This window comes from Salmo salar, chromosome ssa16 (genome assembly GCF_905237065.1).
Source record: "Salmo salar chromosome ssa16, Ssal_v3.1, whole genome shotgun sequence".
NCBI lineage: Eukaryota > Metazoa > Chordata > Actinopteri > Salmoniformes > Salmonidae > Salmo > Salmo salar.
In genome coordinates, this window is record NC_059457.1 from 37,370,506 (window position 1) to 37,426,265 (window position 55,760).

Genomic DNA, 55,760 nt, shown 5'->3' on the forward strand with positions numbered 1-55,760 from the left:
TGTTAACTCCTCCCACATAATCGAATCCCTTCGTTGTTTTTTCACGCGTTCCACCCTCCTCCATCTGCGGAAAATGGGAGTTTCTCGACGCGGCAATGTTTTTTACCGCAAAGGAGTGGAGAGTATGCAGTTTACAGTACCAAATCACAAGACTGAACTCGCTGGAAGTAGGTCTAATTGGCGTAATTCATAGCCAATAGAGCGCCACCAGTATGTTTGATTGACAGGTAGATACTTCAGTTGTGGTGGGGGAAGGGGTCGTTGAAGTTGATGGAACCGCCATCTTGAAAAGTGCCCTCTGATGGTCTACCTTTTCGCGCCTGTCAGAATCACTTGTAAACATTTATTTTTTTTCTTAGGATTTGAATGTTCCTCGCTTTTAATACTTTAGGCTAATGGATCAATAAGCTACATGCCGTGGACTCGCCATATACCGCTGTTTATCGGTACGTACTTGCTAGCTATTCCATGCAGTTCTGAGGAGACACGAACAGCACTGGACCAGCTAACTCGCTAACCGGAGCAACACTAACTTTAGCATTTTCCCGTTAGCTGCCGGTAACGTTGCTACATCGATGTATGTCACTTGTTGTATCTTGTAGTCAATAGTTAAGGTAAGTTCGTGTTATGTGGGACTGAAGGTCAACTGGGGTCGATTGAAATGCACAATGTTGTTAGCTAACGTTAGCCGTATTTTAGTGTTCGACACCGTTTGGTTTGGCCTATGCTCTGGTTAAGGTACTTCCGAAAATGCTAACGTTAGCTAACCTGAGTTAGCTAGCTAGTTTGCATGTTATCCAACAGTGTTTATACCTCTTTCCTCTTTACAGATGTTGGTATGTTTTAGCTAACTAAAGTAGATACCCTAGTTGGAGCGTCAAGTCTTCCAAAAGATCAACCTTGTTGACACCTAAGTTACCTAGCTAGCTAACCAATATCCGGCTAGGTGGGTAACGTTAATGTTTGTTGGCTAGTTAGCGTTTGTTTTTCGGGCAAATATGCTTTGAAGTAGTTAGTGTTAGCTAGGTAACTAGTTAGTAGTTTGGAGATACCGGGAAACCACTTTTTTGTATTTTGCTAACTTGTTGTTAGTTCTCCACATCCAGTTAGCCAACTTGGCTAGCTAGCTATCAATTAGCGGTCTATTGATGTTTTGTATGTAGCTAGGTCGTCATGAAATCGTTTCAAGATTCTCCAGGTCACGCGAAGTATTGCATTTAGCTAGTTCAGTTTCTGATCACAATAGTTAACGTTACATAACTAGCAAGCCAGTTCCAGCTTGTCCTGATACATTTCTATATTAGTTAAGTTACCTAGCTTGATAGCAGACTCAAAAGTAGTGTGCAGTGCGAACACTGAACACCAATTTGCCCCATTTGTTGGGGGAAACGGCAATGTAACCCTTTGCTCTGGGCAATGTATTACACTTGACATACAAAAGTAAGCCTATAGCAAAACATATTACCTAGGTTAGATGACACGTTCTAGTTTAGTTTACATGGAACAGTAGCTACAGGTTGTACGCCTGATAATGTGTCCGTCATTGGGCGTTACAGGAAAGCCCCATACAATCCGCCACCATAGATCTTTCAACTAACCTGTTCATAGCGATAGTTTATTCCTTCTAGAGTATGTGAAAAGGGAACAGAACTGGAAAACAACTAAATTATTCAAGGAACGAAAGTGACCTATATTGTTCCAGAACATAACTGTTATTTTAAAACCACGGCAACACAAACAAATTAAACAAAATGCTTATGCAAAGCACTCCCCCTCTCAATCATTAACTTCTTCCAGTGTCTGGCTGCCAATTGAACATCTTTAGCTGTGTTTGCGCTTGTAGGCTACCTGCCCCTCCCCCCAAAGCATAGCTGTAGCCTACTCAGATAATGGGAAGATATTTTTAATTAGAGAATGTATTAACTTTTTGAATGCTAGTTAGGGATACTATAGTTATCACATTTCACATTGGCTTCATTAACCACAAAAGGGTAAGACGTGGTTTTATCTCTGGTGCCGCTCTGCTCACACAAGCTTGTTAGATAGCTAGCTCTGGTACAACATTAAGACAACTAAAGTTCAAAGACATTCAAAGTTCCTCCATAGAAGCTGCTCCTCCATAGGTATAATTCTGTGGGCTTTATTCAGATAATGTATGTCATCACAAGATGCCCAGCCTCATCCATCCTTACTCTCTCCCCACTTGCAACATTTCAGTTGCATCTCGCTCCCTACACTTACTTGTCTGTCCATCATCCATGTAAACAACTCACTGAGCGATAGCTTGCCCACTCCATAGCAAGCTGCTCTATCCGCACTGCATGATTGGTTAAGTAATTTAATGTCAAATTGTATTTGTCACATGCAACAGGTGTAGACCTTATAGTGAAATGCTTACGTACAAGACCATAACCAACAATGCCTTTTTCAGAAAATATTTATAAAATAAACTGGTGTGAAAAAAGAAAGTTCCACAATGAGGCTATATATAGGGGGTACCGAGTCTGTGTAGGGGTATAGCTAAATGTAAAAACAATATGATTTCAGAGGTTTAAAAAAAGAACTGAAACATATAAACCGGTACTTGTTTTTGGTTCGAAACGGTTCAGAACTTTATTTTGCTGGTCGGAACAGTGGAACGAAAAAAATTGAAAATGGTCCTGTTCAGAACAAACGATTGGAAATACTTTGCCCCCCACCTGCATAGAACAGAAATTATCTTAGAAATGTCATTTTCCACCTGCAATTGGAAACAGACATTTCAAAGATACTTTATTAGTTCTCGATTCATTGAGAGAGACAAAGTATTGCCAAGAACAGGTTAGTTGAAAAATCTATGGTGGAGGTTTGTATGGGGCATTACTGAAACACCCATTAATGGACACCAACAATCTTTGTACACCAGATAGTGTTGTATTACCAATCTGTAGCCAATGAAACAAAATATGTTTCCTTGGGTAACCCCTGAAGTTCAGTTTTACACTTGTCACTGGAATAGGCATACATGAATGTTTGACTGAGTATACATTGTTTTGTACGGTTGTGATTTATTTGACATATTGCATGTTTTTGTTTTCACCCCCTGGGGATTGGCTATCCAGTGTTTTTTGAATGTCCTGTCTTTTTCAACTGAGACTGATGGGGTTATGCCTTAAATATGCACCATGCAGAAATAGCTCTGCCATTTCCTGGTTGCTAAAATTCTAATAGTTTGCCTAGTTTAAGTTTGTAGAGAATCATTGTACCATCTAAACCCCTGTGAAATATAGTTTTCATATCCCAAAATATTTCATATTCAGCTGTTTGAAGTTGGTTGTACAAAACCCAAAAGTAAAAGATGCAAAAATGAAACTTCAGCATAGAAATAGTACACATATCTTTCATTCCCGTTGAAAGCAAGTCGAAGAAGTGGTAGATCTGTTATAACTCACATTTCTATGTGAATTTGGTTGGGTCGCCCACAAAGTTACAGATTGTAGCTTTAAATTATGGAAATTGGAATTAAGTGCTCTCATAAGCCTTCTCAGTAGCTGCTGTTTTCCAAGGACAGCAAACACTTTTGCCATACCAGAGGGATACGACAAAGCTGGATCAATAAGTTAGCCAGCTAACTTTGATAAATAATCTGGTTCATCAATGGTGCTACACAGGATTTTTTTGGGGGGGGGGGGGTTGCATTGCAATAATATATCTGCCGATAATAGTAGAATTATAGGGTTTCACAGTATTACTTACCTGCCAGTGTTGTGATATTCACCTATTGATTTCTCCTGCCGGCGTGGCATCTGTCAAAATACTAAAGCTGGTTTGACTAGCTGTTTTATCTAGTGGAAATCGCTGTCATTTCCTGGTTGCTAAAATTCTACACTGTTCGCTCAATTTCAGTTTGAGAAAAGAAGCACTGACTAGTGTAGGGAATCATCGTACCATCTAAATTACTGTGAAATATATTTCCATTTACCAAAAATAGCTGGTTTTACAGCTGTTTGAAGCTGGTGGACCAAAACCGAAAGTAAAAGGTAAATTCAGCCTTTTACTTTTGGTCTATCAACTAGATGGTACAATGAATATCACAGCCAACCACAACACTGGCAGGTAAGTAATACTGTGCAACACTATTTTTGTTCAGTATAAGTTGAACTTTAAGGTGCTTGACCGGAATTTAAAAAAAAAAATGTTAGCATTGTAATTTCAGAAAATGTCTAGAACATAATCTGGCGCTAATAATGGAATGATAAACTCAACATGCAATTTTACTGAGTTACAGTTCATATGAGGAAATCAATCAATTTAAATAAATTCATCTGGCCCTAAACGATGGATTTCACATGATCAGGAATACAGATCTGCATATGTTGGTCACATACTGTAAAAAAATAAATGGGCCGCAGGATCTCGTCACTTTATTGTTGTGTATTGAAATTGCCATCGATAAAATGCAATTGTGTTCGTTGTCCGTAGCTTATGCCTGCCGGTACCGTAACCCCACCGCCACCATGGGGCACTCCGCTCGCCCACACAATGCCATACATGGGTCTGCGGTTGTAAGGCCGGTTGGATGTAATGCCGAATTCTCTAAAACGACGTTGGAGGAGCATTATGGTAGAGAAATTGACATTCAATTCTCTGGCAACAGTTCCTGCAGTCAGCGTGCCAATTCCATGCTCCCTCAAAACATGAGACATCTGTGGCATTGTGTTGTGAAAAAACTGCACATTTTAGTGTCCTTTTATTGTCCCCAGCACAATGTGCACATGCGTAATGATCATCCTGTTTAGTCAGCTTCTTGCTATGCCACACCTGTCAGGTGGATGGATTATCTTGGCAAAGTAGAAATGGTCACTAACAGGGATGTAAACAAATGTAAGAATTTAGTGTGTGGAATGTTTCTGGAATCTGTTATTTCAGCTCATGGAACATGGAACCTTTTATATTTTTGTTCAATGTAGATGTCTGTCTTTGTTTGAGGCCATTGCACCATGCCAATTTATCTTTCTAAAATATACAAAGTTATTTCAGAATATTTAGGAAACTTAGCTGGCTAACTCATTTATCCTTCTTTGTAATATACCCCTCTGGCCATGGTTAGAATTAAGGATGCACAATATATCGGTGAACATATTGGAATCGGCCGACATTAGCTAAAAATGTCAACATCGGTATTGGCCCGGTGTCTAGTTTAACTCTTCCGCTACACGTGCAACCCAGCATTCCTAACCTAGCCCACAATGTCTGCTGTGTGGAACGAGCAGTCATCAAGTAGAGCAGTCATTTGAAAGAGTAAGACATTTTCAGCGAGACAACTCAAAGGCGAAATCCATTAACGCCAAGATAATGGAATTAATTGCCCTTGACAATTAACCGTTCTCTGTCGGGGGTGATGTTGGCTTTTGTGACTGGTCGAGCACCGGTACACACTACCAAGTGTGCTATTTTTCAGATGTTGCCCTACCGGAGTTGCACAGTAATAGCGTCACGACATATTATGCAACGCCGTTTTGGGTCTTTGCGTGTCAAAGATACACGTCAAATAACACAATTTGACGAGTCGAAGCTTTAGCTTATTTTGAAGGCTAACGGCGTAGTCCACTATTGTGGCTAGTCTTTATTGTGGCTAGCTTCACATAGATGGGTCCAACCACCATTAATCATATCAGAACTCTTATAAATTAGGGTTATTTTAGATGATGACACCTAGCTATATGCTGAAACAGATTGTCGTTTTGCCACAGTTGAAGTCGGAAGTTTACATGCACCTTATCCAACTACATTTACACTCAGTTTTTCATAATTCCTGACATTTAATCCCAGTAAAAATTCTGTTTTAGGTCAGTTAGGATCACCATTCTATTTTAAGAATGTGAAATGTCACAATAATAGTAGAGAGAAGGATTTATTTCAGATTTTCTTTCTTTCATCACATTCCCAGGGGGTCAGAAGTTTACATACACTCAATTAGTATTTGGTAGCATTGCCTTTAAATTGATTCACTTGGGTCAAACGTTGTGGGTAGCCTTCCACAAGCTTCCCACAATAAATTGGGTGAATTTTGGCCCATTCCTCCTGACAGAGCTGGTGTAACTGAGTCAGGTTTGTAGGCCTCCTTGCTCTCACACTTTTTCAGTTCTGCCCACAGATTTCTATAGGATTGAGGTCAGAGCTTTGTGATGGCCACTCGAATACCTTGACTTTATTGTCCTTAAGCCATTTTGCCACAACTTTTGAAGTGTGCTTGGGGTCATTGTCCATTTGGAAGACCCATTTGCGACCGAGCTATAACTTCCTGACTGATGTCTTGAGATGTTTCTTCAATATATCCACATAATTGTCCTTCCTCATGATGCCATCTATTTTGTGAAGTGCACCAGTCCCTCCTGCAGCAAAGGACCCACACAACATGATGCTGCCACCCCCGTGCTTCACGGTTGGGATGGTGTTCTTTGGCTTGCAAGCCTCCCCCTTTTTTCCTCCAAACATAACGATGGTCATTATGGCCTAACAGTTCTATTGTTGTTTCATCAGACCAGAGGACATTTCTCCAAAAAGTACAATCTTTGTCCCCATGTGCAGTTGCAAACCGTAGTCTGGCTTTTTTATGGAGGTTTTGGAGCAGTGGCTTCTTCCTTGCTGAGTGGCATTTCAGGTTATGTTGATATAGGACTTGTTTTACTGTGGCTGTAGATACTTTTGTACCTGTTTCCTCCATCGTCTACACAAGGTCCTTTGCTGTTGTTCTGGGATTAATTTGCACTTTTCGCACCAAAGTACGTTCGTCTCTAGGAGACAGAACGCGTGTCCTTCCTGAGCGGTATGACGGCTGCGTGGTCCCATGGTGTTTATACTTGCGTACTATTGTTTGTACAGATGAACGTGGTACCTTCAGGCATTTAGAAATTGCTCCCAAGGATGAACCAGACTTGTGGAGGTCTACAATATATTTTTTTCTGAGGTCTTGGCTTATTTCTTTAGATTTTTCCATGATGTCACGCAAAGAGGCACTGAGTTTCAAGGTAGGCCTTGAAATATATCCACAGGTACATCTCCAATTGACTCAAATGATGTCAATTAGCCTATCAGAAGCTTCTAAAGCCATGACACCATTTTCTGGAATTTTCCAAGCTGTTTAAAGGCACAGTCAACATAGTGTATATTAACTTCTGATCCACTGGAATTGTGATTAGAGGTTGACCGATTTATGATTTTTCAACACCGAAACCGATTATTTATTTGTAATAATGACAATTACAACAATACTGAATGAACACATTTTAACTTAATACATCAATAAAACAATTTAGCCTCAAATAAATAATGAAACATGTTCAATTTGGTTTAAATAATGCAAAAACAAAGTGTTGGAGAAGAAAGTAAAAGTGCAATATGTGCCATGTAAAAAAGCTAACGTTTAAGTTCCTTGCTCAGAACATGAGAACATATGAAAGCTGGTGGTTCCTTTTAACATGAGTCTTCAATATTCCCAGGTAAGAAGTTTTAGGTTGTAGTTATTATAGGAATTATAGGACTATTTCTCTCTCTACGATTTGTATTTCATATACCTTTGACTATTGGATGTTCTTATAGGCACTTTAGTATTGCCGGTGTAACAGTATAGCTTCCGTCCATCTCCTCGCTCCTACCTGGGCTTGAACCAGGAACACATCGATAACAGCCACCCTCGAAGCAGCGTTACCCATGCAGAGCAAGGGGATCAACCACTCCAAGTCTCAGAGCGAGTGACGTTTGAAACGCTATTAGCGCGCACCAGGCTAACTAGCTAGCCATTTCACATCGGTTACACCAGCCTAATCTTAGGCTTGAAGGGGTGGGTATAATTTGTGGAACGTTCCAACAGGAATCTGTTCCAAAAAACGTAAAGTAAAAGGTTGCCAACCAACAACGCATACAAAGTAGCAACGCATACAAACCTGGCTAACTAGCTGCCGAATAGGCGTCAACTCACCACGAAGCTTATTCTTAACCTCTCTTGGGCACGGTTCACACTATTCAACAGCCAGTAAAAAATCAGAGTGCCAAATTCAAAACCACAAAATGTCATAATTCAAAGTTCTCAAACATATGACTATTTTACACCATTTTAAAGGTACACGTCTCCTTAATGTAACCACGTTGTCCGATTTCTAAAAAAGCTTTACGGCGAAAGCATAAAGTTAGCTTGTTAGGACAGTTCCAACACAAGAAAAACCACACAGCCTTTTTCCTAGCAAGGACAGGCGTCACAAATACCAGAAATTCAGCCAAAAGTTATGCACTAACCTTTGACGATCTCATCAGATGACACTCCTAGGACATCATGTTACACAATACATGCATTTTTTGTTTGATCAAGTTGATATTTATATCCAAAAACAGCCTTTTACATTGGTGCGTGATCTTCAGAAAATATTTTGCCTCCAATACTCCCGGTGAAACAGCACAACAATTTACAAAAATACTCATCCTAAACGTTGATAAAATATTAAACTGTTATTCAAAGAATTATAGATGAACATCTCCTTTATGCAACCGCTGTGACAGATTTCAAAAAAGCTTCACGGGGAAAGCTCACTTTGCAATCTGAGTACTGCGCTCAGAAAAATACACTAGGCAATACAGATACCTGCCATTGGAGTCATCTAAAATCATAAAAAGCATTAGAAATATTCACTTAACTTTGATCCATCAGAAGGCACTTCCAGGAATCCCAGGTCCACAATAAATGTTGTTTTGTTCGATAAAGTCCATAATTTATGTCCAAATACTTCCTTGTTGTTTTCGCGTTCAGTAAGCTACTCCAAGTGTAGGAAGTGCGCCGCAAATTTCACGACGAAAAGTATTATTATTATTTTTTAAGTTATATTTACGTTCGTTCAAACATGTCAAACGTTGTATAGCATCAATCTTTAGGGCCTTTTTAACTTAGAATATTCCAACCGGACGATTCCAGTGTCTTGAAAAACGTTTTGGAACACAGCTAACTCTCACGTGAATGCGCACCAATGAACTCATTTGCTTTCCTGAGTCAACAAATTCCAACTTCCTCTGTTCGCTATCTGTTCATCATAGACGCCTCAAACAACTTTCTAAAGACTTGACATCTAGTGGAAGCCTTAGGAAGTGCAAAATGAACCCTAAGTCACTGTGTGCTCGATTGGCAATGACTTGAAAGGACTACAAGCACCAGATTTCCCACTTCCTGTATTTTGCCTGCCATATGAGTTCTGTTATACTCACAGACACCATTCAAACAGTTTTAGAAACTTCAGTGTCTTCTATCCAAATCTACTAATAATATGCATATTCTAGTTCCTGGGCCAGAGTAGTAGGCCGTTTAATTTGGGTACGTTTTTCATCCAGCTGTGAAAATACTGCCCCCTACCCTAGAGAAGTTAATCTTTGTCCATAGGCAACCAGAGTGAGGACAGACATTTTTTGGAATAAATGTGATGAGTGAAAAACGCTATGAAATGGACCACTCCCTACCCGGTATCTTATTCTGCCGCTATACAACTTTGTATGCGTTGTTTTTTGGCAACCTTGTTATTTACGAAGTTTTTGGAATAGATTCCTGTTGGAACGTTCCACAAATTATACCCACCCGGCTTGAAGTCATAAACAGCTTGAAGCACAGCGAAGAGCTGCTGGCAAAACGCACGAAAGTGCTGTTTGAATTAATGCTTACGAGCATGCTGGTGCCTACCACCGCTCAGTCAGACTGCTATATCAAATCATAGACTTAATTATAACATAATAACACACAGATGAGCCTTAGGTCATTAATATGGTCGAATCCGGAAACTATCATCTCGAAAATAAAAAAATATATATTTCAGTGAAATACGGAACCGTTCCGTATTTTATCTAACGGGTGGCATCCCTAAGTCTATATATTCCTGTTACATTGCACAACCTTCAATGTTATGTCATAATTACGTAAAATTCTGGCAAATTAGTTTGCCAGGCGGCCCAAACTGTTGCATATACCCTGTCTGCGTGCAATGAACGCAAGATAAGTGACACAATTTCATGTTAGCAGGCAATAGTAACTAAATATGCAGGTTTAAAAATACACTGCTCAAAAAAATAAAGGGAACACTTAAACAACACATCCTAGATCTGAATGAAAGAATTCATCTTAAATACTTTTTTCTTTACATAGTTGAATGTGCTGACAACAAAATCACACACAAATAATCAATGGAAATCCAATTTATCAACCCATGGAGGTCTGGATTTGGAGTCACACTCAAAATTAAAGTTAAAAAATTAAAGTGGAAAACCACACTACAGGCTGATCCAACTTTGTAATGTCCTTAAAACAAGTCAAAATGAGGCTCAGTAGTGTGTGTGTGGCCTCCACGTGCCTGTATGACCTCCCTACAACGCCTGGGCATGCTCCTGATGAGGTGGCAGATGGTCTCCTGAGGGATCTCCTCCCAGACCTGGACTAAAGCATCCGCCAACTCCTGGACAGTCTGTGGTGCAACGTGGCATTGGTGGATGGAGCGAGACATGATGTCCCAGATGTGCTCAATTGGATTCAGGTCTGGGGAACGGGCCGGCCAGTCCATAGCATCAATGCCTTCCTCTTGCAGGAACTGCTGACACACTCCAGCCACATGAGGTCTAGCATTGTCTTGCATTAGGAGGAAACCAGGGCCAACCGCACCAGCATATGGTCTCACAAGGGGTCTGAGGATCTCATCTCGGTACCTAATGGCAGTCAGGCTACCTCTGGCGAGCACATGGAGGGCTGTGCGGCCCCCCCAAAGAAATTCCACACCATGACTGACCCACCGCCAAACCGGTCATGCTGGAGGATGTTGCAGGCAGCGGAACGTTCTCCACGGCGTCTCGAGACTCTGTCACGTCTGTCACATGTGCTCAGTGTGAACCTGCTTTCATCTGTGAAGAGCACAGGGCGCCAGTGGCGAATTTGCCAATCTTGGTGTTCTCTGGCAAATGCCAAACGTCCTGCACGGTGTTGGGCTGTAAGCACAACCCCCACCTGTGGACGTCGGGCCCTCATACCACCCTTATGGAGTCTGTTTCTGACCGTTTGAGCAGACACATGCACATTTGTGGCCTGCTGGAGGTCATTATGCAGGGCTCTGGCAGTGCTCCTCCTGCTCCTCCTTGCACAAAGGCGGAGGTAGCAGTCCTGCTGCTGGGTTGTTGCCCTCCTATGGCCTCCTCCACGTCTCCTGATGTACTGGCCTGTCTCCTGGTAGCGCCTCCATGCTCTGGACACTACGCTGACAGACACAGCAAACCTTCTTGCCACAGCTCGCATTGATGTGTCATCCTGGATGAGCTGCACTACCTGAGCCACTTGTGTGGGTTGTAGACTCCGTCTCATGCTACCACTAGAGTGAAAGCACCGCCAGCATTCAAAAGTGACCAAAACATCAGCCAGGAAGCATAAGAACTGAGAAGTGGTCTGTGGTCACCACCTGCAGAACCACTCCTTTATTGGGGGTATCTTGCTAATTGCCTATAATTTCCACATGTTGTCTATTCCATTTGCACAACAGCATGTGAAATGTATTGTCAATCAGTGTTGCTTCCTAAGTGGACAGTTTGATTTCACAGAAGTGTGATTGACTTGGGGTTACATTGTGTTGTTTAAGTGTTCCCTTTATTTTTTTGAGCAGTGTATATACTTGTGTATTGGTTTTAAAGAAGGGCATTGATATTTATGGTTAGGTACATTGGTGCAACGACAGTGCTTTTTTCGCAAATGCGCTTGTTAAATCAACACCCGTTTGTCGAAGTAGGCTGTGATTCAATGAGAAATTAACAGCCACCGCATCGATTATATGCAACGCAGGACACGTTAGATAACTACACATGGTTGATGATATTATTAACTAGTGATTATGTTAAGATTGATCGTTTTTATAATATAAGTTTAATGCTAGCTAGCAACTTACCTTGGCTTCTTGCTGCCCTCGTAACAGGTGGTCAGCCTGCCATGCAGGCTCCTCGTGGAGTGCAATGTAAGGCAGGTGGTTAGAGCGTTGGACTAGTAACCGGAAGGTTGCAAAAACAAATCCCCAAATCCCCCTGAACAAGGCAGTTAACCCCCGTTCCTAGGCCGTCATTGAAAATAAGAATATGTTCTTAATCTGACTTGCCTAGTTAAATAAAGGTATAAAAAATAAACAAATCGGTGGCTTTAAATATAGATTACCGATTGTTATGAAAACTTGAAATCGGCTATAATTAATCGGTCGACCTCTAATTGTGATACAGTGAAATAATCTGTCTGTAAACAATTGTTGGAAAAATGACTTGTCATGCACAAAGTAGATGTCCTAACCGACTTGCCAAAACTATAGTTTGTTAACAAGAAATTTGTGGAGTGTTTGAAAAACGAGTTTGAATGACTCCAACCTGTATGTAAACTTCTGACTTCAACTGTATGTTTTTGGGGAAAAACATTTTTTGCGTCCATTTGCTAGCTAGCTTTTTTTAATGACCAGCACTGTAGGTGCGCGAGACAACTTTACCAGCATCATAGTGTATGTATCGATGACATATGAAATACGAGTGATAGTCTAATCAATGTGTAATAACTGTGTACATTTATGAACACGTTAAATTGTGTGATGTGCAGTCATATTCAGGTCCTGATTGGTCAACAAGCTTATTTGACACGTCAAATAGTGTTGTTTGACGTATATTTTTTTGACATGCAAAGACTCAAACCGCGTCCATTAGAAATCCTGGTTCAAAATGAAATGACTGAACAATGAAACAGCACAGCAAGTAAGTGAAATAAATCTGTTTTGATTGTTTTACTGGTAATGGGGACATGCGTAAATGCCAAGCTTTTTGGTGTGTGTGTGTGTGTGTGTAACCTTTTATTTAACTAGGCAAGTCAGTTAAGAACAAACTCTTATTTACAATGACGGCCAAACCCGGACAACGCTGAGCCAGTTGTGCGCCTCCCTATGGAACTCCCAATCCCGGCCGGATGTGATATAGCCTGGATTCAAACCAGGGACTCTAGTGACGCCTTTTGCACTAAGATGCAGAGCCTTAGACTGCTGCGTCTGTGTGTGTTAATTATTTAACTGTACTAGAATGCTTAAAATGCTGCAGAAATGTTAAATATCGGTATCAGTTTTTTTTGTTGCATGGAAGATATTGGTATCAGCTAAAAATGTCATTGGTGCATCACTGTTTAGAATAGATGGAAACCAATGGCTGACAGTGCTTATTGTTGTTTGTGGCACAGGCCTTTGTTCAGTCTTCAGTTGTGTTCCTGGTTGATCATAAAATCATTGTTTTACTCTCATTATTTGGTTGCCTATGGTAGACAGAATTAATGCCAGACAACCAATGTTATCCATGTCATTCATTTTGACCTCTGTACTGGTGTTTTTGAAAATCACATTGTTTTTGTATTTCGTAGAGCAATGATTTGAGTTGCACACTTTCATCAAAGCATGCATGTGCCTGGACAGGGGCCAATGTCAATTCTCCCCCAGCCCCCACTTAGTCTATTAATAAGATTTTTCTTCTCAGCCATTGATGAATCTGAGGTGCTGGTTTAGCATGCTAAGATTGCTGCTATGTAACCTTTAACCCTATTTCTCACAGGCTTCCCCACAAGAAAATACTTTGGGTTTTTTGTACTGAGGGCCAAGTGTACACAGCGGAAAATCTGTTTCTTTTGAGTCATATGCCTATTGTGTGCATTGAACATATTTCACTGCTTGGTTCCTACAGCGAGTTCTTGACACAGTGTTATGTTGCCTCTTAAAGGGGAAATAAGCAGTTGCTGTATCAATTTTATGACTTATAAATTAATGTTTTATGTACCCATTGATTCTTGAAGAATGTAACTTAAATGCTTCATGGGATTAATTCAACTGTTCTACCCCATCAGAACCCAACATAAGCTTTTTTTTTACTCCCATGTTTGTAAGCGAAGTAAACAAACACTATATAGCCTCAAAACATGGTTAAAACTATGATTTTGGTATCATAATGGTCAGTCCATGCATCCAAAGCTCTCTGTGAATTTGACTGTGGTTCAATTTTTCCGGCCCCATCCCGCCGTTTTTTTTGCCGAAACAGTGGAGGGGAGTTTGCTTTGTTTCCACTGCTGATTGAAACTTTCAAGGAAAAATCCACTCAAACTATTGTTTGGTGTAGTATTCATTAGTCCACTGTTAACAGTCCAAAAGGGTTTTGCATGTCAAGTTAAGATATTGGACTGATGATGCGAAATGCATCATGATGATGTGACACTTGCTTCTTAAAAATTCTATAATTTGACTGCTGATAGTCCCAAAATGTTTTGCATGTGATTATCAACAGTGGACTAATGGGGGGGGGAATACCAATAGGTAGTTTTTGAGTGGTATTTTCCTTTAAAATGTGACAATGTGATTTGACCAAGCCATGACGTTGCCAGTATGTTTGCATGAGGAGAGGTTTGCTGAGTAGAGCTTCTCTTAATGCTTTTAAGTTTAAACAAAAAGTGCAGACACCTTCTGTTTTGGGAAAAGTTGTTGGGATGGTGACAAGGAAGTGCAGTCTTTTCCTACGATGATGGAAAAACTATGGTTTACCGGCCCAAATACTTTCCTAGAGCTTTGTTTGTCTTATGACCTAGGCTAAATATTTGTTTTCAGCACTTTATCATATTACTTATTTTAGAAATGAATGCAAGCCAAAATTAACATAGCTTAAATTGCTACTTGTTTCAGTAGAACTTAATATTTAACATAATAGATCTCACATAGTAAATAACAAAAGTTGTTTCCAGTGCAGGGAGTAATATGCTCTGATGGCTAAATTCTGTTCTTTCTTTCAGGTGTGCGTTGATCTGTTGAGGCCGAGGTGGTCGTTCTGCTGCATGTGTCCTGTGTCCAAAGGTCTCTCGTCACTGCTGCCTGTAAAGCCTGTAATGGGCCAGAACTCCCAAAGAGCACAAGCATTATTTTATTTTTAACCTCTGGACGGACTCTACCCCAGTCAGGTACGTTTGTGAAGCTATCGGTTTGACTACCTCATCTCAACCCGCGCCGTGTCCTTTTAGTCACTGAGTGTTTTCCCATTTGCCTTATGACCACTTTCCTTCCTTGCAGAAGCATCATGTTTTGGAAGTTTGATCTACACACAACGTCTCACATTGACACCCTCCTGGAGAAGGAGGATGTGACTCTGACTGAGGTGATGGACGAGGAGGATGTCCTGCAGGAATGCAAGGCCCAGAACCACAAGCTGGTGGACTTCCTGGTGCGGCCTCAGTGCATGGTGGACCTGGTCACCTACATCACACAGGAGCCAAGTGATGACGTAGAGGAGAAGATCAAGTACAAGTGAGTGAGATTCACACACACGGTTTTGAGAATGATTCTGAATTTCTTTCAGCTTCCCTTGCGTTCGTGTGTTTACGTCATAAGGGAATACCCTTACAACCCCAAGGGGGCAAGCATGACTTGCTAAGCTGTCAATTAGACAGGAACTTTGTGTTTTGTGTGGTTGGCCAGCTGTACTGGGTAAATCACCAAATGTTGTATTTGCGCTATTTGCAGGTACCCCAACATATCGTGTGAACTCCTTACCTCGGACGTTGGACAGATCAATGACAGACTGGGAGAAGATGAAAGTTTGCTGATGAAACTTTATGGATTTTTGCAAAGGGAATCTCCACTCAACCCTTTACTGGCCAGCTTCTTCAGCAAGGTCCTTAGCATCCTCATCGGCAGGAAACCAGAACAGGTGAGATCAGAACAGACCGCTAGTCCTAATCAGTGTGATTTTGAAGAGTTTATGACATGCTGCAGTGTCTTGTTAAAGCTTGAGGAGAAGAGTGTCTTCTAAACAAACTATCTCTTGTAGATTGTGGAGTTTCTGCGGAAGAGGGAAGACTTTGTGGACTTAATGATTAAACACATAGGGACCTCCGCCATCATGGACTTGCTGCTCAGAATGCTGACCTGCATTGAACCACAGCAGCTCAGACAAGATGTCTTAAATGTGAGTGTTGGAGTTTCTTAGTTTTGAAGTTTCTGTCCATTTTCTTAATGATCAATCATCATCAACCTGTAACTTATTCACCCACAGTGGCTAAATGAGGAGAAGGTGATCCAGAGGCTTGTTGATATGGTCCAACCTTCTCAGGATGAGGATGTAAGTTACATTTCATTAACCATTTGTTTGGAGTACTGTTTCTTCAGACAGTGTCTTTACAAGTCTCTCTCTCCTCATGCAGAGGCACTCCAACGCATCCCAGTCTCTGTGTGAAATCATCCGCCTCAGCAGAGATCAGATGTTCCAAGTGCAGGGCTGCTCTGAGCCCGACCCCTTACTGGCCACACTGGAAAAGTAAATCAACAACCTCTGCTTGATTCTTTCAGCGAAGAAAACTTGTTGCTATCATGATATCCAATGTATTACTTTATTGTCCTGGCAAAAGCATGATATTTTATCCCCCTCCCCTTTCTCAGACAAGAGACTGTGGAGCAGTTGCTATCCAACATCTTTGACAAGGAGAAAAATGACTCTGCCATAGTCAGTGTAATTCAGATTCTCCTGACACTCTTTGAGACACGAAGACCAGCGTAAGTTCACAATGTCCCGTTTTGGGTTTAATGTTGGTTTGGTTGTGTGGTATAGTGTTTTAAGATACTATTAGTGTTGAGTTGTTAGACTTGTCTGATATGCTGCTCTTTTGATCAAGCCCTGGTTATTTCTGCATGTTCATGAATGTTGCATTTTACCCATAGCGGGTGGTAACTGTAACAAAAGGCTTGCAAGTTTAAGAGATTACATATTACCTCAGGAAACACATTGCGGGTGATAACTGTAAAGTCTATAATACCCCTGGAGACCCATTTATGGGCAGTTACTATAGAAACAAGGTGACTTTATTCATGTCGGGAATTTAACGAGACGTGTCTGCCGGTTTGACAACGTACATGTCCTTATTGCATTTCCATTTTTGTGTGTTGCACTTGCATTCAGTAGTGTCTATGAATCACATTTATTATGAAGGCATAAATGTATGAAATCGTGTATTTTAAATGCACATAGTTCTGACCTTGTGATGCACTTGTCTATTAATGTGTTTTATGTGGACCCCAGGAAGAGTAGCTGCGGCTTTAGCAGTAGATAATGGGGATTCTAATAAAATACTAAATACTTTTTGTCATGTACAGGTTCGAAGGCCATTTGGAGATCTGTCCCCCTGGTATGAGCCACCCATCCTTCTCAGTCAATCAGAGCATTCTGGAGGCTGTCAGGCCCAGGCTCAAAGACTTCCATCAACTGCTGCTGGAACCCCCAAAGGTAATACTTTACATACCTATAGTGTTACACACACAGTTACACACATTTCTTAGATTAGTAAGCTCATTAGAGTAGGTTGTCCTCCTTGCTATCCACTTGACCGAAATATAACTACCACAATATTTTCAATAAACTTCTACTACATTTCTGTCTTAGATTTCTTTTTTTTTGTGATCCTGCTATCTCAATCTTTGTTCAACTTTGAGTCATTTATCTTCAGTGGGTGGTCCTTCTTCTAGTTTACTCTACAAGTGCGCTCCAATGGTGGTTTTATTTGCGTTACCAAGTTAAATGAATATAGACTGAACGAGAGCCTGATTGTTCCTTTCATCCCCACATTTGCAGAAGAATATCATGAAAACCACATGGGGCGTGCTGGACCCCCCAGTGGGCAACACCCGGTTGAGCGTGGTCCGTCTTGTGGCCAGCCTCCTGCAGACCAACACTCATATCATCAACATGGAGCTGATCAACCTCAACACTCTAGGAGTCATACTTGTAAGTTGCCTGTCGTTGTGTATTTTACTTGTTTTGGGGTACTAGTTTTTCCTACCAAAACCAGCACCTGGATCTAGACTTAATGCTGTTTTCACTTTCTTTTATGACACTGGTTCCCTTACTACCCCCTCATAACCAAGGTCAACAGGAATGCTGTGCATTTCAACAACTGGATTTAGGATGTGTAATTAATGGCAATCTTTCTCTCCATTTATTCTCAGGACATGTACTTCAAATATATATGGAATAACTTCCTGCATATACAAGTTGAAATCTGCACTGCGATGATCCTAGCAATGCCCCCAGCCCAAAGTGAAAACCCCGAAATCAACAGAGATCAGGACCAAGAGCCTGTCAGAGAAAGTCACCTCATCAAACACGTGAGGCTTTATCACCCTTTACATCGATGGCATTCATGTCAGACAAGTCAATTAACTGCTTTTTGCTCTGTGTTTTAGCTGTTTCAGAAGTGCCAGTTTATACAGAGAATTCTTGATGCATGGAGCTCCAATGAGAAGGAGCAGTAAGTACTGTTGTCTTTTTTTTCCCCATTCCACTATGAATTTAGACAATAATGCTGTTACTAGACCACTGGACTTAGAATAATATGCAAACTCTCTTGAGCTGTTTGGTTTTTACCCTTAAGGCTCAGTGTAGTGTAAGAAATGTCACCATAATGTTCCTATAGGCTTCAATAAGTGTGTTTTTCCTGTTTCAGGGGTGAGGGTGGACGTAGACGGGGCTACATGGGTCACTTGACCAGAATAGCCAACTCAATTGTGCACAACAGCGACAAGGGCCCCAATGGTGCGAAGATACAGCAGCTCATCTCAGGTGAGTGGGCTTTGAGATGTCATCTCCCATCAGACATTAAGTTGAAGCTCCTAAAATGAATTACTGTATTGAGGTGGAATAGTCTAATCTTGTGTTATTTATATGTGGGGCTCATACAAAATAGTGCTGGAGAAGAAAGCTGACGTTTTTACGTGTCCCCAACTGATTTAAAAAAAAATATATATTTTTATTTGCAACTTATTTTTTTACGTATTTTGTATAGAATGTTTCCGCTACCGTCTCTTATGACTGAAAATAACTTCTGGACATCAGGACTGCGATTACTCACCACAGACCGGCAGAATCGTTTTTTTCCCTTTAATGAGTCTGACAAGCCCGACACAAACAATATACTGCTTTCTCGGAAACAGGCCCAGATCCCTGTGATTTACGTGAAGAGCCGGAGGAAAAGGGGCCGGAGGACGGGCTACCTTCGGCGAATTCGTAGGCGATCGAATAAAACCCCACTGCCTTCCATTCTGCTAGCAAACGTGCAATCTTTGGACCAAAAAATAAATTGCCTACGCGAAAGATGAATCTACCAACGGGACATTCAAAACTGTAATATATAATGCTTCACGGAGACGTGGCTGAATGACGACACTATCAACATACAGCTAGCTGGTTATACGCTGAACTGGCAGGATAGAACCGCGGCGTCTGGTAAGACAAGGGGCGGCGGACTATGTTTTTTTGTAAATAACAGCTGGTGCACGATATCTAAGGAAGTCTTGAGCTATTGCACGCCTGAGGTAGAGTATCATCTCATGATACGCTTTAGACCAAACTATCTACCTAGAGTTTATCTGTATTTTCCGTAGCTGTTTACATACCACCACAGTCAGAGACTGGCACTAAGACAGCATTGAATAAGCTGTATTCCACCTTTAGCAAACAAGAAAACTCTCACCCAGAGGCGGCGCTCCTAGAAGCCGGGGACTTTAATGCAGGGAAACTTAAATCCGTTTTACCAAATTTCTATCAGCATGTTAAATGTGCAACCAGAGGAAAAACAAACTCTGGACCACCTTTACTCCACACACAGAGACGCATACAAAGCTCTCCCTCCATTTGGCAAATCTGACCATAATTCTATCCTCCTGATTCCTGCTTACAAGCAAAAATTAAAGCAGGGAGCACCAGTGACTAGATTAATAAAAATGGGGTCAGATGAAGCAGATGCTAAGCTACAGGACTGTTTTGCTAGCACAGACTGGAATATGTTCCGGGATTCCTCCGTTGGCATTGAGTACACCACATCAGTCACTGGCTTCATCAATAAGTGCATCGATGACGCTGTCCCCACATTGACCGTACATACATACCCCAACCAGAAGCCATGGATTACAGGCAACATCCGCACTAAGCTAAAGGCTAGAGCTGCTGCTTTCAAGGAGCGGGACTCTAACCCAGAAGCTTATAAGAAATCCTGCTATGCCCTCCGATGAACCACCAAACAGGCAAAGAGTCAATACAAGACGAAGATCGAGTTGTACTACACTGGCTCTGACGCTCATCGGATGTGGCAGGTATTGCAAACCAATACAGACTACAAAGGGAAGCACAGCCGAGAGCTGCCCAGTGACACAAGCCTTCCAGACGAGCTAAACTACTTCTATGCTCGCTTTGAGGCAAGTAACACTAAAACATGCATGAGAGCACCAGCTGTTCCGGAAGACTGTGATCACGCTCTCCGCAGCCGATGTGCGTAAGACCTTTAAACAGGTCAACATTCACAAGGCCGCAGGGCCAGATGGATTACCAGGACTTATACTGCGAGCATGCGCTGACCAACTGGCAAGTGTCTTTACTGACATTTTCAACCTCTCTGAGTCTGTAATACCAACATGTTTTAAGCAGACCACCATAGTGTTCTTGGCACAGGCACTAAGGTCACCTGCCTAAATGACTACCAACCTGTAGCACTCACATCTGTAGCCATGAAGTGCTTTGAAAGGCTGGTCATGGCTCACGTCAACACCATTATCCCAGAAACCCTAGACCCACTCCAATTTGCATACCGCCCCAACAGATCCACAGATGATGCAGTCTCTATTGCACTCCACACTGCACTTTCACACCTGGACAAAAGGAACACATATGTGAGAATGCTATTCATTGACTACAGCTCAGCGTTCAACACCATAGTGCCCTCAAAGCTCATCAATAAGCTAAGGACCCTGGGACTAAACACCTCCCTCTGCAACTAGGTCCTGGACTTTCTGACGGGCCACCCCCAGGTGGTAAGGGTAGGTAACAACACGGGCCCCTCGGGTGCGTGCTCAGTCCCCTCCTGTACTCCCCATTCAATCATGACTGCACAACTCCAACACCATCATTAAGTTTGCAGATGACACAAGTGGTAGGCCTGATCAATGACAAGACAGCCTATAGGGAGGAGGTCGAGACCTGGCTGTGTGGTGACAGGACAACAACCTCTCCCTCTGTGTGATCAAGACAAAGGAGATTATTGTGGACTACAGGAAAAAGAGGACCAAGCACGCCCCCATTCTCATCGACTCGGCTGCAGTGGAAGCAGGTTGAGAGCTTCTAGTTCCTTGGTGTCCACGTCACCAACAAACTAACATTGTCCAAGCACAACAAGACAGTCGTGAAGAGGGCATGACTAAACCTATTCCCCCTCAGGAAACTGAAAAGATTTGTCATGGGTCCTCAGATCCTCAAAAGGTTCCACAGCTGCACCATCGAGAGAACCCCCTCTCTCCCTCTTTTACACCGCTGCTACTCTGTTATCATCTATGCATAGTCATTTTAATAACTCTACCTACATGTACATATTACCTCAACTAACCGGTGCCCCCACACATTGACTCTCTACCGGTACCCCCCTGTGTGTAGTCTTGCTATTGTTGTTTTACTGCTGCTTTTACTGCTGCTTTAATTACTTGTTACTTTTATTTCTTATGTTGTTTTATAACTGCATTGTTAGTTAGGGGCTCATAAGTAAGCATTTCACTGTACGGTCTACACCTGTTGTATTCGGCGCATGTGACTAACATTAGTTTTGATTTGTGTTTATTTCAGAGCTCACAGAGGATGACAAAGAGAGATGGGAGGCCTTCACTTCTGGTCAGCTAGCTGACACAAACAAGAGAAACACTGTAGACCTTGTAAGTCTGATCCAGACACCTGTTACTCGATGCCAAAATATGTTTGCAAAGTACACAGAGTATTTACACTGGAAGTTGAGGTGCCAGTAGTGCCAAAGCTGTTTGAAGGAGCTCTAATGGTTGTCCTCTTAGTAATAAGGTTGTTTGCATTGTGCCCTAGGTGAACACACACCATATTCACTCATCCAGTGATGATGAGGTAGACTTCAAGGACAGCGGATTCCACCAGGATTCCTCTCTACAACAGGTAAGTCTGTAACTGGATGAGACTGTAGACGCACGGCTAAATCTGCATATTTATAGTGTTTGTAATTGTTGATAACATTATTATACTGGACTTATGTCTTGTAGTAGTACTGATATGATTTAAAAACTAACATTAAACATGTAAGTATGCATGTGCTCTTAATCTTAACTATTAACCAATAGCTACAGTATTAGCCAATTGTTTTGAATTGTAGAACTTGAAGACTTTTGTAGTGCCAAGACTATATCATTATCGTTGGTCCTGGGTTTGCCAGGCCTTTTCTGATTATCAGATGCAACAAATGACGTCCAATTTTATTGAGCAGTTTGGCTTCAATGACGAAGAGTTTGCCGATCAGGATGATGTCGTGGAGTGAGTACTGATCCTGCATGATGTTTTGTTCATAACCTACCATTACATTGGTTGTTTTTTTTTTAATAAGGGTTTGGGGAGACTAGAGCTCTAATATATTATCTGATTAACGTAACAAAGGACTGCAAACCAGTTTCTTTCTCTGTACAAGGTTTAGGTTACATGTTTGCAATTTAACATCTACATATGAAAATAATATGCCACTGTTTGGATAGTGATATCTCTAGTGTGGCGAAATAAAGCTGTAGCTAAATTGGATGCCAGTTTGAATTCGGCAACACACGAGTCAAATTTCTTTGATTCCATTTAACTAGCTGTTATTATACAGGTCTACCATTAAATTGGATACATGACTGTGTAAAGTTCAAAATGCTTGTCACTGTCAATAGACTGGTGGTTTGCGTGGACCAGAGTCTAGACAGTAACTTTGTAATTGCAAAATTCAGTTTAGTTTGGAGTAAGTAGCACACTTCTGCCCTCCTTTGTGCCACTGCTGTCTGGGTCTTGTTGTTATGTGGGAATCTGCTGGTGTTTGGGTTCCTGTGGAGAATGACCAGCTGGGAATGGCTGGTGGGGTTTCTGCAAAAGCTGTTTTTAATGTGAGTTAGTGTGCCATCATTGTCCTTCTACCTGTTACTGGGCCTCTGTAGGGAGGAGTCCTGAAGCCATTTTGTGAAGTCATTGTCTCACTAATATAACTAAACTAAACTCTTTTCTTTAACATTTCAGTATTCCCTTTGATAGAATATCAGACATCAATTTTTCCTTGAATACAAATGAAAGTGTAAGTATTTTAATATAATGTATTATACAATTATATAGAAATGATTGTCCTTTCCAACTGTGCTCTAGGCTAGATGTAGTAAAAATAAAACTGCTACACTAACTCCCAAAACATTGAAGTTTACCATTTTTATAATGCTGTACATACTATTAGCCAATGCTGATGTATGAATATGAAAAAGGTGTACATACTTATTTTCTTAGTTTATTTCCCCCATGTACAGTAAATGAAGTGGAAGCAACACAGCACATATTTTTGTGTATCTTGTGCTTTACCCTGGTACTGGTGTTGTCTTTCAGGCAAATATAGCTCTGTTTGAGGCCTGCTGTAAGGAGAAGATCCAGCAGTTTGAAGATGCAGGCTCTGATGAGGAGGACATCTGGGATGAGAAAGATGTCACTTTCGCACCAGAAGCTCAGAGATGTCCTCGGTACGGCAGTGCCTTTTGGCCATATGTAAATTAAATATCTGAAATGACTAACGTCTTACCTTCTGAGGCCTATTCAAGGCACCTGCTGATTATTTTAATGACTTCTGTCCATTTTGTTACTCGAACCATTAGGAGCTCTGGCAGTACAGATAGTGAGGAGAGCACAGACTCTGAGGAGGAGGATGTGAAACGTGATCCCTTTGAGCCTAACAATGCCAGCTCTGATGACAGAATGGAGGTGGACACGGGTGAGGGTGAGTGATTGTCCCGGACTGACACGGTTGGGTTGGTGGTTAGGTAGGTCTGTCTGGTGTGATCTCCTCAAGAAAATGCTGCATGATATGTCTTGACTGGCTTTTTTGTGACGGCTGCCCTGTCGTTTCAGGGCCTATGTGGACAGCTAACTTTGACGACATACCCATGGACACTGGGAGTTCTACGTCGATCGGAGCACCTGCCCCAGCCACCACCACTGCCACAGCCTCCCCTTCCTCCCCTGCGGTCCTACCAGAATCTGCTGGCTGGAGCTCCCCCAATGCTTCCCCTGACACAGCCACGGGCTGGGCAGACTTCTCTAGCAACTTCTCACCAGTCAGGTAAGGGTTCATTCCACCAGCCTCAGTCCCAATACCTTATGTAGCACGATTGCCACACACGTACATGCTATATACAAATATGTGGACACCCCTTCAAATTAGTGGATTTGGCTATTTCAGCTACACCCGTTGCTGACAGGTGTATAAAATAGAGCACACAGTCATGCAATCTCCATATACAAACATTGGCAGTAGAATGGCCTTACTGAAGAGCTCAGTGACTTTCAACATGGCACTCTCATAGGATGCCACCTTTTCAACGAGTCAGTTTATCAAATGTCTGCCTTGCTAGAGCTACCCCGGTCCACTGTAAGTGCTGTTATTGTGAAGTGGAAACGTCTAGGAGCAACAAAGGCTCAGCCGCGAAGTGGTAGGCCACACAAGCTCACAGAACGAGACCACTGAGTGCTGAAGCGCTTAAAAATAGTCTCCCCAGTTGCAACACTCACTACCGAGTTCCAATCTTAACGCTACAGCATACAATGACATTCTAGACGATTCTGTGCTTCCAACTTTGTGGCAACAGTTTGGGGAAGGCCGTTTCCTGTTCCAGAATGACAAAGTGAGGTCCATACAGAAATGGTTTGTCGAGATCGGTGTTGAAGAATTTAACTGGCCAGCACAGAGCCCTGAACTCAACCCCATCAAACACCTTTGGGATGAATTGGAACTCCGACTGCGAGCCAGGCCTAATAGCATGAAATCAGTGCCCGACCTTGCTAATGCTCTTGTGGCTGAATGGAAGCAAGTCCCTGCAACAATGTTCCAACATCTAGTGGAAAGCCTTCCAGAAGAGTGGAGTTTGTTATAGCAGCAAATGGGGGACCAACTCCATATTAATGCCCATATTTGGAAAGAGATGTTTGACGAGCAGGTGTCCACATACTTTTGGTTGTGTAGTTTGAATAAGGATGGTGGTGACTGGTGTTCAGTTTATTCCCTTGCCTTTCCATGCATCTTATACTTGAAATTGGCTATTTTAGGAGGACAAATTTAAAGACCTTTTTTACTTTTGATCTTCCAGCCCCAAAGATCCTTTGAGGAACAATTCCCCAGTAGCGATGGAGACCTGCATAGGGACAGGGGATCCCTTGGGTGTCAACGCACCAATGCAGCCTGAAGGTGAGCTTTGCCACAGTGCCATACAGGAATAAGCATTTTACTTCTTACTCATTGATCACTGTGTAATGATGCTATCCCTGTGTGATGTCCCAGTTTCTGACCTGTGGCCAGGGGACGAGGCAGCCCAGCCAGCCAGCTACCCTGGAAGGAAAGCCGGAGCCTCGGATGCGGAGGAGACTGTCACCACTGAGACAGTCACCAATGGATCCATGAAGGAGACAGTTAGCCTTACTGTAGATGCCAAAACTGAAACTGCTGTTTTCAAGAGGTAAGGCTTCTGATAACACACCATACCCCTTTCCCCCTGTCACCAATCCTTCCCTTAAAACACAGCCATTCACCTCACAGTGCATGTGGAATTGACCTCTGTGCCTTGCCAAGTTTTCTCCCTACACTGGGTGATTTCCAGCCAGGCAAAGCAGGGACACTCCAGTTGACTTGTATAAATATCTATGTACCATTTACGTATCACCAAATCTTCCCAACCTACATTGCTGTCCTTTTGTTGTTTGAGAAACTGTCCTTCACTTTAACTGCAACACTTACAACATGAGCTTCCTCTTTCTCTCTGGTGTGCGTGTGGCTTCAGAGTGTTGAAATCTTATCGGTATGTACAGCCAGTCGGGGGGCAGATGTCTGCTGTGTCTTGTTTTCATGTCAGCCACTGACTTTATTTAATTTTTTTAAATTATTAATTATTTTGCCATCTCCATTTGCATGTCTATCTCCGATGTAATGATTTGGTTGTCGCTCGTCGTCAATGATGTCATGAAATGGCCGTCGGCCCTCAGGATTAGCCACTCCCAGGCTTTCTGAATTGGCCATTTTCTCTTTGTGTTGTGGGTGTGGATTGGCAAAAGCGGTCTTCATTATGTATCCACCCCTCACTGTGCTGGTATCTCATTGGCTTCAGTTTTCAGCACATGGCATTGAGGTGGCTGGAATAAACTGGAGAGATGAGTCCTAGACTAGCAGTTGTCCTGTTATCATGCAAAACTCTGCTCTACTTGAAATTAGCTTCATTTTTAAAAATCAAAGACCTTCAAAATGCCATCTAGGTAGTTGTTTTTAGTGAATACACTTAACTTTGCCAGATCATTGTGAATTCGTTCTAAATTGACTTGCCTGGTTAAATTAAATAGCCTACCTTACATGACCGCCTCGTCAATGATTATATAACATTGGCTGTAGGACCCAAATACATAATGTCCTGGTGCGTGTTAGTTTTGCATAGTAATCACGGTGGTTTAATGACAAAAAGCAAGACTGATGGCTGACATGTTTGATCCATTCAGTGAGTTTCTAAAACGGTCATAATCACCCCATGCTCTGCTCCTCAAAGCAAGCTCACTCTTAAAAAGAGGTAAACTCCTGTAAGTGGATGGTCAGAGAATTTGCTGCTGCTTTCCATTTAGTGTACATTATGATCCTTGCATCCATTTTTTAACTGCCAACCACATTTCAACACATTTGTTTACCCCATCGCTTTGTGGTCTTTCTGGCCCATTCTGCATGCGTCAGTCTTTTCTGGCCATTGTCTTAACGGGGAGGGGGTCTGTATATTTAGAAATGGCAAGAGCTCTGTAAATGTGTTCCTTTCTTCTGCAGTGAGGATGAGAAGTCTACCTCAGAGGACACATCTGCGAAGTACACTGTGGGGGAGAGTAGAACACCAGAGAAGGGTGTGTCTGCATCAGTCCAGCCTGCCAGCAACTGTCTGAAACCAAGGTCTGGCTCCATGACCATGCTGTGAACTCATACCTTCACTGGAATGGTCTAGCATTAGTGAGCTGTTTTCAGGCATGCTGTTATACCTGTTCTAATTGTCCACCAGCAGCTCATGAGTTCCTCTAATTTCCTCCCTTTCAGCAGTGCAAAACATTCAGATACAGAAAAATCTAAAGTCTCCAGTGATGCTGTTAATGGTCCTCTAGAAGAAGGAACGGCAATGGACAAAGCCAAGTAAGTGGCAGCTAGAATCAAAGGTTGTGCTGCGGATTCCCACAGTCTGGCATGTCTTATAACTAGTGTAGTCATCCAGTATGTTACATTGTAGCCTCTCTTTCTGCACCCCTACAGAACACAACAGAGCGTGACCTCAGAGGCAGCTGTGAACGGCCCGGTGTGATATGTGGTTCCTGCCAGCCTGTTCCTGCAACTCACAGCTCTCTGCCTGGATAACCAGTAGAGGGCAGTGCAAGCCCAGTCAGAGCTGCTGCTGCTGCACTAACTTCACCAGATCAGGACCAGCAATATTCATAATAGGCTATTACAGACAGTTGTACATAAAGTTGGAACTGAATGAAGAGCGAAATGTAATGGAAACAGATTTTTTTTTTTTGCATTCGTTTAAATACTATTGTTCTTATGAGGTTCTGTCTATCTTGCCACTCAAAGTTAAATAGTAATGTTGATATAGTTAAAATGATTGTATGAATAAAATATTTTATAAAAAAAAAATGTATACAGTAACAGAAGATTAATAACTGAAATATACCAATTGGAACACTTAGTGTGACCAAAAGCTGTTTTTGATAGGGTTTCCTCCTGCACAAAATCAAAAAATTAAATTTCCAACTAAATACAATAGCTGCCATGAAATGTTAATTGGAAACCAATGTTGGTCTATTTGTCAGTACGCTTGTTAGTAGAGATTCAGAATGATTTTAAATATTCCGTTTATTTTGCCACAGGTATTATTTTGTAAATGTTTCTTGTGTCCTTTCAACATGAGCAAGATTTGAAAACCTTTGGTATAGTTTTTAATTTATTATTAAGGTAGATGATACTAAAGATCCGTACACATGGGGTGTATGCATTCCGCAGATTCTGTTGCAAGACATTTAAAAAAAATTAAGCATTTCTTAACGGAACGGCGAGAGACCTACCTGAATTTGTCCAATAGAAACTAATTTTAATCTGTTTTGGTTCTTAAGTAAACAGATTGTGTAATGAATACACCCATGTTCTCTCCCCCTTGACAACATTAAACTGTACAAACCCCAAGATGAATAACTGTAGAAGATGGTTTCCAGTTGCATGTAGCTAGTGAGTGTTAACACTGTCAGAAGGCTCGTGGTAAATGGGTCCCATTTTAAAACTTTTCCCGTATCACTCAAGTCAACCTTTCTACCTGCAAAATGATGGGGATGTAATGCATATTCTTGGTATTGCTTCAATCATGCATCAACCATTGATTCTTTTTTTTAATAAAAAGGTATCTGTGCCAGCAATGGGAAAGGGATAAACTATATAAGCACTTTTCTACCCTATTTTCTCTGATATTACATTTCACCTTGTATTGTGTTAATCTCAAGATAATTACTCCTAACATGACATTAATCAAACAGTGCCCTTAGTCAATCTCCTGTCAGGAGACTCCTGATGTCTTACTGTAATTACTACTTGTGACTTGTTTCAACTTGCTTCCAAGGTTATTCAATGGTAAATTCACCAAGAGTATTGCTCAACTTCTACATCCTCTCACGCCTCCTTGTGAAATAGGTCAGAGTTAAATATGAATTAATATAAGATTTAGTTCATTACATTTACTTATACTGTTCTCAGCAGCCCTGATCTATCACGCAGCAGGTAGCCTAGTGGTTCAAGCATTTGGCCAGTTACCAAAAAGTCGCTGGTTCAAATACCTGAGCCGACAAGGTGGAAAAATCTGTCTTGTGCACTTAACCCTAATTCGCTTCAGGGGCGCACTACTACTATGGCTGACCCTGTAAAACACATTTCACTACAGTTATCCGCTGTATGTGACTAAACAAACATGTCTAAATACAGCAGGGAGAGGGGAGGAGAGTCTGTCAGTTAACTTACAATACGTGTAAAGCTAGTGTTGTTGGTCTGTACTTAAAAAATAAATTATATAAAGCCCACTTGAAACACTACTCAAGGGCTAGGTCAGAATGTGTGAAATTCTAGGTTCAGAAGAAAGCAGGGACACCACATAATCAACCTAGGGATCTGTTTTAAGAAACACCCACCACTCCTCTGAGCTGCACGTCTCAGATTGGGAGCACTGTCCAATCTCAGAAATTCTGAGACAGTCAACTTCACCTTAAAAGGCACAATTAAGAGTGGTTGTTTGCTGTACCTATACCAAGTTGAGTGAAAATAAAATGTTAACATAATCTAACTGAATGAAGAGGTAAAAACAATAGAAAGACCTATACATAACAATTATCAATTGAGTTCTATTGCAACTTTTCTGAGGATGTTGACCATTTAGTTGTCATGCGATTATGTTGCACTGACAAAGTTTTCAGCAGGTGGCAGTATTTCCTAGTGACGGCCTGGTTTTCCAAAAGCATCTTGAGGTTAAGTTCATCGTTAACACCTTCGTAGGAGCGTCATTAAAAGCCATCGCTACTAAAGTTGCACGTGAAAACGGACGTTATTTACCTACTGCCTCAGACCACTCACAGAACAGTGAAGTGGGTTGTTAAATGCGTTTTTCCCTACCGAGTCACTTTATACATTGAAGATCTCCGCTAAACTGCCGATTTAGACCGGCGATAACTTCACAACAAAGTTGACTACGAATACAAAGTTGCCAGTGTCTGAAATTGTTATAAACGTGAAGGATAAATACATTAAATTCAAATGAAAACCAAGATGACTATACCAGGGGCTTAGGCATCAGATTGAGCAACAACAAAAAGTATACATTACTATAAAAAAAGACTGAGCCCCTCCCCCACACTCGCTATGTACAGGGATGCAAACTAGTCACCTTTTGGCGAAATTCGCCGTTTTTAATTAAAAAAAAATCGGTGACCTACAGTTGAAGTCGGAGGTTTACATACACTTAGGTTGGAGTCATTTCAACTCGTTTTTCAACCACTCCACAAATTTCTTGTTAACAAACTATAGTTTTGGCAAGTCGATTAGGACATCTACTTTGTGCATGATACAAATAATTTTTCCAACAATTTTTTACAGACAGATTATTTCACTTATAATTCACTGCATCGCAATTCCAGGGGGTCAGAAGTTTACATACACTGAATTGACTGTGCCTTTAAACAGCTTGGAAGATTCCAGAAAAGTATGTCATGGCTTTAGAAGCTTCTGATAGGCTAATTGGCATCATTTGAGTGAATTGGAGGTGTACCTGTGGATGTATTTCAAGGCCTACCTTCAAACTCAGTGCCTCTTTGCTTGACATCATGGGAAAATAAAAATAATTCAGCAAAGACCTCAGAAAAAAAATTGTAGACCTCCACAAGTCTGTTTCATCCTTGGGAGCAATTTCCAAACACATGAAGGTACCACGTTCATCTGTACAAACAATAGTGCGCAAGTATAAACACCATGGGACCACGCAGCCGTCATACCGCTCAGGAAGGAGACTCATTCTGTCTCCTAGAGATGAATGTACTTTGGTGCGAAAAGTGCAAATCAATCCCAGAACAACAGCAAAGGACCTTGTGAAGATGCTGGAGGAAACGGGTACAAAATTATCTATATCCACAGTAAAACGAGTCCTATATCGATATAACCTGAAAGGCTGCTCAGCAAGGAAGAAGCCACTGCTCCAAAACCGCCATAAAAAGGTCAGACTACAGTTTGCAACTGCACATGTCCTCTGGTCTGATGAAACAGAAATAGAACTGTTTTGCCATAATGACCATCGTTATGTTTGGAGGAAAAAGGGGTATGCTTGCAAGCCAAAGAACACCATCCCAACTGTAAAGTACGGGGGTGGCAGCATCCTGTTGTGGGGGTGCTTTGCTGCAGGAGGGACTGGTGCACTTCACAAAATAGATGGCATCATGAGAGAGGGAAATTATGTGGATATATTGAAGCAACATCTCAAGACATCAGTCAGGAAGTTAAAGTTTGGTCGAAAATGGGTCTTCCAAATGGGACAATGACCCCAAGCATACTTCCAAAGTTGTGGCAAAATGGCTTAAGGACAACAAAGTCAAGGTATTGGAGTGGCCATCACAAAGCTCTGACCTCAATCCCATAGAAACATTGTGGGCAGAACTGAAAAAGTGTGTGCGAGCAAGAAGGCCTACAAACCTGACTCAGTTACACCAGCTCTGTCAGGAGGAATGGGCCAAAATTCACCCAACTTATTGTGGGAAGTTTGACCCAAGTTAAACAATTTAAAGGCAATGCTACCAAATACTAATTGAGTATGTAAACTTCTGACCCACTTGGAATGTGATGAAAGAAATAAAATCTGAAATAAATGATTCTCGACTATTATTCTGACATTTCACATTCTTAAAAGAAAGTGGTGATCCTAAAACAGGGACATTTTACTTGTATTTGGCTAAGGTGTATGTAAACTTCCGACTTCAACTGTTTGTGATTCGTGTAGATCCGATTAGAAAAGTTTGGGAGGGGGGGGGGGGGGCTTTGGATCACTGGCTGTAAGCGAATGAGTGATGCGCGTTTGGAGCAAGACTGGCTGTATCCAAGGCTCAGCCAATCATTCACATAACAGAATGCAGCACGCGACTGAAGAGATAAGAGACAACCAATGTGCTAGTTACAGCATCAGCGCGCGCGCTCTGGAAAGACAGAAGAGTGGAAAGCCATCAGTTTGCCAGTTAAAACGTCCCCTGAACGATATCGAAGAGGTAGGTGAGAAGCCTGACCATGGAGACAGGGGTGAGAAGGTGATGAAGTGTAAAAACAACTGGCAAATAGAAAGTTTGAGGTGAGGGAGAAAGTGTGGTGGAACAAGTATTGTTAGCATTGTTAAGTATCTCGCTAGGTGGATCGAATTATCCGTTAGCTAGCCAGAGAAATGTTGAGCAACATTAGCCAACTTAACTGATCAAATAATTGAGTTTATTGTGTTAAAATTAGCTGGCTAATAAAGTCAGTCAGAACAACATCAGAAGAGCTAACGTTAGTAACCTAACCAATTCGTTATAGTTTTAACGTTAACTGGTATACGACTCCTTGCCGTTCCTCAAGTTATAATGGGTTAGTTGCTTACAGGACCCTGGCAATCTGTGTGAAATGTTAACTAGTTAACTAACAAACTAGTTAACTAGCTAACAAACTAACTACTCTCTGTGAACTAATGTTTTCCCTCTACAGTATGTGGTTAATTCAGAATGAGAGAATTAGGTCAAAATTAGGCGTTGCTTGTTAAACAAGTGGATTCAGGGATCAAGTGTAGCTGGAGCTGGGCCTGGCTTAAGCTGGATGCCACTATGGTGAAAGGAACACCACACACTTTCCCTCTTTCTCACTTTTTCAATACAGTGGATAAAAAGTGGTATGCCAGGTGTACTCTCTGCCTGAAAGAGATCAATTATGCCAACAAAGGGTATCATTCTCTGCTGGCACATTGTAGAACACATGACCACAGGCAGAAAGTGTACAATGTAATAATGTGCAGTGTAGCCCAAAAATATTGCTTTTGTTGTGTTACTTGACAGTAACACTTGTGTGTGAGTGAGGGGGGATTATTACATTTTTTACTCAGTGAATGTTATTTTTGCACACATGTAGCCTTGTACACTTGATCGATATCTACTATAGTGACCACTATAATAGAGCAAAAATAGAATGTTTGTTTCATTCTATTTCTACTTTAATATGTTTTTTTCCCAAGTGCAATATTTAGGTGTGTGTGGTCACACGCGTTCTGTTATAAAAGCTTTCATGGCTAACTGCAATATTAGTGTATTGTTTTTTTCTCAAGACTTGAGTGTCATTTGCAGTAAAGTCTAGGCAACACATGAAATTGGATTGCTTTCTTTACATTTTTTAGCTGTGAGTTAGGTTCACATTAACCACTTTTTATTTTACACACAGAGACTGATCATGTAGATCATATTATTTGTTGTTTACTTAAAACCTGCATTTCGCCCTAGCAGGGACTTTTTGCATGTTTCAGTGCAACAACAAAAAAAAGTGTCACCTTTTTGGGCCCTCGCCAGTTTGCATCCCTGTATATATTTATTTATTTATTTATTTATTTATTTTATTTTTACCTTTATTTAACCAGGTAGGCTAGATGAGAACAAGTGCTCATTTACAACTGCGACCTGGCCAAGATAAAGCAAAGCAGTGTGACAGAAACAACAACACAGAGTTACATGGAATAAACAAGCGTAACACAATAGAAAAAAAAAGAAAGTCTATATACAGTGGGGGGGAAAAGTATTTGATCCCCTGCTGATTTTGTACGTTTGCCCACTGACAAAGAAAGGATCAGTCTATAATTTTAATGGTAGGTTTATTTGAACAGTGAGAGACAGAATAACAACAAAAATATCCAGAAAAACACATGTCAAAAATCTTATAAATTGATTTGCATTTTAATGACGGAAACAAGTATTTGACCCCCTCTCAATCAGAAAGATTTCTGGCTCCCAGGTGTCTTTTATACAGGTAACGAGCTGAGATTAGGAGCACACTCAAAGGGAGTGCTCCTAACTGCAGCTTGTTACCTGTAAAAAAGACACCTGTTCCCAGAAGCAATCAATCAATCAGATTCCAAACTCTCCACCATGACCAAAAGAGCTCTACAAGGATGTCAGGGACAAGATTGTAGACCTACACACGGCTGGAATGGGCTACAAGACCATCGCCAAGCAGCTTGGTGAGAAGTTGACAACATTTGGTGCGATTATTTGCAAATGGAAGAAACACAAAAGAACTGTCAATATCCCTCGGCCTGGGGCTCCATGCAAGATCTCACCTCGTGGAGTTGCAATGATCATGAGAACGGTGAGGAATCAGCCCAGAACTACACGGGAGGATCTTGTCAATGATCTCAAGGCAGCTGGGACCATAGTCACCAAGAAAACAGTTGGTAACACACTACGCCGTGAAGGACTGAAATCCTGCAGCGCCCGCAAGGTCCCCCTGCTCAAGAATACATATACATGCCCGTCTGAAGTTTACCAATGAACATCTGAATGACTCAGAGGACAACTGGGTGAAAGTGTTGTGGTCAAGTGAGACCGAAATGGAGCTTTTGACATCAACTCAACTCGCCGTGTTTGGTGGAGGAGGAATGCTGCCTATGACCCCAAGAACCAGCCGTCAGATATGGAGGTGGAAACATTATGCTTTGGGGTGTTTTTCTGCTAAGAGGACAGGACAACTTCACCGCATCAAAGGGACGATGGACGGAGCCATGTACCGTCAAATCTTGGGTGAGAACCTCCTTCCCTCAGCCAGGGCATTGAAAATGGGTCATGGATGGGTATTCCAGCATGACAGTGACCCAAAATACACGGCCAAGGCAACAAAGGAGTGGCTCAAGAAGAAGCACATTAAGGTCCTGGAGTGGCCTAGCCAGTCTCCAGACCTTAATCCCATAGAAAATCTGTGGAGGGAGCTGAAGGTTCGAGTTGCCAAACGTCAGCCTCGAAACCTTAATGACTTGGAGAAGATCTGCAAAGAGGAGAGGGACAAAATCCCTCCTGAGATGTGTGAAACCTGGTGGCCAACTACAAGAAACGTCTGACCTCTGTGATTGCCAACAAGGGTTTTGCCACCAAGTACTAAGTCATGTTTTGCAGAGGGGTCAAATACTTATTTCCCTCATTAAAATGCAAATAATTTTATTACATTTTTGACATGCGTTTTTCTGGATTGTTTTGTTGTTATTCTGTCTCTCACTGTTCAAATAAACCTACTATTAAAATTATAGACTGATCGTACAAAATCAGCAGGGGATCAAATACTTTTTTCCCCCACTGTACAGTGTGTGCAAATAGCATGAGGAGGTATGGCAATAAATAGGCCATAGTAGCAAAGTAATTACAATTTAGCAGATTAACACTGGAGTGATAGATGAGCAGATGATGATGAGCAGATGGTGTGTAAGTAGTGATACTGGTGTGCAAAAGAGCAGCAAAGTAAATAAAAACAATATGGGGATGAGGTCGGTACATTGGGTGCGCTATTTACAGATGGACTATGTACAGCTGCAGCGATCAGTTAGCTGCTCAGATAGCTGATGTTTAAAGTTAGTGAGGGAAATGTAAGTCTCCAGCTTCAGCGATTTTTGCAATTCGTTCCAGTCACTGGCAGCAGAGAACTGGACGGAAAGGTGGCCAAAGGGGGTGTTGGCTTTGGGGATGACCAGTGAGATATACCTGCTGGAGTGCGTGCTACGGGTGGGTGTTGTTATCGTGACCGGAGCTTTACCTAGCATATTCTTGTAGATGACCTGGAGCCAGTGGGTCTGGCGACGAATATGTAGCGAGGGCCAGCCGACTAGAGCATACAGGTCGCAGTGGTGGGTGGTATAAGGCACTTTGGTAACAAAACAGATGGCACTGTGATAGACTGCATCCAATTTGCTGAGTAGAGTATTGGAAGCTATTTTGTAGATGACGTCGCCGAAGTCGAGGATCGGTAGGATAGTCAGTTTTACTAGGGTAAATTTTGCGGCGTGAGTGAAGGAGGCTTTGTTGCGAAATAGAATGCCGATTCTAGATTTGATTTTGGATTTGAGATGTTTGATATGAGTCTGGAAGGAGAGTTTACAGTCTAGCCAGACACCTAGGTATTTGTAGTTGTCCACGTATTCTAGGTCAGAACCGTCCAGAGTAGTGATTCTAGTCGGGCGGGCGGGTGCGGGCAGCGAACGGTTGAAAAGCATGCATTTCGTTTTGCTAGCGTTTAAGAGCAGTTGGAGGCCACGGAAGGAGTGTTGTAGGGCGTTGAAGCTTGTTTGGAAGTTAGTTAACACAGTGTCCAAAGAAGGGCCAGATGTATACAGAATGGGGTCGTCTGCGTAGAGGTGGATCAGGGAATCACCCGCAGCAAGAGCGACATCGTTGATATATACAGAGAAAAGAGTCGGCCCGAGAATTGAACCCTGTGGTTCCCCCATAAAGACTGACAGAGGTCCGGACAACAGGCCCTCCGATTTTACACACTGAACTCTATCTGCGAAGTAGTTGTTGAACCAGGCGAGGCAGTCATTTGAGAAACCAAGGCTATTGAGTCTGCCAATAAGAATATTGTGATTGGCAGAGTCGAAAGCCTTGGCCAGGTCGATGAAGACGGCTGCACAGTACTGTCTTTTATCGATGGTGGTTATGATATTGTTTAGTACCTTGAGCGTGGCTGAGGTGCACCCGTGACCAGCTCGGAAACCGGATTGCACAGCAGAAAAGGTACGGTGGGATTTGAAATGGACAGTGATCTGTTTATTAACTTGGCTTTCAAAGACTTTAGAAAGGCAGGGCAGGATGGATATAGGTCTGTAACAGTTTGGGTCTAGAGTGTCACCCCCTTTGAAGAGGGGGATGACCGCGGCAGCTTTCCAATCTTTAGGGATCTTGGTGGAAATGAGAGGTTGAACAGACTGGTAATAGAGGTTGCAACAATGGCGGCGGATCATTTTAGAAAGAGAAGGTCCAGATTGTCTAGCCCAGCTGATTTGTACGGGTCCAGGTTTTTCAGCTCTTTCAGAATATCTGCGATCTGGATTTGGGTGAAGGAGAAGCTGGGGAGGCTCGGGCAAGTAGTTGCGAGGAGTGCGTAGCTGTTGGCCGGGGTAGCCAGGAGGAAAGCATGGCCAGCCGTAGAGAAATGCTTATTGAAATTTTCGATTATCATGGATTTATTGGTGGTGATATAACGCAACAGTTTTTGGTGAAAAACCATCAGTAGAGTGGATAAAAACATTTCACTTGTTTCGGTACATGCAAATTTAAACGCAAAAGGTATTTTATGTGCACTACATCATCACGAACAGCCTTTTATCCCCAACAAGTCAATTTGATGGAAAAAAACTTCTCTGGAGGGAAATGAGCATATGCGGATTTTAGAATATTTGCATGAGAATCTGTCGCCAATTGGATGGAAACCTAGCTATAGGCCTATATATTTCAATTATATTATATAAATATTTTCACATAAAAGCGTTTCCACCAACATTTCTCGCATAATTCATTTTACCAAAACAAAACGATCCCACCTTGTCTAGCGTATTTTCTTTGGTCAACATTTGGAAAGTTTACCGAAAAATGTTCTGTTTCCATTAGGCCTGTCATTACATTTTTTATCTGACATGTACTTTACTTTTCCACATTTTGTTACGTTACAGCCTTATCAATCTAGACACAATACCCCTAAATGACAAAGCAAAAACAGTTTTTTATAAATTTTTGCAATTTTTGCAAAATTCAAAACTGAAATATCACATTTACATAAGTATTCAGCCCCTTTAATCAGTACTTTGTTGAAGCACATTTGGCAGCGATTACAGACTCGAGTTTTCTTGGGTATGACGCTACAAGCTTGGCACACCTGTATTTGGAAAGTTTCTTCCATTCTTCTCTGCAGATCCTCTCAAGCTCTTTCAGGTTGGATGGGGAGTGTCACTGCACAGCTATTTTCAGGTCTCTCCAGATATGTTCGATCGGGTTCAAGTCCGGGCTCTTGCTGGGCCACTCAAGGACATTCAGAGACCTGTCCCGAAGCCACTCCTGCGTTGTTTTGGCTGTGTGCATTGACCTGTTGGAAGGTGAACCTTTGCCCCAGTCTGAGGTTCAGAGCACTCTGGATCAGGTTTTCATCATTTGGCGCACGTGACAAACTTTGATTTGATCAAGGATTTCTCTTTACTTTGCTCCATTCATCTTTCCCTTGATCCTGACTAGTCTCCCAGTACCTGCCGCTGAAAAACATCCACACAGCATGGTGCTGCCACCACCATGCTTCACCGTAGGCATGGTGCCAGGTTTCCTTAAGACGTGACGCTTGGCATTCAGGCCAAAGAGTTCAATCTTAGTTTCATTAGACTAGAGAATCTTGATTCTCGTGGTCTGAGTCTTTAGGTTCCTTTTCGCAAACACCTAGTGGGCTGTCATGTGCCTTTTACTGAAGAGTGGCTTCAGTCTGGCCACTCTTACATAAAGGCCTGATTGGCGGAGTGCTGCAGAGATGGTTGTCCTTCTTGAAGGTTCTCCCATCTCCACAGAGGAACTCTGGAGCTCTGTCAGAGTGACCATCGGGTTCTTGGTCACCTCCCTGACCAAGGCCCTTCTCACCCAATTGCGATTGCTCAGTTTGGCCGGGCAGCCAGCTCGAGGAAGAGTCTTGGTGGTTCAAAACTTCTTCCATTTAAAAATGATGGAGACCACTGTGTTCTTGGGGACATTTTTACATTTTAGTCATTTAGCAGACGCCCTTATCCAGAGCGACTTACAGAAGTGAATACATACATTTCATTTCATGCATTTTTTTTTGTACTGGACCTTCAATGCTGCACAACTTTTTTGGTACCCTTCCCCAAATCTGTGCCTTGACACAAACCTGTTTATTATGGAGCTCTACAGACAATTCCTTCGACCTCATGGCTTGGTTTATGCTCTGACATGTACTGTCAACTGTAGGACCTTATATAGACAGGTTTGTGCCTTTCCAAATCATGTCCAATCAATTGAATTTACCACAGATGGACTCCAATCAAGTTGTAGAAACATCTCAAGGATGATCAAATGAGTCTCATATTCAAGGGTCTGAATACTTTTATTTTTAATACATTTGCAAAATTTTCTAAACTTTATCATTATGGGGTATTGTGTGTAGATTAATGAGGGAACGTAACAAAATGTGGAAAAAGTCAAGGGGTCTGAAAACTTTCCAAATGCACTGTATCTAGGAAGATAAAACCTAGTAACTACTATCTGACAATGGAAATCAAGTGACTTGGCCATTCTGTGAAAACTGCATCAGACACAGGTCTGTTCTAGGAGCAAGAGCCTTTATAGGATTGACCACTTTGTCCATACTACTCTCATTACATTTGTACTAATCTGAGTTTTGAGATTAAAATGGAATATGTTCATCCAACACTTGCATTTAGATTCTCAGCACATTTAATATGAACAAAGTTTAGTACATGAACAGTAGTGAGACCTGAGTGACTGTCTTGCAGGTGACTGTCATCTCCATAGGCTGCTGATTCAGACAAAGTTCTCCCAGGATGGCCCCATAGCTCCTGTAGTCTGTCACTAGTGTCAATCTGATCTTCTCCCTGGGCCTCTTGCCTCCAAGGTTTGGGCTTCCTCCAGTCATTTGGAATACAGTATAGTATGGGAATTCACATTCATACACAGGGTAATGACCACAGAGCGTCAATCAAGCGACATTTGACTTGTTTGATGATTAGGGTAGCTGACAATTCGAGACAACCAGCATGTGGTATTAAATTGGCTCATAAATAGGCTCATAAACCCTTCCATGTAAAGTACAATGTAGAAATGTAAGCAGGTGATGTGTACATGTTATTACACCTCTTGAAGAGTAAGTATCAACCAGCGTCATCAATGTGACCCAGGGAATAAGGATGGGAGCTCTGAGAGGATACTGCTGTCTGTAAGTGTGACAGCTGGCCTACATCATATGCTTTTATGCCCATCGTGCTGCTCCATGACTCACCAAGAGTCATAGTGCTCATTACACACTCTGTCTTCATACAATGTGAAAATTACCTGTCTTGGCACTGTAAATCATTCTAGGATAAGGAGATAAAACCATAGAAAAAGACAACTTGGTAATACAGTAACAAATCGTTGTTTGTGAAGGTTGTTTGTGCTTAAAAAATTTGACAACCTTTCTGTTTCAAAAAATGATGTCTAGCTTGCTAATGCAGTACTACAATACAGGCTGCCCCTTCTTTTACTACATAGAGATTGTTGTTGCATTCAACATTTCTATTTGAGATTTATTTTTGTCGTTTTTTTTCTACTACTATCCTTGATAAAGCTTCAACACCAAATTGTCCCTGAGGGTTCTTCAGCTTGCTGTATCAGCCGAATGAGAAATTCAATATAAAGAACATTTAGGAAACATGTTCATTAATGTTTCTGACATTGCATAATACTCCTGTTCTGAAACCAATGCCTTGTACTGCCTTAAAAACATGTGACAATTGTACTTTATAATGTAATTTTCTGATTACAACATGTAAGTCCAGTTTTGTATTCAGAGGTAAAGAAACAAAATTTGGTATAGAAAATGGACATACAAAGCTGATATTGAAGTGTAAGATCACAAGGCAAGTAAAGGTGTCTCTACAAAGAGGGCAATTATGCCCTGCCTTTCTAAATTACCCATAATTGCAGTGTCACACTGTAATGTGTTGAAATAGCTTACATTGTGTTACTTTTTAAGGTGACCAAAATGACAAGTGATTAACTGTAATTTACACATATTAACGGCATTGACTGTATACTTGATATTGTGTTCTACAGAGTTATAATGTGACGGAGATGGGTAATTAGGTCACAGAGTATATTGGGAAACTACTGGTGAGTAGTAGTCAATATATGATCAGTCAGTCATTATTTAGTTGCAATGAAAATAATGAAGTGTCATGCCACTGACATTCATTCCCAACTATCACGTTCAACAGTGATGATTCAAGTTCGTTTTTTGTGTCTGATCATATTACAAAACCAGCTTGATACAAAAATGGGCATGCATGTTCAGAACATTAACCAATTATTACCACAACTTAAACTCAGTAAGATGTTATTCATTTTACACCTTACCTTTTGTAGTACACATTAGTACGTACCTTACATACTGGCTGGTCGCCTAGTGGTTAGAGCGTTGGGACAGTAATCAAAAGGTTGCTAGTTCAAATCACTGAGCTGACAAGGTAAAAATCTGTCATTCTGCCCCTGAACAAGGCAGTTAACCCACTGTCCCTAGGCCGTCATTGTAAATAAGAATTTGTTCTTAACTGACTTGCCTTATTAAATCAAAAAAATTATTAACCATGCCAGAGACGGTCAAGTTGTATTCCTTGAAGGTCCTCATTTTCCTGTATGATGGTGTCTCCAAAGACAATAAGCTTGGCCACTCAGAAATAACACACATTTTTTGTTGTTATTGCAAACATGAAAGTAACATGTTCATAATGTAATACAGAAAATAAAACGCTTGTCAATCTAAGGCAAGGGTCTAGGAAATGTGTGCTCTACCTTGATGAACTCAATCTGGGTGCTATCTTTGTTCAGTCAATGCAAACTCTGCAGAAGTTTCGCTGCTCTTGGTGCTGGGATTGTTGGTGGAAACTTGGTCATTTTTGCCTTCAAAAAGTATTCACAGATCCCACAGAGTCGTGTCCTTACTCACTTTCCTGGCAGTGGTAAACTTAGCACAGTTGTGCGTAAGCTTCCCATCACATAACAAGAACTTTCCACTGCGCACAGACGTCAGTCTATTTTTGATTAACGTTTGGTTGAGGTGGCAACTAACGTGAATTCAATGTGAAATCAACAAAATGTCACCATGACATTGGATTTAGGTTAAAAGTTGGGAGAAAAAAAATACAAAATTCCCTTATGTTGATATTCCCATGTTGATTTAGCATCATCGCATACACATTTTTGTTGTTGAAATGATGTGGAAACAATGTTGATTCAACCACTTTTTTCCCAGTGGGTTGTGATGTACTAAGGGCTACATATTTCTATTTCACAAATATAAAATCAAGTTGTTTTACATACACTTGTAGTGTGTAATCCTGCTTTGTGTCTGATGACTCCCTAAGGTCACCACAGATCTGCTTTTTCTAAATGCTAATGAGATGTGTTATATAGTTTCCAGAAAGACGCAGGGAATCTGAGAAAATTGCTCCATGAGGCATTATTACCACACAGTATCCTACTGAGCCCTTGTGCTCTCCCAGAACACATTTAGGTCCCCTACTTTGAGCAGTCACTTATATCCCTTCTCTGGCTTTTATGGGGTACAATGGAATGGTAGTTACATCCCATTCCTTTTTTCCCCCAATCATTAGTATTTGCTGATGTGTCCCATTTCCTTTGATGGTTCTATCTAAGAAGATAGTTGCTCTAAAGGTACACAGCCTTGATCCGCCATCCTGCTCCCTCTTTCTCCCTCTCAATTAAGCCTGGTCAGGACTTGAAATAGTGAGGTGTGTAGAACCACTACCTGCATAAGTTAAAATGACAGTACATCTTTAAAACATGATTAGCTAGCAGTGCATTCTCATCAATTGACCTAGGTACACAATTAGAATATCACACATTACACCTTCCACTCCAGAGCATCGACATCAGTCCATTGAAGGTTTCTGTCAATATTTCATAGAATTATTTTTTCATCTATATCCATTTAGGGGAGATCCAATGTAGGATACTTGACATGTAAATAGGACTGAAGGATTGTTGCTGTCAAAACAGGCACAGTAAACTTATCACATTATGGTGAGTTAAAGCCAACTATACTATACTGGCGACCCCACAGTGCCCCTAGTTAAAGTGATTGCCTTGATTTAAAGTGATTGCCTTTATTTAGCATGACTGATAAATACCAATCTCCCAGACAACCTGCTGGCGGTTTCTCTCCAGTATACTTCTCAATTCTGGGGTGGCAGGTAGCCTAGTGGTTAGGGCATTGGGCCAGTAACTGAAAGATTGCTAGATCAAATCCCCAAGCTGACCAGGTAAAAATCTGTTGTTCTGCCGTTGAACAAGACAGTTAACCCACTGTTCCTAGGCCTTCATTGTAAATAAGAATTTGTTCTTAACTGACTTGCCTAGTTAAATAAAACATTTCTGCAACACCTACTGGAGAGCACTTCTTTGTCTACACCCATTCAGCATTGTTCACACCCTCTTAAGCCTTAGCCCTACCTATCCCTTTAAGGATTCACGAGGCCATGTGGTAAACACATGCTATATTAAATAAAATCTGTTTGTCACATGCACAAGATACAGAAGGTGTAAACGGTACAAGCATTGTCACAGCTGTAGTATGACTCTGCAGGTAGCTAACGCTAACAAAGTAGGTAAAATTTTAGCTAGCTAACATTAGGCTATAACTAGCACTGCAAATGGATTTCTGATTTGATTTAATATTACTACACAGATCAAACACGTAATGTTAGCTAGCAAGTCAGCACGATAATGCTTGCTAGCTAACTAAATAACAGTACGCTTTAAGTTGCAATAAAAACAACTTTCTGACAAAATTAGAAACATATCTGAAAATGTTGCTAGACTCTTACCCATATACATGGATAAACACTTCATGGCAGACGAACAATTTAACTCCGTTATGTTTGTAGCTACATCTTGTCTGGCCAGTGCTGTGTCAAGTCACTCCGGTTCACACTGACCGTGGCGTGTGCAGAAAGTAGGCCATCACTTTTTCCAACTGATCTGTCAATAGCGCCTACTAAATTCAGGGCTTCAATGATGTTGAGAAAAGTAGCAAAACTTTTGTAGTTCTCGATGGCTAATGTTATATCTTTCAAAAACGGCACGGTAGAAAGGACTGTCAACACATACTGAACAGCTCATGTTATAGACAGAAGCATGCTACATGGGAGACCAATCCAAAACTCAACTCCCTGCATGTACAGGCCAGCCATTATCTCAGCCAATCATGGCTAGCGGGAAGGTTCCTGGCTTTTTCCGTGGCTAAACCAACTAGGCTCAAAATTTAATAATTTTACTCTTATTGATGGATGGAATACAAGTTTGTTATTAAGGCACATGAAAGTTCACATGTTCCGGAAGGCATTTCTGACAAAAAACGCATTTTGATTAAAAAAATAAATGTTTACTTTCTAGTTTCCTGAAACAAGTACATATACCATTTAGAACAAACGTGTAATTGAGAAAATCATTTAAATTAGAACAGATCGCTGTGTTGTAACTGTAACTAAATAATTCCATTAACATACAGTACCAGTCAAAAGTTTGGACACACCTACTCATTCAAGGGTTTTTCTTTATTTTTACTATTAGAGTAATAGTGAAGAAATCAAAACTATGAAATGACATATGCAATCATGTAGTAACCAAAAAAAAGTGTTAAATAAATCCAAATATATATTCTATATTTGAGATTCTGCCTTGACATCTTTGCTCACTCTTGGCATTCTCTCAACCAGCTTCATGAGGTAGTCACCTGGAATTTATTTCAATTAACAGGGGTGGTATACAGAAGATAGCCCTATTTGATAAAAGACCATGTCTATATTATGGCAATAACAGCTCAAATAAAAGACAAACGACAGCCCATCATTACTTTAAGACATGAAGGTCAGTCAATGCGGGAAATGTGAAGAACTTCGAAAGTTTCTTCAAGTACAGTCGCAGAAACCATCAAGTGCTATAATGAAACTGGCTCTCATGAGGACCACCACAGGAAAGGAAGACCCAGAGTTACCTCTGCTGCAGAGGATAAGTTCATTAGTGTTAACTGCACCTCAGATTGCAGCCCAAATAAATGCTTCACAGAGTTCAAGTAACAGACACATCTCAACATCAACTGTTCAGAGGAGACTGCGTGAATCAGGCCTTCATGGTCAAATTGAAAAGCATCCAACAAGTGCTCAGCATATGTGAGAACTCCTTCAAGACTGTTGGAAAAGCCTTCCTCATGAAGGTGGTTGAGATAACACCAAGAGTGTGCAAAGCTGTCATCAAGGCGAAGGGTGGCTACTTTGAAGAATCTAAAATACAAAATATATTTTCATTTCTTTAACACTTTTTTGGTTACTACATGATTCCATATGTGTTATTTCATAGTTTTGATGTCTTCCCTATTATTATACAAAGTAGAAAATAGTAAAAATAAAGAAAACCCTTGAATGAGTAGGTATGTCCAAACTTTTTACTGGTACTGTGTATTGCAAAGAAAGTGAGAGTAGGATGACTCCCCTAGCAGGTCTTGAACCCAGGCCACCAGTACCAATGACTAACACCTTAACCACTGTCCCAATAAGAGATATCTCTAGGGAATGTGCGTATTGGGCCAGTATAGTAAGGTCCTGTCCAGAAGTAACCCTAACCCCTTCTCACTAGGCACTTATGTAAATTAAACAAGTTGTAAGCAATAGGGTGAATGTACTTTGAAGTAAAATCTCAGCTCTGTTAAAAGTACACTCACTTATTATTTTCATTGACCACAGAGATTCAGGAGTATCCTTACAACATGTTAACATGCCCCACCAATATTAGACAACTATACAGAAAGCCCTTAAATTGCAATCAATGACACAGACATGGTGGCGTAGTGGGAAAGATTGGAGTACTGTGAACCAAGAAATTGAGAGCTCAAATGCCAGGGGAGGACATATTGAATAACAATTACTGTATAAATGAACATGCACAATGTAACCATGTACTTCAGAGTGTGTCAAATCTATGAGTTGAAACCACTGTATGTTAAAAGTACTGTGTGTGAGAGTATCCCTAACCTTGCCAACAGGCAGAGCTATAAATGGATCAGTGGTTCACCAATCAGGGCCTTAATTGGCTCGGCAACCGTACGTAACAGGGCGTGATGTATAATTAACATTTTGGGGGGAGAACGTTTCTTTGGGAGCATCACGCAACGTCCTGACAACAGATACAAATGTTCCTGCAACGTTCCCATGAAACGTGTCTCGAACATGAATATCTTAGATTCTAAGAACATAGCAACCATGTTTTGTGTATGTTTATTGTGACATTGATGGAATATTACCAGGGTCTAAAATTAACTCCTGCCATCCGCCAAATACGGGTCGGTTTTGGCATTCGCAGGTAAGAATGTCGAATTCCCCAGTCACATTGGCGGGTGGTCACACTCAGGGCTCTACACAGTGTAGGCATTTCATAAAAAATAGTCAAAAGTCAAGTATGGGCACATGTGCGAGTTGTGATTTATAGCTAAATAAATTCTGCAGTAGCTGTTTTCAAAGTATTTCTGACGTTTTGTTCCATATCTGGTAATGCAAAAAGAATACGAATCCTAACGTTACAGCGGCCTTTTCGGGACACCTATGTCCAAACAATAAAAATAATAATCAGTTTGTTTTCAGTGTAAACTTAAACGACTAAAACCAGATAGAAAGTATATAGAAAAGATAATGGACCTATATATTGTATAATAAGATCATCTTTGAGAAATAAAATTACTAACAATGACCAAAATAACAGTCAGGGAGAATTTAAAATTCCCCAAATTATGCATTCAGGAGTATTTTGTTATGAAATTGTTTCGATTTTTTAAATAATCTTTGAATCACTTAGATAGCATAATAACCAATGGCAAAATGTGTAGAATTATAGTAAATTAGCATTAAAACGGCACATTTTCTCTCAGCCCCATGGCAAAATGTGTAGAATTGCAGGAAATTATCTTTCAAACAGCAAACTTTTGCCACTGTGGCAAAGAGGAGGGCCTCTAAAATGTCTGGTTGATGACTTCACCATTGGCCATGCCCATGGCCACACCCACCATCTAGCTTCTTGACTTGGAGTTGGCGGGAGGCATTTGACCGCGCTAACTAGGCATACGTCAATAAGTGGGCAGGGACTGGTCATATTTTATTTAAATCACGTGACTTTTCAGACATTGCTGTGAATGGAGGACTGTCGAACGTTAAAACAGAAAGAGATTACAGACATTGAGTTCCTGGCCATGTTTGTCACTGATCTCTGCCATAAACTCCATTATGATGGAGAAGATGTAGAGGAAAATCAACACGTAAATGAAATACTCACAAAGCAGGCTGAAAACAACCGCAACTCCTGAAATAAAACATACCGTGGTGTATTTAATGTGTCATTAGTGCAGGCCTACTGTTATTTCACTGAGTAATCTGGTGGTCTAAATTCATTTATAGTAAATCTCAGCCGGTCAGCAGACCTGTCACGTCCTGGCCAGTATAAGGGTTAATTGTCATTTTAGTTTGGTCAGGACGTGGCAGAGGGTATTTGTTTTATGTGGTTCAGGGTGGTGTGTTAGTTAGGAGGGCGTTTGATTTATTATTTCCGGGTTTTGAGTTATGGTCGATGTATTTCTATGTGTAGTCTGGTTGATCTGTTTCTATGTTGAGTTAATTGGGGTGGACTTCCAATTTAAGGCAGCTGTGTGGTGTTGCCTTTGATTGGAAGTCCTATATTAGTTGGGTGTGTTTGTCTGTGTATTTGTGGGAGATTGTTTAGCGTGTGTAAGGATAACAGGACTGTCTGTAAATCGTAAGTTCGTTTTGTTATTTTTGTATCTTCGTTTTTGAGTTTATTAAATGTTCAAAAATGAACTATCACAACCCTGCTGCATTTTGGTCATCTTTTTCCGACGATGATTTCGCTATATCGTCCTCCGACGAAGAAAACCCTGACACGACCTGTGCTTCATTACCTTGATGGCTTGATTTGATCAACTTTGACATTGTACAGACAGTCCTCCAGTCTCCTCCGAAGAAACACAACAACAAAAAACTTTCAGCTCCCAGTATTTCATGATATCCTGAACACTCATGAACATAGATAAAAGGCAGAAACATATGCATATACAGTATATACAGTTATGTCGGGAAGTATTCAGACCCCTTGACTTTAACATTTTATTATGTTGCAGCCTTATTCTAAAATGAATTAAATAAATACAAATTGTCAGCAATCTACACACAATACCCCATGATGACAAAGCGAAACCAGGTTTTGGTATTTTGTTTAAAAAATTATAATAATGAAATACCTTATCTACATAAGTATTCAGACCCTTTGCTATGATACTCGAAATTTAGGTCAGGAGCATCCTGTTTGCATTGATCATCCTTGAGATGTTTCTACAACTTGATTGAAGTCCACCTGTGGTAAATTCAATTGATTGGACATGATTTGGAAAGGCACACACCTGTCTATATAAGGTCCCACAGTTGACAGTGCATGTCAGAGCAAAAACCAAGCCATGAGGTCGAAGGAATTGTCTCTAGAGTTCCGAGACTGGATTATGTTGAGGCACAGATTGGGGGGGGAAGGGTACCAAAACACTTCTGCATCATTGAAGGTCCCCAAGAACACAGTGGCCTCCATCATTCTTAAATGGAAGAAGTTTGGAACCACCAAGACACCCAGCCAAACTGAGCAATCGGGGGAGAAGAGCCTTGGTCAGGGATGTGAACAAGAACCCAATGGTCACTCTGAAAGAGCTCTACAGTTCCTCTGTGGAGATGGGAGAACCTTCCAGAAGGACAATCATCTCTAAAGCACTCCACCAATCAGGCCTTTATGGTAGAGTGGCCAGACGGAAGCCACTCCTTAGTAAAAGGCACATGACAGCCCACTTGGAGTTTACCAAAAGGCACCTAAAGACTCTCAGACCATGAGAAACAAGATTGTCTGGTCTGATGAAACCAAGATTGAAGTCTTTGGCCTGAATGCCAAGTGTCGCATCTGGAGGAAACCTGGCACCATCCCTACGGTGAAGCATGCTGGTGGCTGCATCATGCTGTGGGGATGTTTTTCAGAGGCAGGGACTGAGAGACTAGTCAGGATCGAGGCAAAGATGAACAGCGCAAAGTACAGAGAGATCCTTAATGAAAACCTGCTCCAGAGTGCTCATGACCTCAGACTGGGGTGAAGGTTCAACTTCCAGCAGGACAACGACCCTAAGCGCACAGCTGGAGAGACCAGAAATGCTCCGCATCCAACCTGACAGAGCTTGAGAGGAAATGCAGAGAAGAATGGGAGAAACTTCCCAAATACAGGTGTGCCAAGCTTGTAGTGTCATACCCAAGAAGACTTGAGGCTGTAATCGCTGCCAAAGGTGCTTCAACAAAGTACTGAGTAAAGCGGCCTGAATACTTATGGAAATGTAATATTTCATTTTTTAATGTATTTTTATAAATAAGCAAACATTTGTTTTTTTCTTTGCCATTATGGGGTATTGAGTGTAGATTGATGAGGAAAAAAACAAATGAGGAAAAAGTCAAGGGGTCTGAATACTGTCCGAAAGCACTGTATACAAAAGTATATGGACTCCCCTTCAAATTAGTGGATTCGGCTATTTCAGCCACACCCGTTGCTGACAGATGTATAGAATCGAGCACACAGCCATGCAATCTCCATAGCATTCTCCATAGGGAAACATTGGCAGTAAAATGGCCTTCCTGAAGATCTCAGTGACTTTCAAAGTGGCACCGTCATAGGATGCCACCTTTCCAACAAGACAGTTCATCAAATTTCTGCCCTGCTAGAGTTTCCCCGGTCAACTGTAATTGATAATATTGTGAAGTGGAAACGTCTAGGAGCCACAACGGCTCAGCCGTGAAGTGGTAGGCCACACAAGCTCACAGAACGGGACCGCAGAGTTGAAGCATGTAGCGCGTAAAAATCGCCTGTGCTCGGTTGCAACACTCACTACCGAGTTCCAAGCTGCCTCTGGGAGCAACGTCAGCACAAGAACTGTTCGTCGGGAGCTTCATGAAATGGGTTTCCATGGCCGAGCAGCCGCACACAAGCCTAAGATCGCCATGCGCAATGCCAAGCAGCGGCTGGAGTGGTGTAAAGCTCGCTGCCATTGGACTCTAGAGTAGTGGAAAAGCATTCTCTGGAGTGATGAATCCCCATCTGGCAGTCCGACAGATGAATCTGGGTTTGGCAGATGCCAGGAGTACACTACCTGCCCAAATGTATAGTGCCAACCATAAAGTTTGGTGGAGGAGGATTAATGGCCTGGGGCAGTTTTTTTTCATGGCTTGGGCTAGGCCCCTTAGTTCCAGTGAAGGGAAATCTTAACGCTACAGCTTACAATTACATACTAGACGATTCTGTGCTTCTAACTTTGTGCCAACATTTTGGGGAAGGCCCTTTCCTGTTTCAGCATGACAATGCCCTGTGCACAAAGCGAGGTCTATACAGAAGTGCTTTGTCGAGATCGGTGTGGAAGAACTTGACTGGCCTGTACAGAGCCCTGACCTCAACCCCATTGAACACCTTTGGGATGAATTGGAACGCCGACTGCGAGCCAGGACTAATCGCCCAACATCAGTGCTGACCTGACTAATACTCTTGTGGCTGAATGGAAGTCCCTGCAGCAATGTTTCAACATCTAGTGGAAAGCCTTCAGTGAAGAGTGGAGGCTGTTATAGCAGCAAAGGGGGGGACCAACTCCATATTAATGCCCATGATTTTGGAATGAGATGTTCGACAAGCAGGTGTCCACATACTTTTGGTCATGTAGTGTACATTAAACAGTCCTCAATATATATTTGAACTCATATTTCCACTTTCTAAAAATAAACCATACATACCTATATTACTTGGCATATTAACATTGCCAGAGCCATATACACATACACTGAGTATCCAAAACATTGACAACAGATGTTCTTTCCATGACATAGACTGACCAGGTGACCCCAGGTGAGAGCTATGATCCCTTATTGATATCACTTGTTAAATCCACTTCAATCAGTGTAGATGAAGGGAAGGAGAAAGGTTAAAGAAGGATGTTTAAACCTTGAAACAATTGAGACATGGATTGTGTATCTCTGCCATTCAGAGGGTGGTAGTAGAACTGCAACATTTCTGGGCTTTTCACGCTCAACAGTTTCGTGTGTGTATCAAGAATCCTTCCAAATTACATCCAGCTAACATGGCACAACTGTGGAAAGCATGGGCCAGCATGACTTTAGAATGCTTTTGACACCTTGTAGAGTCCATGCCCCAACAAATTGAAGTTGTTCTAGGGGCTTTTATCCAAAGAAACTTAGTCACGCGTGCATAGACTTTACATACAGATGGTCCCGGGAATCAAACCCACTACCCTGGCGTCACAAGTGCCATGCTCTACCAACTGAGCTACAATGGACCACATTCTCCTCCATAGCTGTTGCTAAGTGATAATTGACGCATCCGCGTTTTGCTGTTTATTTCTTACAGTTTTCAAAACCTATGAAGATGTCCAGTGAAAGCAGGTATGCAGTTTGTTGACACCACAACACAGTACAGACATGAATACATATTATCCCAAATGCTAACAAATAGTCTTAAATTAGCTGCTCTGTTTTGCTTGTTGACAGCAGGTCATTTCATAAGGAATTGTCTGAGGCGCTCTCGTATTGTTACATCACCAACATTTCAAGAAGAAAGGTGCTAACATGGAAGCGGTTCTAAAACCTGGCCGAACTCTCTCTCTATATGACTTTGAACATAGCCATAGGCCTCTAGGACTATGACATGAAAAATAATAGACTCAAGACCCTGAGATGTCAAATATTTAAAGGGTGGTTAAGCTAAGTACATAATACGGTGCAATTACTGCGCTTAGATTCTTCCAAGTGGTGACGCCTTTTCCAAAGTGTGCCCCACACTAGCACAATGACTATCAAAAAACAGAAGATGCTTGTCAACCATAGCCCCCCATTCTAATTCTAACCAAATTTCCTTCATTTTTTTCAAATAATTATAAGCAGTATAGCTGGATCATTCAAAGAAAACATATTATGCATTACACCGGTGTGACTCAAGGGTTTGAAGTTGAACATGTGATCATCTAATCAGTTGCTGTCTTAGGTCAACATTTGCGATTATAAACACATCATAAACCCATACTGAACCAAGTGGTCCTTGGGCTGGGTGATATGGCAAAAAATAATGTTATTTTTTCACATTTTTGATGGTATGACGGTATTTAATGTTTTTCAATAATAAAAGTTATTAATTTGCTTTATGAGTTGTGCATGACACTAGGGTGGCAGCACATGAATTCTAATTGATTTCAAAGGGTCTTTCTCCATTCTGATTGTTTCATTTGACATTTCCACACTGCCACGTAGTGCTGCACGATATGGGCAAAATAATTGAGGCCTTATTTTTAACCAAATATTGCCATTGTGATTTGACTTGTGATCTTGGAAATAGAATGAATCTAATTCTGTAGTTAGAATGTAATAGTGGGCACTTCGAATACAGTGTTGTTCCTATATCTTTGAGTGAGTGCAGCGAGAGCAACACAACTTTTCCTTGTGGTTCGTCATGTTCTCAGCTGTATTAATCAGGGTCCTGGCTGCCTCTGTTCAGAATTCCAGCACTGTGCTACTTCCAGTAGCTTGTCTGGTAGAAAACCAACACCAGTTCCCAGTTTAAACACCGTTTATACTGGACTCTTAATGGTTCATCTGTCAACTTCATGCTAAACCTATTACATTCACCAAAGTCAATAGTTCCTTCCCTGTGGGCTAAAAGTTCATCATAATCTTATGCGTCATCCTAAGCCCTAACCACATTGTAGGAGTGTATCGACAAGGCTACAACTAAGTGAAGGAAAACAGAGGTACAGCCTGTGATTAAAGAAACAAAAACAACTTCTAACGTAATATCCTATCGAACACATTGATTTCACATATTTGAAAAAAATTCAAAAGAGTATCAGGACGAACGGTTTTTAAGTGAGGAATGCTTTCATTCCACATGTTCTACATTGAACAGGCTGAACGAGAAATCAGGCTCACCACTTTACGTGAGGTCAGGGTGAATATGATGGCATCATGAATATAGTTTTGAGTGTGATCCAGTGAAGTGACCCAGACCTGTGCCTTCAGGATGCGCATGCGAGCCTCCTCCATCAGGTCCCCCAGCTCCTGTGTTGATGGTGGACACAGAATGTTCCTGTCAAAGTGTGGGCACTTGGTCATCCTGGCTGTGGGGGAAAACTCTTCAATGCTAACCTGGAAGGAAGAGCACGGGGGAAGATATATATTTTTACTCATATGTGAAATACATGGCCATACGGTTGGGCAGACACATCACATATGTCTGGGAACACAAGACACAATGTGAGAGACACAACCTCTTTCAGTGCTACTAAGTGTAGTTTAGTTGGCTTTGGATACATTCTGAACAACCTGTCCAATAAGAAAACTACTAAACACAGTACTCCTTACAAGGAAGTCTAAGGAACAAGGTAATTGATGTTGCATTAATAAGACGTGTTAGGACCGCTATTCCAGAAGACAAGACCAAAATCTGTAACAGAGATGATCACTTCAACTGTCAAGATTATGATTATATTAGCAGAGGTCATAACATAAGGACACTGCTGTCATCATGGTACCCTGCTAAAGGGGTAGGAAAGTAAAAATAGAAAGTAGTAAATACACAAAAAAAATCCATACATTCTCTCTCACTTGCACTTCATCCAAATCATCTGATTGAAAATCCATGAGCTTAAGAAGTAGGGGTCTATTCAATCTGTATCGCAGAAGTTCGGCATTACAGCATGACTGACATTTAACGGAAATGCTCCTGCGTTAGTGGAGACTGCATTCACGGTAAACGCGGCATATGTCGGCTCAATCTGGAATTACTTTTACATTTCTAGCACATAATCTGTAATACTTCAGCGATAGGTATTGAATAGAGCGCATACACAAAAGGCCCCTTTGGTCCCTCCCTAGACACACACTGCTGCCCACCTCCAGCTGAAGCCACAGCGTACCAACTACAGTCACATGTCTGTAATAGAGAAAGAAGAGTCTCAAATAGATACCTCCTCTGGTTCCTTGCCAATGATCACAAGAACAAACTGATACATAATATAATTATGCTGTAGAAAAACAGGTTAAATGCCTGATGTAAACTCAATAAAAAAGTACTGTGATGTAAATAGCAAAGTAGAGCACTATAATGTTGAAGAAATCATTGAGGCCCAAATGTTGGAATGCTCCTGCGACCATAATACCAACGATGAAGACAATTAAGGTGTTGGCCAAATAGGTCAGCATTTCCCAGAACCTATGGAAAGCTGGGCCATGCCTAGCCATTCAGCTAAATTACATGAAATGTGTACTTAAAACGTGAATTAAACACATTCTACTTCTTTAAGATACAATAACCATCAATCGCTTGCTAAGTACCTGACAAAAACGTCTTACCTAAGTAAAATGTAATGTATATCAAATCGTATTTGTCACACGCGCCGAATACAACAGGTGTAGACCTTACTGTGAAATGCTTACTTACAAGCCCTTATTAACCAACAATGGAGTTAAGAAAATACAACAAAAAAAGTATGATTTAAGAAAAACAAATAATTAAAGAGCAGCAGTAAATAACAATAGCGGAGCTATATACAGTGGGTACCAGTAACGAGTCAATGTGTGGGGGCAATGCAAATAGTCTGGGATGCCATTTGATTAGCTGTTCAGGAGTCTTATGGCTTGGAGGAAGAAGCTGTTTAGAAGCCTCTTGGACCTAGACTTGGCGCTCCGGTACCGCTTACCCTGTGCGGTAGCAGAGAGAACAGTCAATGACTAGGGTGGCTAGACAATTTCTAGGGCCTTCCTCTGACACCGCCTGGTATAGAGGTCCTGGATGGCAGGAAGCTTGGCCCCGGTGATGAACTGGGCCGTGTGCACTACCCTCTGTAGTGCCTTGCGGTCGGAGGCCGAGCAGTTGCCATACCAGGCAGTGATGCAACCCGTCAGGATGCTCTCGATGGTGCAGCTGTAAAAACTTTTGATGATCTGAGGATCCATGCCAAATCTTTTCAGTCTCCTGAGGGGGAATAGGTTTTGTCGTGCCCTCTTTACGACTGTCTTGGTGTGCTTGGACTAGAGGTCGACCGATTATTATTTTTCAATACCGATACCAATTATTGACAATTACAATAATACTGAATGAACACCATTTAAACTTAATATAATACATAAATAAAAATCTATTTAGTCTCAAATAAATAATGAAACATTTTCAAATTTGGTTTAAATAATGCAAAAACACAGTGTCGGAGAAGAAAGTAAAACTGCAATATGTGCCATGTAAAAAAGCGAACGTTTAAGTTCCTTGCTCAGAACATGAGAACATATGAAAGCTGGTGGTTCCTTTTTGACATTAGTCTTCAATATTCCCAGTTAAGAAGTTGTAGGTATTATAGGAATTATAGGACTATTTCTCTCTATACCATTGTATTTCATTTACCTTTGACTATTGTTCTTATAGGCACTATAGTATTACCAGCCTAATCTTGGGAGTTGATAGGCTCGGAGTCATAAACAGCGCTGTGCTTCAAGCATTGCGAAGAGCTGCTGGCAAACGCAGGAAAAGTGCTGTTTGAATGAATGCTTAAGAGCCTGCTGCTGCCTACCACCGCTCAGTCAGACTGCTCGATGAAATCAGACTTAATTATAATAAACACACAGAAATACGAGCTTTAGGTCATTAATATAGTCAAATCCGGAAACTCATTTAGAAAACAAAATGTTTATTCTTTCAGTGAAATACGGAACCGTTCCCTATTTTATCTAAAACGGGAGGCATACATAAGTCTAAATATTGCTGTTACGTTGCACAACCTTCAATGTTATGTCATAATTATGTAAAATTCAGGCAAATTAATTACGGTCTTTGTTAGGAAGAAATGGTCTTCACACAGTTCGCAACGAGCCAGACAGCCCAAACTGCTGCATATACCCTGACTCTGCTTGCACAGAACGCAAGAGAAGTGACAATTTCCCTAGTTAATATTGCCTGCTAACATACATTTATTTTAACTAAATATGCAGGTTTAAAAATATATACTTGTGTATTGATTTTAAGAAAGGCATTGATGTTTATGGTTAGGTACATTGGTGCAACGAAAGTGCTTTTTCGCGAATGCACCTGCCACGCAGTCTCCTTGTGTAGTGCAATGTAATCGGCCATAATCGGCATCCAAAAAT

At 41.3% G+C, this 55,760-nt stretch overlaps 1 protein-coding gene across 5 annotated transcripts; it reads left to right on the forward strand.

Moving 5' to 3' along the window:
• Nucleotides 1-232: 232 nt before the first annotated feature.
• On the forward strand, nucleotides 233-28,574 carry LOC106573618 (serine/threonine-protein phosphatase 6 regulatory subunit 3). 5 transcript variants are annotated; one of them, XM_014148827.2, is made up of 25 exons: nucleotides 233-446; nucleotides 14,828-14,992; nucleotides 15,102-15,335; nucleotides 15,552-15,738; nucleotides 15,859-15,996; nucleotides 16,084-16,149; nucleotides 16,232-16,344; nucleotides 16,467-16,580; nucleotides 17,178-17,307; nucleotides 17,653-17,805; nucleotides 18,027-18,185; nucleotides 18,264-18,328; nucleotides 18,524-18,639; nucleotides 21,685-21,770; nucleotides 21,931-22,017; nucleotides 22,292-22,389; nucleotides 23,119-23,173; nucleotides 23,473-23,603; nucleotides 23,736-23,857; nucleotides 23,989-24,199; nucleotides 25,224-25,321; nucleotides 25,415-25,589; nucleotides 26,930-27,049; nucleotides 27,191-27,283; nucleotides 27,401-28,574. In XM_014148827.2, exons 3-25 carry the CDS (start codon nucleotides 15,109-15,111, stop codon nucleotides 27,447-27,449), a joined length of 2,793 nt encoding a protein of 930 aa, XP_014004302.1. In that variant the 5' UTR covers nucleotides 233-446; nucleotides 14,828-14,992; nucleotides 15,102-15,108; the 3' UTR covers nucleotides 27,450-28,574. The 5 variants fall into 5 exon arrangements, with proteins under 5 accessions (XP_014004302.1, XP_045553176.1, XP_014004307.1 ...); XM_045697220.1 differs by having other exon boundaries at nucleotides 27,194-27,283; XM_014148832.2 differs by having other exon boundaries at nucleotides 22,310-22,389.
• Nucleotides 28,575-55,760: the final 27,186 nt, after the last annotated feature.

Excerpts from the sequence above, each read along its gene's own strand:
- LOC106573618 (XM_014148827.2), top strand. The coding sequence starts at position 15,109 with ATGTTTTGGAAGTTTGATCTACACACAACGTCTCACATTGACACCCTC. Across the intron at positions 16,345-16,466 it reads TTACTGGCCACACTGGAAAA|ACAAGAGACTGTGGAGCAGT; the intron begins GTAAATCAACAA and ends CCCCTTTCTCAG. Across the intron at positions 23,604-23,735 it reads GAAGCTCAGAGATGTCCTCG|GAGCTCTGGCAGTACAGATA; the intron begins GTACGGCAGTGC and ends TCGAACCATTAG.